Below are 72,089 nucleotides of genomic sequence, written 5' to 3'. Positions count from 1 at the left end.
CATATTTGAAATAAATCAGTTAGAACTTCCAATGTCCCTTCACAATGGAAGTTTGCTAATATCTGTGCATATTCTACAAAAAAGGTCACCCAAGAGTCATTTCTACGTAACTATAGACCTTTATTATAGACCTTCATCAGAACAGTTAGTAACTCTTTTTGTTCCCCCAAAAAACAAATCTAGACTCATTTTCCATATAGCTAAACCATTTATAGCTTCTTTTGCTATTTGGTAATTTAAGAATGGTTAAAATGATTAAGTATTTCATACGGCAGTTAAAGTTTCTCTTTGTTTATGACTAAAGTGCAATCTTTATGACAAAAATTATTTAACATTCATCATTTAATAATTCCTGTGATAAGCCTTTAGTATGTTTTAAATCTGTTATTAAACCATTACTTAATACATGTTTGTCTCTTTTTAAAGAATTTCTTCTTGGGGTACAATCTGCCTTCTTATTCTTGCTTCTTAATGATTAAGTACGAAGAATTTGGTTTTCGTCAGATATTTTGGCTGCTGCATAAGTAGTCTTGCTTCTTTGATAAATGCAGCTCATTTTAGACTAATATGCTGCCAGAACTATAATTATTATAAAATTACCAAAATGAAACAAAATATTTGTGTATTTTTTTCCTCCCAGATATTGATGAATGTGTAGAACAGCCTGAATGTAGTCAGCGATGTGTCAACTCACCAGGATCATATACATGTGCTTGTCTGATTGGTTTTGAATTTGCACCTGGATCTGCATCACAGTGTATCAGTATGTATACATTTACATGTAAAGATATTAAGTTATATTTCCTGACTCATTTCTTATTTCTACTACTACTACTACTACTACTACTACTACTACTACTACTACTGATTTGACAGTTTTGGGTCAAATTGTCACAGTGAGAATTATTGTTCTGGAAAAAACAGAGTGAGCAAATGGTCTGAAATTTTGGACACAAGTTATTGGTCTAGACCTACACCAAATGGAATAATAATCTCAAAAATTATTTCTAGCCCCATCATTTAAAAAGCCTAAGTGGAGTTCCTTTAAATTGTACAAAGCTTCATTAAGATTGGTCCCTTAATAAAAGCTTATTTCTTATATAACCGTATAAACAAAGTATAAGTGCTACAATTTTGATCATATACATCTAATTGATGAGCTTCAACCTTGTCAATATTGTCATAAATTCAACAGATCTTATTCGTATAATTTTTGTTTATAATTAACAGATATAGATGAATGTCAACTGAATTCCAATGACTGTGAGCAGGGATGTGTTGACAGTATTGGAAGCTACACGTGCTTCTGTAATGATGGATTTAAACTTGCAGATGACCAAAAAAGCTGTATTAAAGGTATGACAGCAATTAGTTTGTTTTGCTTTTGTTAATAGTATGTAAATGAATCATAAGTTAAAAAAATACAGTGGACTGTTAGAACTAAAACAACAGAAAACTGTCATTATGCACTTGAGAGGAGTAATGAAGCAAAAATAAGAAGAACAAAAACAATAGTTAGTAAAAAGAAAGGAAAACAATGCTATAATGAAGCAAAAGAAAGTAGCAAGAAAGAAAAAAGCTGTAAAAACAGTAGTGAGCAATAATAAAGTACATATTAAAGTGGTAAGAAATTAATAAAGAAAACAAAACTTAAGTAGGTAGAAAAGGTAGTAAGTAGTGAAATAACAAATCAAAGTAGCAATTAAGCAGTAATAAGTAACAAAACAATATGAAGTACTAAAAGTTAATGTAAAAGCACTAAAGACAACAGTAGCAATAGGAAACAATAGTAAGCAGTAAGAATTATTAGAGTTAGTAAGCAATAAAAAGCAATAGAAAATAGTTAGAAAGAATGATTTATGGTAATGAAAATAAAGTAACATTTAAAAAAAGATAATATACATGTATATCAAGAATAGAAACTATTAAAATCATTTCTCAGTTAGTTTTTTTCCAAAACCCTTTTGATAAATGATGAAAGTTAACCAGTAATGACTATGTATGTTACAGATAATGCTACAGATCCTTGTTTAACCTACAACACAAATTGCCAGTATGGTTGCTATGTGACCAACAATAATCCCACATGTTACTGTGCCCATGATTATAAACTAAATCCAGTGGATAAATCTTCTTGTATAGGTATAACACTTTTCATGTTTAATTAGTACTCTTAGTGTGACTTTTATAAATGGTTGTTTACATAGGAAAAAGTGCAGTAAACCTTATAAATATATAGAGGATATTGACTGTGTGTAGAGGTGCAGTTTTGAATTTATTGAATGAGTTTAATAAAATTAGATGATGCTGATGAGCATTATACAGTTTTCATTGAGTCAGGATAGCGACACAGGTATGTGATAAACTAAAATAGATTTTCAATATCCATCTGCATACCATCATAGGTCTTCTCATGTCCCCCTCTTAGCCCAATAAGAAGCATAACAGTCTTGTAATCAAGCTGAATGGGGTTGCCAGTCTGATCCTTAGACAAGGCCATATTTCTCTATGACAACTTATCTCGGATATTGACTTAAATGGTCATTTATTTCTGACTTATGTGTCAGAATCATATTGGAGTAATAGGTTTTTTTAATTTAAGCCAGGAAAGCTGGTTATATGGACTGACTCATGAAATACAATGTATGACCAAAAAATTGTTAAAATTGGTGTTAAAACTAACCAAACAAACAAACAAAAAGTATAACTTATAATCATCCATGCTTAGACAGAAAATACTGGTATAAAATATTGTAACCCTGATTCATTCATCATAAGCATCCCTTTGAATGTTATTTTTATCTAGGATAGAAAATGTGGCAAGACTTGTTTGATCTTGAGAAAGTCTTGTGTTAGTGATAAAACTGATATAATATGTTTTATTTTTTTCACAGCTTTAAACAACAAACTATGGGTAAATTTAACACCAGACCTAGAGTATTTCTCAGCTTATACCAGACCATCATCTCAAGATTACAAGAATATAGTCAGTGATCTCAGAAAATCAGTAAGTATGCTTGCTTTTTAATTGCTATTCCTTTTTGGTTTTATATTCTGTTACAGATTTATTTTTAGGAAAAGAAATATATCATTTCACAGTAACTAATAACTAGACATATTTTGCCCGCCAGTTTAGCTCAAAAAGAGAAGATTGGATTTGGAATCCAGATGTTGCTGGTTCGATTTTCAGGCAAGGAAAAAGTCTTTGACTATTGATCTCTGACACTATTTGTCTCTCAAAGCTGATTCAGGAATATTGCAGGATTAGTAGTCAGTCATAATAGCAGAGAAATTTATAATTACTCGTAAGTTAACTAGGAAAGTTTGTTTAATGAATTAACCCATTACGCGATATACACGCCTTTTAACGCCTTTTTCACCCCGCCCCCTTTTGTTGTCACTAATGGTGAAAAAATGCCTTATTTAGGCCCCCAACACTTGTTTTTGTTTGAGAAATGTTGTTAAAAAAAGTGACCACTTTTTTGGCGCGGCCCCCAACCAAAAGATACATCAGGGGGTTGACAGAAGGGGGATGTGCCAAGAAAATTTTGGACTTGTGAGAGGTTATAAATGACCCCAGATTGATCATAAGGTAACATGTAACCAACACTGAAAAGCATTTGACTCTATCTCAATCCATTGAGAAGTTGCAGCACTTTGAAATCAATTTTGATGGAAAAAATCAACGCAAAATAGTGATTTTTGGCAATTTTGAGATGTCCCCTCGTTGCCATGGTAACAGAAAATTTAAGCCTTAGCATGTTGTTTCAAGGGCAATGGTCCAGTCAACATTTGTGCCAAGTTTGATTAGTGTTGAAGCAGTTTTAATAGTATTATAGCAATTTGAACTTGTAACGGGAGTCTTTTCAATGAAAACAGCCATTTTTCACAAAATGCTCATGAAGTAATTGGTTAACTGCCATGATATGACAAAAATTGTGTTAAAATAAGTGGAAAAAAAGAGCAAATAAACAAGACATATTTTGCATTGATTCAATATTTAATTTTTTAAGCTTGAAAAAAAATGCTTTTATGTTGAATCATTGAATAAGATTTTGCTATTTGATCATACATTAATGAATATAATAAGGAAAAATATGTTTGGTACATTAAAATGTATAGTGATCTATTTCGTATAATACCTTTATTTTTTTAGCTTTTGGCACTTTACCAGTCAGCAAATTTGACCAATGTAAAAGATGTCCGAATCGAAAGTATTTCGTAAGTTTACTTTTATAACATTATCTTATATCATTGTGTTTGATAGAATTTTCTTTATCTAAATAAAATAGACAGGTTATATTTATGACAGTTACAATTCGGTCTGCTTTCCTCTGTAGGTAGAGCATGAGATTTATGTCCCACTGGTAACAAGTTTCATCCTCAGAAAAAGCCAAATTACTCTTTGACAGATGATCTTTGACCCTAATTGTTATTTGTCTCTGACACCTCAGATTCAAAATCCAGAAACATGTTGAAATTATGAGTAGTCATTTAATTGTGGAGAAGGAATTATTAAATAAATACAGTGAATGAGAAATACAATGAACATTTTAAAAACAACTCACGGAGCACAATAATTATTTTATTGCAATTTCAAAGAGCTGTGTGAATAGACAAAGTCTCAAAACATTAAGAAGAATTCTCACATTTCTTTAATTCTGCAAGGACAGAAACACATATTGAGTATTCTTTTGTATTAAAGGTCTAATTTCGAGGTTAAACATGTAGTGTTTTTTGATGTGAAAAATATTACATTGGTTATGGAGATTGAGTTTGCTCAGGTATTAAAGAATCTACGAGAAAGCAATTTTACAGTGGGCCAGGTGAAAACAAAAATCCAGAAAGAACCAACTATAGCTTCCTCGGCGAAAGGATCACCATGTAAGTTTCATTTACATATGAATATGTCATTAAAGCCTGTTACATGTTTATCATCAACATCATATTGAATAAGATATATTGTATCAATAGGAAACTGTCAAATTATTGCCCTTTTATGTAATTGTCTGATAGATTATGCCAAGTATTTCTGTGTGAAGACATCATAGCAGCCTTTAACTTTCAAATATTGAGAACAGCTATATGTAAAATCATAGGAGCTGTAGTGGTTGAATAAATTGCAATTTGCTTAATATGTATGAAATTGAAAATGGTAATACTAATTCATGAGTAATAAGAAATGACAAAATGAGTCTGTTTATTTTAATATGTAATAGGACATAATTAAACATTTTTCAATAGAATTATTTTGTATATTGTATTCAACAGATAGGTTTAGTAACTTAAAAAATTAGGGTTAAGTTATTTCTTATGTGAAATAATAATGCCTCATGTCTTAAATAAGTCCTAATATGTTACTTTATACATGTGTTTGGATATTGAAGAATTTAGCTACCATTTCACATATATGACATTATTATGTGATATAATTTCAGCCTATGTGACCTGTATGCTGTGTAGTCCAACAGTTTGTATATTAACTAATGAGAAAGAAGATACTTATTCCTGTGAAATACAACCAGGTAAGACTGCACACCAACATTTTTCACTTATTTATTAATTAATTATTTACTAGAAAGTGCATCTAAACACAAGATTATCTGATTTGTATGAGGGGGTGACTATATCAGAATGCCAAGTGTTTTGATGTTCTTCCTTTTTCATAGTATTTGTGTACCATAGGCAAATAATAAAAACACATTCCCTGTCGTCACAATATTAAACCCCAGTAAAAAGTGACCAATATATGAGCATCTGAATATGACTTTTCTATCGTTATATCCTTCCAAGTAAACCCCAGAAAAAAAGAGCCAATCAATGAGCATGCACTAAACAGATAGTGAGTGTGGGTAACTAATATCAGCACTCCAGTTAACGCACTGTGCATGTATTACATACCATTTAATTCTGACACTTTTTCAATAGTAAAGTCTCCAAACTGAGATATAATTATCAATTATGCCTGCTCAGCCAAATAGGGAGTGCATCATATTGTAATCCACTGGTGTTGCTGGTTTGATCCTCATGTGAGGGAAAATTTCTCTGTTGATCTATGACATAGAGTCTGTTGGTCATTTATCTGTCACCAATGATTTACAATTTATGTTGGATTTGTAGTTGGTCACTTGCAAAGAAATTGGTACACAATGTTATAGCTGTGCAGTTATACAGGAAAGCTGATTAGGTTGACAGACCGCTGAAATATGACCAAAAACTGCCGGTGTAAAAACCAGACAAACAAACTTTTGTTGCATTGTGTCACAATGTTTCAAGATCTTTATCTGTTACATATTTGCTTCTTTAATTAATAAAGCTAATAGCTTTATTTGTTTATAGATGTTTGCGAAATAAATCATGTTTATTCAATGTTAGATCATAATGGCATCTAGTACATTATTTAGATTTGAAAATGATAAAAAAAGTTATAGATTGCGATTGTATAAATGAAATGATTTGTTTGAATGCTGACATGTGATTACAATGTAACACATTGGCCTAGTTATTTAATATATGAATCGATGGTCCCGAAGGTTCAAACTCCATCATGTTGAGCTAGAAATCATGGGATAAGCAGTAAGTCACTTGCATAGAAATGGATAATTACTGGTTAGTTAATCAGATGAATTTACTGCCAAGATATGACTAAAAATATGTTAAAATGATCATAAAAGACAACAACAGAAAAACAAACTAACACAATTGATAATGCTTATGTTGCTTGTTTTGTTTGGAAATAACATAAGACCTGAACTGTATTCTGTTTAAAATAGATATTTAATTTTAGTTGGTATCATTTTGCGTTTTCAATTACCACAGATGTTGGAAAATTTATTCACATGCAATTTTAATTTTGTATCATTTGCCTCTTAATTATGACAGATGTTGGAAAATTTATTCCTATTGAACTTGAAGTGAGGAAGGTGTTTGATAGTATTATGCAAGATAAATTGTCACCTAGGTTTGCTCAACTTTCTCGTGCAGTCACAATGTCTGTAAGTATAATGAAACATATCTGTTATTTACAATATTTTAACATGTACAAAGTAACAAGCTGTATATATTTTATGTCATGGATTTGTATGTCTCATGTTCTGATATTACTTTTAATTTTAAAACTGTACACTTCAAAGATTGCGATTCCTTTTGTCATGCTCTCATTTTAAAAGCTTGTTTTGGTTTATTTTGTGATTGACTTAGTACCTTTAAGGTAAAATTGTAAGGAAATTTACCATAGTTTATTTTTTATGTTGTTTATTCATTTTATTTATTAAGTAAAAGATTCAGACTGACCGATCAATTAAAATAAAATGATGTGTTCTATATACAGATTCTGTTCAATCTATTAAGTTTATTTGATCTTCTTTATTTCTATTCAAGATATATCAGTAATTAACTGAATATATGTTTATAAGGATAACAAAAACAAAATGATTCCCAGAAGAACCTTTCTTTGTTTTGTTTCATTATATTTTAATTAAATTTAACAATGAATAAATATAAGGATATAGATTTGGCAAATTTTGAAGTTTTTATCTTTTAGTTAACCACTCTGTTCAGTACAGTACCTGGCTTTGCTGGAATAGGACCACTGACATTTAGGTAAGTATACTCATTTTATGTCAATGATAAAATGGGCTAAATACTGTTTGTTATGGAGAAAATTATTCTCCTTATTTCATACCAGTTTCATGTTCTATAAAGCACAGTCTCCATTTGCAACCATTCTTTTCTCAAAATGTTTTAAATGATCCAGCTAAATGGAAGCTCGTGTTAGTTACGTAAATAACTAAATAGGGCACTTGGGGGTGTATAGGAGCAATAATTGCTGACTTTAACTGCCCATAACCTATGTGTGCTACTCTTGGCTTACAAATGAACAAAGAGTCAAAACCTTACCTTGTCAGATAAAATAAAAAAATTGCCATGTGACTGAGTGACATGAACCCTAATGTAACAAAATGAAGAGAAACACAATGTCAATGTTTATATTATTTTTTCTATTTCTAGAAAGGGAAGTTTGAGTAATCAGGGAAGCACCTATATAGAAACTTCGGTGAGGTTCAACACAACATTTGGTAGTAACCAGATCTCAGAGGTTGCTCAAAGACTGGTAGACTTAGATGCAGACGGATGTTTACATATTGAGGATGATTGTGTTGATTTGGTGGGACAATCAGTTCTTGGGACCAGAAAGGAAATAGGTAAGTTTTTATGTTTTGTTCTTCTAAGTAAAGTAATGATAAAATATATAATATTAAAAATTTATCTCTCACAGCTTATTGAGATGTGATGTCGGAAAACAAGTTGGACATTTTTTGATAAATTGGTAAAACCACTGGTTATAGAAATCCTGGTAAGCCGGTTTGAAATAGACTGCCTCACCCATATATGACTTAAGATATGTAGTGATCAGTGTAAGAAGCGAACAAACAAACAAACCATTTTCATAACTAGCAAATGAAATAATGATATGAAATGATTATCTTTCAGCTGCATGTAAGGTTTGTTCAGGTAACGAAGACTGCGGAAAAAGTGAGGTTGACGGATTATTTAAATGTATACCAAAAGAAAATGTTGTCCCTTCGTCATCAGGTTAGTACTTACCTTGAAATATCTCCAATGTATTATCTGATTTATCATCTTGTGTCTATAATGATAAATGATATGTTAGCCATAGTGTTAATTCTGCTGTACCATTTTTATTTAAAGAGAAATCACAATGCTTATGTTAGGCTGTAAAGTTTCTAAATAAGCTATATATCTAAAGGAGATCATTGATAATTCATTAAGATGATTAAACAAATGTTTATTGTTTATGTTACTGAATAATATATAAAACAATTATAATATTAGTAGTTAATAAAGTTATAATTCTTTTTACTATGTTAAGTGATTGTTTTATTTTCTGTATTGCAGATAGTTCAGATTTAATTCTAGGACTAGGTATTGGTCTTCCACTGTTCCTAATTATCTTGTCTATATTGATTATAATATTTGTGTACTGTTTACGACGTAGAAGAGCAAACGATGGTGATTCTAGGGATTCATATACTGATGCGTATGTTGACATTTCTGTTATATTTTTGTATTCTGTCTTTGTGCTGTTATAAATGTAATTGTTGCAACAGGCTAAAGGTTTGTGTCATTTTTCAATATAATATTCTAATTATAATTTAAAAGATTTAAAATGTTTAACTACTTGAATATTGTTGGCCATATTTTAAGTTAATCAATTTCAATATAAGGTATATACTTTTATTATTGCTGCTTAAGCAATACTTGATATGAATATCTCATTCTTGTCCTTTTAAGGACTTATATAAAACATGACCCAGGGTCAACATTGATAACTAGTAAGTAATTAACAGCTTTTTACAATTCCCACATGATTCCTGAATCAACGGTGAGATACAAATTATGATCATTTTTACGCTGTCCAGCTATAATGAATTAGTTGTATATTTCAAAAGATTGACCATTACAATGGTGAACAGACAATAATTAATACTGATGAAAATACTTAGTTAGATATAAAAAAACAGACTTGGTCTTATTGTTTTTTTATAATTATGTCAAATAAGGTTAATATATCCCTTTCACTTGTAATCTGTACACAGGTATAATGTAAGACAAGCCTTTGGATCGTTGAGTTCAGCATTTAGTGGTAAACATAGTGATTTTAGTGAAACTGGTGGATTGTTTAACCGACAGTATCGTAAACACTGGGATAAACCACCTGAGACAGAAGAACCTTCCACTGTGATAAACTATTATAGAGATCCAGAAAGAAGAGATCCCTACACACAAATATATCGTATGTATAATACTTTGTTTTTCTATGACTTTAATCAACTTTATGGCAGGTTTTATTTTCCAAATGTGTCATCTTGCTATACATCATTCCAAATAGGCAGTTGGATAGATCATAGTTTACTATAATCATGAAAACGTTCAATGTTGTCTATAAACTTTATAGTAGAATGTACATAAGTGAATATTTCTTGAAATATCCTTCATATATAAAATATTTTAATCTGATGTCATTGAAGATATTAATTCTATTAAGAAATCAGCAAATTTTCTACATATAGCGCTAAGAGAACGAGATCAATTTGTGTCTATGTTAAAATAACTAGTAACTTTACTATTTCTGTGATAAATGCTGTCATTTTTGCTATACATATTTTTATTATGTCTTATGTATGTCTAATTTGTAGCATCCATAGATGTATATTTCTATTATAAATCTTTAAGTATGTATGGACGTTATAACTCTATACAAATTTGTCCTTTGTCATTTATTATTGACTAACAGTAAAATGACAATAAATGTGTAGTTGAATAGATTTTTATGCCCCCGCCATGAAATGGCCGGGGCATATAGTGTTACCCTGTTCCGTCATTCCGTCCTTCCGTCCTTCCGTCCTTCCATCCTTCCGTCCTTCCGTCCTTCCGTCCTTCCGTCATTCTGTCATTCCGTCATCATCAGTTTCCGTTCATTATCTTAAGAACGGTTGGGCACATTCAACTCAAATTTGACATATGGATATGTCATGAGAAAATACAGGTCAAGTTCGAATTTGGTCATGGTTCGATGATTTTTGGCAGAGTTATGCCCCTTTTACTTTGAAAATAATATGAAATTTCAGTTTCCGTTCATTATCTCAAGAACGGTTGGACACATTCAACTCAAACTTGACATATGGATATGTTATGAGAAAATACAGGTCAAGTTCGAATTTGGTTATGGTTCGATGATTTTTGGCAGAGTTATGCCCCTTTTACTTTGAAAATAATATGAAATTTTCAGTTTCCGTTCATTATCTCCCCAACGGTACAACACAATCAACTCAAACTTGACATATGGATATCTCATGAGAAAATACAGGTCAAGTTCGAATTTGGTCATGGTTCGATGATTTTTGGCAGAGTTATGTCCCTTTCACTTTGAAAATAATATTAAATTTTCAGTTTCCGTTCATTATCTCCCTCAAGGTACAACACATTCAACTCAAATGTGACATATTGATGCGTCAAAAGAATGCGCAGGTCAAGTTCAAATTTGGTCGTGGTTCGATGATTTTTGGCAGAGTTATGCCCCTTTTACTTTGAAAATAATATGAAATTTTCAGTTTCCGTTCATTATCTCCCTCAAGGTACAACACATTCAACTCAAACGTGACATATGGATGCGTCAAAAAAATGCGCATGTCAAGTTCAAATTTTGTCATGGTTCGATGGTTTTTGGCAGAGTTATGCCCCTTTCACTTTGAAAGTAATATGAAATTTTCAGTTTCCGTTTATTATCTCCCCAATGGTACAACACATTCAACTCAAATTTGACATATGGATATGTTTTTGGAATGCCCAGGTCAAGTTCAAATTTGGTCATGGTTCAATGATTTTTGGCAGAGTAATGCCCCTTTCACTTTGAAAATAATATGAAATTTACAGTTTCTGTTCATTATCTACCTAACAGTGTTACATATTCAATTTTAATTTGACATATGGATATGTCAAAGGAATGGGCAGGTCAAGTTCAAATTTTGTCATGGTTCGATGGTTTTTGGCAGAGTTATGCCCCTTTCACTTTGAAAATAATATGAAATTTTCAGTTTCCGTTTATTATCTCCCCAACAGTACAACACATTCAACTCAAATTTGACATATGGATATGTTTTTGGAATGCCCAGGCCAAGTTGGAATTTGGTCATGGTTCAATGATTTTTGGCAGAGTTATGCCCCTTTCACTTTGAAAATAATATGAAATTTTCAGTTTCCGTTTATTATCTCCCCAACAGTACAACACATTCAACTCAAATTTTACATATGGATATGTTTTTGGAATGCCCAGGCCAAGTTGGAATTTGGTCATGGTTCGATGATTTTTTAGCAGAGTTATGCCCCTTTCACTTTGAGAATAATATAGATACATCTTAGGAATAAGCAGTTTAAGTTTGAATTTGGTCATGGTTCAATGATTTTAGACAAACTTATCTTTCCTGAATGTTGGAAAAAATTTGAACTTTCAGTTTCAGCACTCATTCTTTTAGCCATTATTTTGGCTACAAATATGCAATATGCTTTTTCTAAAGGTTAAGACTGAATAATTTCAGTGCCTTGAACGTTGTATGGAAATGGTTTGTGTTAACATTGAAAAGTTTTAAGGGCTTTGAACTTAAAATGAAAAAAAAAAAATTAATGCACCATCTGAAATTTTGGCTGCATGCGGGGGCATCCGTGGCATGATGACACATTTCTAGTTTTTATTTTATTTCAGCTCCTTTAAACAGATCTTTCATACAGCCCAGTGCTCCACCAGAAGAACCACAAGTGCGGTCAGATTTCTCCTGGGATTTCCTTTATAATGCATTACAACCAAATGCAGATGTAAGTCATTTAGAATTGTTTCCCTTTAATATGCGTTTTTGGAATAATGTTCGCTGAATATGTGGAACGTTTTGGATTATCTTAGTAAGATATCGCTATTATATTGGTCCGCTCGTCCCAACACATGCAACTCGGTATACTGATCTTTTTCAGATGTGTATAAATTAATTCACACCGCCATAAGTAACATGCTTAAATATCTGGAAATTTTGTTAACATGATTACGTACATATATATAAATTACTTTTCCAAAAAACAGCTTTTTTTCTTTTCCTTACTTTTTATTACTTTAACATTGTAAATATGATTTTTTAATATGACGTACGAGCCCGAGTGGGTTAGGTCGTTGACTTTAAACAATATGCCCCTCACCCCTTTGGGTTCAAATCCCATAAGGTGCTTTGGATTCTTTCATACCTGTCTTTCTGGACGTCGGTGGTTCTAAACTGTTTGTGTGTGAAATTATGTACAAGGTGCACTTGAGGATTTCCTCCCTCAAAATAGCTGAAAAATTGCCATATGACCTCTTCTCTGTTGGTGCGAGTTAAACCCCAATCCAAAAAAAATATATTTTTGATTGATCTTAACAGTTTTCCCAATTCATTTCCTACTTTTAAATATTATGTCTTTTGTTTTTTTTTAGTTTCGAATACAGAGACCTCAAGTAAACACAAGACCTGCGGAAGTGTTCCAGGTATGAACATGCTTGAATAAATAAAATGATATTGAAAAACATAGTTAAAAGTCATGTTTTTTTATCAGAATAGAAAATCTGTATAATATATGTTGTACAGTGAGTGAGTGTACAGTAATTTATAACCAATATATCTTCCATTGAATTTATTTTAGTTAAACGAATGTCCTATATAAGGAATTTTTTTACAGACCAAAAAAAATCAGATATTTATTATACATATTTTAATCACTTGTATTGTTTTTAAATTTCAGGACTCTCAGGCATAAAGGAAATGGGGAGGCTTTTTCATGAATAGGTGTTCATTAAAGATTATTATGTGTTCATTATTGTGAAGTAGTGTAGAAAATATGACCAGTGCTGTTTGAGGAAATACATAAGAAATGTAGTACAAACATTAAGCCCGAATTCCTGAGATAAAGTTTAAAAACAATGAAAACACAATGGCTTTGAATAAAGTCAGCGTTAATCGAAAAGGACTACATATGTAAGGCTTAAGTCTTCAAACAAAGGAAAAAAATTAATGTTTTTGATAAACTTAGAGAAAGAAAAGGTAGTACTTATTACTAATCAAAATGGTATAATAATAATTGTAATATAAACAGTTTAAATCAACGCTGTAAAGTGATGGAAACCAGAATGATTAATAAAGACAAGATGAAATTAAGCTGAAGCAAAGCAATTGTCAGCAGGAGTTTGGAAAAGTGTAACAGTTGGTCTGAAAACGGCTTGAGGTTTCAAACAATGTTAGTATTGGAATGGCTCAGGTCATTTATGAGTTTATGTAGGATTCTGATGAAAACAAATATTAAACTTTTCATTTTAATATGAAAATAATAGACTGTTTAATTTCTGCCACCGAGCAAGAAAATGTAACATATGTAGACAGTGTGTTATTTTCATTCCATCAACATTAGTGTTCCATAAATTGATTGTCTTTTTTATTGTAAAGATTCCGTTATTGCTTTAGTACATCATAAAAAAGCTGAGACTGAAAGTTTGGTTGAGTTATGAATTATTTATATATCATAGAATATTTTCAAATTAACCTTGCAAAATAGAAATGTTGTTTTTTTATTATAAAACTGGTATCATATAATTATTAAAGGATAACATATTGTTAAGTAAAGTTTATAAGAATTTTTACCCTTTTTTGAGAACAGTTATTTATATTTGACATTTTATTTTATTATGTTGAATGGTTTGTTATTAAAATATGTACTGATAATATGCTATTTGACACTCAATCATAAGCTTAATATAAGAGTATGGCAATGTGTCAAACTCCTGTTCTGAAATTATTAATTCTTTTTAATGAGGTGATACCATATTCATAAATTATTTTCCATGAAATCTGAATCATACTTTACTATATGATAACATGTTGGTAATTCTAATAAAAAGTTCTATTTGATCAATTGTCATCATATAAGAAATTATTTTTAAACACTCTAAATTCTAGTTGATTTACTGTTAATATGATTGAAATTGTTAAGTTATACAGAAAAAGATTGTTTTTCTATTTGAATTATTTGAATAAACGCGTATGCCTTCCTTATGTTAATATTTGTGTTTTTGTTAAATTGTAATTATGTTGTAAAAATTATGTTATGTATTAACTTGAATGACATTTAATTTCTTTGAATAAATATAATTAAAATTGTACATATTATTTGTATTTCATAATCCTGACAGTTCCAAAATAGGTAAATGTTAATTAAGTTGTTTAGGCAAGATAGACCGAATATAATTTAATATAATTTGTCTGAAAGTATGTGAGACTTAATCGTACTGAATATTTTATAATAACTTATGAGATTTGTATTCACGTCGTGATATGATTATGTAGTTTTGCTCATATTACATTATTGTCCGTCTGGCCACCAATCTTTTCCGAGAAATGCATCACAATAGTTGACTCTATGTAAATCAAATATTACTATTGCTAACAAAATTCCCGCCAATTCTCCATATCTTGAGTCTATTTTAAGCTAGCTTATGGAACATCGGTGGTTTTACTTTGTTACACGGCCATAATGCATGTAGGTGTCTTCTTCCACCAATTAAAGCTGAAAAGTCACCACACGATGTGGCTTAAAACCCCAAAAACAACAAAATCAAACGTGAATTACATCTGGTGCAAGCTATGTCATGGTCAAAGTGACCTTGAAACAGATACTTTTGTCGATCTAACACTGGAAACGTCACGGCAAAATAAATGACTATGGGCAGTAAGGAGGCCCCTATTATTCACGTCGAGGAACATAAAAATTTGAGAGTAACAAGTGAAGGTCAAGAGTTATTTTTCTTTCTGTCAGCTGCCTTCTACTTGTTTAAATGTTATCATTCCATGTATCTGTGTTTTTTCACCTTATAAATGAAGACAAACTCGAAATAAATGTGAGTTCGAACAGTTTGTGATACTTAGTATATATCTAAATAATAAACAAGCAAAACGATATGCTTTTATCTAGCATTTTAATGATATTTCTAGTCTTGAAATAGAGAAGCACAATTTCATTTAATATCCGAATCTAAGAAGGTTTTCATACTGTCGGGTTTGGTCTGATCATCTTCTGTCAAGAAACGTACCAAGCCAGCTAATGATACTTCTACAGGAATACGCCCATTTATATCCGGAAAGGAGAAGAAAAACTTCTCGTTATTTGCCATGTCCATCTGACCTATCGAATCCATGTCTGCTACGAACTCCTCTATAGAAATAAAGTTCTACAACTCTAGTTGAAAAACAGTCCAAACAAGTATGTTTGTTTTAAGTTTGGCCTTAAACTGATTTTCATTGGTAATGTCCTTCAGATAGTCTGGCAATGAATTCCACCATTTAGGTCCCACAATGGCCAAGGATCTATCAGCAAGTTTTGAATCTGTTGATGGTATATCAAACCGAATGTGGCTAGATGATGCGGATCTCAGTCTTTTCCTGTACTGACTCTGGCATTTAGTGAACAATTTACGAAGATGCAATGGAGCGGCGCCATTTGCAACACGAAACACAGTCAAAATAACTTTTAAATGATTCTTGCTCGAATTGGAAGCCAGTGGAGTGATTTAAGAATTTCAGCACTGGATTGATAGTCATCAGCTCCAGTGACAATTTTAGCACGTTGTAATTTATCAAGTTGATCTGTTGGAATATCAGCGAATAATCCATTGCAGAAGTCTAAATGTGAATGAACCAAACCGTGAACAAGGATTTCTTTGCAGATTTCTTTGTGAGATGTTTTCTGATTGCTTTCAAGTTTCTGAACTGCATGTTTGCATGAATATTTGATCTCTGTAATTTTGAATATTTGATAAAGTTTATTATTTAAGTGCTAATCAGTTCTTTTTTATAGTTAATACGAGCGTACATCAAAATGGCCCTATAATTATAGATGGTTCAATCATTTCTACTTTTACTATTGAATAAAGTTCTCCTGAATATATGAACAAGAATTATAAAGAGGATATTTGTTTGTTTGTGTGTAAGATGAAATTTTATTTCATCTTTTGAGCTTTAAAACAGAATTATCACGAGTGGCACAGCACATGACTCTCATAATCAGTTGATATCATATGCAATTTTGTTACTCTACATACATATAGTAGCAAGTGTATGTAGAGGATATTTGTTTGTTTGTGTGTAATATGAAACTTTATTAAATCGAGTGAGCTTTAAAACAATATTTTCGCGTGTGGCGTAGCCAATAATTGGTGATTGGTAATTTGAATGAATCGAAGTAAGTTTTTTTTTCTTTTTGTTACTCAGTTGTCCAAACAAAAGCATAAAATAAGACACTACTACCTTATTGTCCGCTGTATAATTATCCTGATGTCAGATGGTATGTACAAACTGAACGTATAGATTCATAACCATACCTACTGTATAATCTTAACCAACCGAAGATATCATTCACATTCATCTGGTTTACGTACTAGTGTCCAAAAATGAATGCATCTAGAACGATGTACTGTTCAATATTGCGTAAATCATGAGGAAATGAGTTAATTGGGAAGATATATACATGTTAGTTTTATATTTATATGCAACATTGTTTCTTTATAAATTGTTTGACGAAGTTAGAATAAAAGTATAGGTCAATTTTAATATGAGGTAAACATAATTATCATTGTCCTTTCTCGGAAATTCTGATCAAATATTAAGTTTTCTAATTTTTTTTATAATAGTTATGAAAATTCGCGATCTGATATTCATTTGCATATACTTTTATGAGTATAAGTATTTACTTGTTTTTTTTAATTCAAAGTGACTCAAAAGGATGAATGTTCCATGACTAAAGGGCAAATAACGGAGTCTGTAAATATCTAGTTGAACGAAGAAAATAGATATTTATAAAATTTGTTTTCAGTGACAGCTGTAGAGGCATGCCAAATGTTTTCATGTTTGCACGTTCAATTTTTGTTTGCTTTTAATTAAACGATTTCTATAGCAGGTGCATAATTCATGCATTATTTACTCATAATCAATATGTTATAGCTGCGAAATGTATAATCTAAAGTAGAGTTTTGTTACTGACCGTTCTTAGGTAGTGTCCTTAGTTGATCACGCTGACATTGAATTAAAGGAACAGCTGGACGCGCAGCTGAGAAATTCCCTTACGTTACTAGTCAAATAGTCAAAGCAAATAAAGAGTTTAAATACAGATGTACACATTGATAAACATATGAATACAAAACCAACATTTTACAATAAACGATTAATGACATGAGATTACATTTTCATATACATAATTATAGCAATAAATACAAAAATTGAACACGTTTGATAGCTTTATGTTAAATAAAGGCACAGGAGGGAAATTGTGAAGTAAATTTGCAAAACAATCTCATTTATTTTCGTTTGCCACTGTAGCAAGCAATCAATTCAAATTAAAACGATATTGATATTAGTTTAATCCTTTTTTAAAGCAGTATAGATATATATAAATATAAATAATTACAAGCGAAAGATATTGATATCTGTATTCTGTACAAATACGGAGTTCTCTCACACTTGTGCTAGTGTATATGAAGATAATAAACATGCAAGGAATACAGTTGATTATGTTCTGTACGATTCCAATTTTATTGGCAATGTGTTTCACTGGTAATGTATTGTTTTAACTAATCATAAATGATTTGCAATTTTGTTTACGGAATCGAATTACGCAGTGTAAAATATCATAATTGTGTTTATTGTAGATGTAATAGCATATTAACCATGTCATTCACATAATTCTTTATTGTAGCATCTGCCGGTCCTTTAGGAACAAAAACAGGACGAAGCAAGGTACATACGTACATTTTTGTTCGTTACAAACTCTATATAATTAAAATATTGACATGCTACCAGTCTAACATTTTTGAAAGTTTAAATCGAATCGAAATAGTTAAATAGTCGAAAAGAAGCGAGAGTAAAATGCTTAAATGGTTGAAATGTAAACCACATCCATATGAAATGATGATTGGAAAAAACACAACAATTTGTTTAAATGTTTAGAAAGAAATTTCGTAAAATTATACTGAACAAAATTAAATCTAACTCACTATGATAACTAATACTGGTTTACCATATTGTTATAAAAATACAGTCATTGTCAGGCAGCTTTTAGAACGCTACGAATGGATTTTGCATTAATAAGTCAGTTTATCAATCGTCCTTGTCACAGATTAAAGTTCTGATTTGTATACCTTATAGTGCACGTTAATATTCTTATTGATGATTTTGTAGAAAACTGTTAAGATCTTTAGATGTTTACATCATTTTATGGTTTTGTTTCAGGCGAACACATACCTTATTAATAAGTGGAAAATTTGGTTTGACTTAAATGACGTGAATGATGATGGAATTCTTTCATTAGATGACACCAAAATCTTCGAGTAAGAAATATTTTTCAATCTTAGATCGTTGGAAAGTTAAGTTCTAAAGTGAAAAAGTCAATAATGTAAAGTAATCAGTACTATAAATAATTTTGATGATACTAATATTGACGATTACTAATTATGAAGGAATAATATCTGGATATTATTTGTAAGTGAGAATACATAATCCTATTTAGGCAGATGATGCTTGTTTGTAGAAGAATAACTATTATTCATCATACCAGTGTTCCAACTGAATCAATTAGATCTAGAGCATTATTTTTCAAGATATTATTCATAAGTATATCCAAATGATACATTTCTACAATTTTATCAATATTTGAAATACTTATCTTAAATATGCCCAATGTAGACTATTTCACTTTTCAAGTGCTGTGTTATCGAAGAAAATACATGTTCCATGATAATGAATGAGTAAATGTCATGATGAATAAATAAATGAATGAATAAATGAATGAATGAATGAATGAATGAATAAATGAATGAATAAAAGAATAAATAACTGTATAAAATGCTGAATCATACATTAAGCAATTTTAAGGCTTTTGAAAACAGTCATTAGTAAATTAATTATTAATCAAACATAAGAAATTACATTTTAAATGTTGCTCGTCCCCTTTGTGTTCATTAATATCATACGTTATAATTACTTATAATGTATTCTATTATCGGGCTAATTAATATTAATATTAATGTTAAATATTTTATACTTGATATTATAACAGTTTCGAAAAATGTCATTGTAGCATAAAAATCGTTCCACAAGGAATTTTGTATATTTTAATTTCTTACTTATATAACTACATACTATATTAAAACCTCAAATATATGACAATCTTCGCTGACAGTTTACCGTATTGAGATTATATTATTTATCAAGTTATTTTAAACCATTTTTATTCCTACTACTATTATTTTTAGACGAAAATTCCACGAGGGTCTTGATGATTTGAACAATGGTTATCTTATGCTTGATAACAAAACGGAAATTGCCGAAGATGACTTTATAGAAATACTTAAGGTAAGATATGAATCCGACAAAGCTGAGTTCACAGAGATGATATATGAGCTTGAATTGGAATTGTCTCGTGCACTGGACTTAGACGGGGACAACTTCGTTTCAAAGGATGAACTTGTAGATAACATGGTTTCAGCAGGTCACAAAAACAGAAAAGAGGACGAGAGTTTTTTCTTCGCCTTTCCAGATATAAACGAACGTGTTCCTGTGGAAGTGATGGCTACTTGTTTCGTACGCTTTCTTACTGAAGATGATAAGACTAAACCTGACGTCCTCAAACTACTTTTTGATTCTGTTTAAGTGTTGTTTTAAAGTTAAGTTTGCTTTTCCAACTTAGTGTCACTTAGACGATTTTATGTTCCTTATGAAATATTACTGAAATATTACTGCTCAGTCATAAAAGAACAAAAACATATTTTTTTTTAAAATTATGTCATTGTTTAATATCTAAATTACTAAGTAATTCAGAAATAATTTTAATTTATTGAAATGTGTAACTTAACGTCTGTTTAATAATTAAAGACTACTGGAACTCCATATCGGCGTCAATCTATTTTATGGGTTGTTGGTGCATGCTTTCATCAGAACTAGACCTTCGCGGGTCGGATGAGTCGCCTTTTAAACAATAAAGTTTAGGAGAAACGGCCAGAACAAAAATGAAATATGAAAATTAACAAGAGCAAAAAATCAAAAAATAAGAAGAGAAGGGCAGCATTTTCTGTGCACTGAACTTCTAATAAATAAGATCTATCATCTTATGAAGTTTCAAGTCCATAGCTTTTATAATGGCACTTACTTGTCACATTGAAGGTTCCACCGTATAAACACATGTACTGAATTCAAAATATTTCCATTTCATAGCAAATGTTGAATTCTGATTTCGTCGTTGATACGTGGCGTGGACAGTAGCTTTATATTTTCAGTAGCGTCAATGAACAAAACTACATCGAACCTAAAACATTTTAAATTGTGATAACGATTAATTTTCTCTTAATATTTTCCACATCTAAAGGTTTATAATACGTGTCAAAATATTAGGTTTATAACTATGTTTAAATATATTACTACGTGGGGTGATCAAGAATTAAGTAATCTGGTTCAATATCTTTGAAACGGACCCCTATAAAATATTTTTATTTATGTCACTGTCGTGACCTATCTCTTTGCCACTTACAAGGAGCTGTAAATCACACAGACACTTGGGGTTTGGAGCTCAAAACGCCTTTAAAATAAAATGCATATATGTCAATCCCAGCACATCTACTGATCATATATATCAAAAAAATTGTTATTAGCCGTTTTTTTTTTAAAAAAATATATATTTCAACATCTATAATAATACACACGATAAAAATGTTCGCCGGAAAAAATCCGCACCCCTACCGTCATAATCACCATGTATTTCATTCCATGTCCAATATTTTCACATAATCCTTTGGTCCCTCGACACAGAAGATATAATTCTTCACGATGATGGTCAATTTTAAACTTCGACGGTAATATAAACAACGCAACAGCTGAAATAAACATCAAGATTATCGCCGTTTTCCTCCATTTACAAAATCTTTCGATAAATTCTACAAAGGTAATTATAATCTAAAAAAATGCTAAACTGGAAACAATTAAAGGGACACTGGAACGGCGATGGAGAAGAGTTATGTTAGACAACAGGGTAAGCATTTCTCTAGGGGACTTTACAAGTATGTTTAAGGAACGATATGAATCCGACAAACCAGCTTTCACTAAAATGATAACCGAGGTCAAAGCAATAGATTCTAACGGCGACAACATGATTTCTAAAGAGGAGTTCATAAAGGACATGGATTCGACAGGTCGGATGGACATGGCAAATAACTCCAAGTTTTTCTTCTCCTTTCCGGATATTAATGGTACGTTTTTTGACAGAAAACAATCAGACCAAACCTGACTGTATCAATTAAATGAAACTGTGCTTCTCAATATCATGATTAAAATAAGATATCATTAAAATGCCATAAAGGTGTAGCATTTTGATTGCTATTATTTAGATATATGCTTAATTTCTCAAACTCTCCAAACTCATATTTATTTCGGGTTTATCTTCACTAATTAAGCTAGAAAACACAGGTTCATGAAATGATATAATAAAAAAGAAGAAGGCAGCTGACAGAAAGGGAAATAGCACTTGAGCTTCACCTGTTTGTCTTAATTTCTTATTCTACTCGACGTGAATTTTCGGAGTCATTTTTTTTCTACTGTTTAGACAGTCCTTATGTCGTGACGTTTTCAGTGTTCAAAAGTCACTTTGACCAGGACATTGATTGAACCAGATGTAGTTCAGAATTGTTGTTGTTGGTTTGGAGTTTTAATTCACAACGTCAATTAATTGTCATGTGGTGATTTTCCAGCTTTAATTGGTGGAAAAACCCTTACGTGCATTATTTAAGATATGGTTGTGTATTAAAGTAGAACCACTGGTGTTCCATAAGCTAACAGATAGGTTCCTGACATGACATTGACGGAATTCGTGTCAGCAATAGTAATATTTGCTTTAAGAAGGGTCAATTATAAATGTCAATGTATTGCACAGAAAGTACTTTGGCCAGACGGAAAATAATTTAATTAGAAGAAAGCAAATAACATAATAATTTCACGACGTCAATACAAATCCCATCCAAAGTAATCTTAGATTTCATGTCACTGACAGTCTGACACAGTTTAGGTCATATTGGGATTTTCCATCTGAACATTTTTACCCTGTGGCATACCTAAGCCATGGGCAGCCCTCATTGGAGATATGTAGGTGCAAAGCTAGCAATTCTTTCTCCTTTAATCAAATCAAGAGCTCTTTATATTTATTTAAAGAACTTTTAATGACTTTCAACTTGAAGGTTCCATGATAACCGCCGTATGAAAACATCTGCGGATGATTTCTAAATTCACAATTTTACCATTTCATGTTCAAATGTTGAATTTTGCTTGAGCCGGTGCTAGAGGACCTAGACGGTAGTTTGCACATGACAGTACCATGAACAGGTTCAATTAAACCGGGCCTGCAACATTTTCAATTTTGCCGTTCTGGGCTTTCTATTTTCTCTGTTTTATAGCCACATCAGCGTTGTTTGTGTCGTTTGGAGGCTGTAGAAAGTCGCCCCATACATTCAATCAGAGATGATAGTTCCGATCCTTAAAGATCGTTCTGCACAACATTATTGTTTTGTTTGTGTTGTTCTTAGTTTCAATTAATTGGCATCTTCTAGTTTGGTGGTTCCAATATTCCTACTTTAATGACGTTGAATCACCCTGAGGATATGTTTTCTGCTTTTAAATTTGTCTTTTGGCGTTTTATCTGTAATATGTAGGTTTCATAACTATGATCCCCTTTATCTATAATATGTAGGTTTTATAACCTTTGATCCCCTTTCAAAATTCCATTTTATTTAGTTCCAACCATTGTTTCTTGTTAAGGACACACGCCTTCTATTATTTGGGGATCATACGCCGCTTTTTATGGATGGCACAGAAGAGTCACATTAAAGGTTCCATGATAACCTGCGGGTGATTCTAAATTAGAAATTTTACCATTTCATGTTTAATTGTTAAATTTTGCTTCAGAATTCAGCTAGGGGGCGTGGACGGTACTTTGTACTTGACAGTTACGTCCATGAACAGGCTCAATCAACCGATTCTGCAACATTTTCAGTTTCGCCGTTTAGGGCTCTTTTTAGTTATTCATATTTTCTATAGTTCATATTTCTCTAGGTCAAATAAATAGTTAATGGATGATATCAGTTTTATATCTCAAGAATTAACAATGGACAGTTCTTTAAATAAAATCTAAAAATCCAATCTTCAAAAGTTTATTAATTCGTTAATTGTAAATCAAAAGTATGTGTTAATGGTAGGTTTCTTTTCAGCAATAATGGCACCTGAGCTGTGCATAACAATGCATAATGAATAATTATACATAAAAATTGTATAACGAACCAATCGTTTAAAATGAAAGCATGACAGAAAATTCAATCTTTAATAAGCACATATTTCAAGGAAACAAAATTGATCATATACTTTCTTGTAAATGCTTTTAAATGCATTTTGTTTTAACGTCATTTATTTTTTAAAACGCTTAAACTAACCTGAATGTTTTATTATCTTTAAAAGTCAAGGACATCCACTTAGATACCTTTAAATGAAACTGTTTATTTTCACATACATACTAAAATTATTATAAGCTGTAAGCAGACACACAAACAGGCAGACAAATAACAAACCATGTTTCGGTAAATGGAGTTATGTCGAACCATGAAAGGGAATATTTTATACTTTGTTTTTAGTGACATCTGTAGTATCATGGCAAATATATTCAATTTTGCAAACTCAAGTTTCGAATTCTGTAGTGTAAACGATTTCTAAAACAAGTTCAGAAAACATAAATCATACTCATGAGAAATTTTATACAACTGCAACATGTACAATGCGTTAAATTTCCCTGGTTGACGTTTTGTTACTGGCCGTTCAAAATGATCATTAGAATATGTTTTGTTCAAGATGTATTCCGGTAGATCACGCCGACATTTAACTAAATGAGCAGCTGGACACGCAGCTGAGAAATGCCTTTACGTTACCGATCACGTAAAATGAGGTAAAATACAGATGTAAGAATAATAAACATATGCAGTCAAAACCAACATTTTACAATCAACGATTAATCTCATTTGACCCATGACATGTCATTTTCAAATGAATAAAGTAAATATTGAATACATGTGGTAGCTTTATGTTTAAAGATGGAACATGCGGAGAAGAAATAAAACTTTCAGCATAAGGTAGAGAATAATTAATATCGACCTTCGTTGCAAATGCTACAAATAATATCAATTTAGTAAATCAGGTAACAGTAACTGTTGTTTCCATCCGCTAGCCTCATTTATTAAACTTCTCCGTAACATTTGATTTCGGACACTGCGTCTAATGTTCATTTGTCACCGCTGATTCAGAAAGTATGTGGCATTATAAGTCGTAATACTGCAGAGAGAATGGTAATTGCTGACTAGTTATCCAGGAAAATATGTAACATAAGGTGGACCGACTGCCAAGATATTATTAAAATGTCTTAAAATTGGCAAAAACAAAACGATATATAACGATATAATTTTTTTTATCTAGAACCGTCATATCGCATGCGTCGCAAGCTTTACTCTATATTTTAGATTCAGCCATGTCGGGATTTGACCATTGGTCACTATATACATATTACGAAACCAGTCCGCGTTGCTCTCCACGTAAGGCGTATCGCAATGTTCCCCAGTCACGGTATCTTTTTGGCATAAAGCTCATAAATTGTATGCATGAAGATATTCAAAATGTTTATACAACAAGAATAAATTGCCTTAACAAATTTTGAAACTCAGTGCCGTTGAGTTTACAGCCAAAATCAATGTTACACAAAGACTTTTCTAGTGTAATATTCATTATATATGATGTAAATTGGTAAAAACAGTTTCCCTGAAGTTCTGTCATAAGGGAATAATAATCCAACAAGCACACATGTACAATTCCAGTTGTAAAAGTGAGTGCTGTTGTTAACCTTGATGCTCTTGATGGTGACAATGACGACGCCGACGAGGATAATGATTATAACGACGGTAAAAATGATGATGATAATGATAATTATAATGACGACGACGAAAATTATGACAGATATGATAATGGTAAGAGGACGCTGGTGACGATAATACTTTGCTTACCATAAATCGAATTTGATCATTTCATAGATAAATGCAGGGTCTGAACCATTCACCCAAGTAAGAACGAGGTCAACTGGTCCCGAAACCCTAAAATCAGTCAAATTGATCCAGTTATTGAAACCTCAGTTTGAGAATTCAGAAAAACAGCGTGTTTTTTTCACAAACGTGACAAATCTATGTTATTTGTTTAAAGTTTTACATTAATTAACTGTCAAACAAAACAATCACAAAAATTTCATAAAGTTTTCTTTTTTCGGAGAGCTTTATTTATTTCTTAATTTATAAAATTATTAGCGATTATAACGTGTATTTTAAATAATAAAAGTACAGATGCACATATATTTACCCTTGAATATCCGAGTAACCGAATGGTGTGTCCGGATAATAACGTTGGTCCAGGCGTACCTTAAATATTCCCTGAAATAAAATCTTGGACCAAACGTGATAATAAGCCAGGATAAGCACGTAATTTTATTCAATAAATGAAACGAAAATCTATCTTTTTTGTTCAAACTAATGTTATTTACCTTCACATAAAAGGATAACAGTATTTAATTTCAACTTCCGACATGGAACCGTTTCACTAGCTAGCGAGCCTGTTGGATTCAGATAAAAACCCTATGTTATTCGGTTCGAATTACAATAGAAACAAGATTTACATTTGACAGATAGGGCGGATATTATTTTAGATTTAAGTTTTTCACGATCACCTTTAGAAAGTAGTAGTAGTAGCAGCAGCAGCAGCAGCAGCAGCAGCAGTAATGATAATAAGAAAATTCAACATGAGATACTTTTCCAAAAGTATTTTATAAAACAATTAAACATATGCATGTTAATGTAAATTTAATGAACATTCCAATATTACACTTTCTGAACTGACTGATTGATTGATTTATTATGGTGTAAGATTACGACATATGACACTAGTGTTGAGTACAATGTACAAAATAACGTTTAACACTAATAATAGTTGTGCAATTGATTGATCCATATCTGCATTACGGCTGAAGACACACACAAATGATCAACTGATCAACTGATAAACTTATTTCATTCAATAGGGAACAACTTGTGGAATTAAAGATACTAGGACGCTGTAAAAAATTATCTTTGATCAATACTAATAGTGCTTCTTACAAAAAGGTGACGTAAATGATATAGAGAGTAAACACATATTTGGAGCGGTTTGTTTGTAAAATTGATTGACGTTTAAAGAGATATTAATGTCGTATTTAGGTAATATTGATATCAAAAGGAATTTATTTCTATAATCATTAGAATGGAAGAATAGTTATATTGAACAAAACTAGCGTAATGCACTTAATATCGACCATTTAAGCTATCTTTGTGTTGCCCTAAAATAACCGATATTTTCTTGTTGTTTTTTTATGTACAGAAACCGTTTCTAGTAAATGTTTGTGATATACTAAAGCATTTTCTTCGAGTCAATTTGCAGAATAATTAAGTAAACATGGTTCATCCATAGGGATGTCTAATGCTGCCATCGACAATTTCGACACTTATCGGCCCTTTGCTAAAAATTATTAATACAATATCAATGTAGTAATTTTTTATAAATTTTATTTGCTAATATTAAGCATATCAAAACTACAGAAACATATACATGGACATCACTGATATCTATGAAAACAACAACACGTGTGTTCTTGTTCTATAGTATTCCTATTTTGTTGAATCATGTTTTCGTATTTCCTCTATATTGTTAAGCAATTCAGCCCTAGAAACTTCAATATGCCTACCTTCTATACCAATGTCGCAAAAATCTGACCAGGTAAACTCTCAGTCGGTTGTTTATTTTCCAACTGTCATGAAAATCAAAATATAATAATAATAATAATAATAATATATATTATTCTTGAATGTAAAGGTTAGATATTTTTATTTATTCATCCGACTGACACTCATATTAATTATAGTAATTGTAGATAAACTCGTAATGATTTATAAAAAAAGGAGAAAAAAGAATCAGCATTTACAACAATTAAAATATAAATTGGTCAAATTTTATCATGTATCTAAATGTAGACTTAGAAAATAAATTTTACAGACTGTCAGGTGTTTTTGAAGGAAAATCATCTGTCTCATTTCGTACGAAACATGTTGTTTCCGTTGTCTTTGTACATGTTATAGGTGTAAAATATTCATATGTTTCTTAAGCTGGAATTTATAATTCTCCCTTTGAAAATTGTTTAATAAGTTCTTTCTCTTTAGTTTTTTTCTTACTGCTCTTCCTTTAACAAGTTATTTAATCTTTTATACATTCTTTTTTGTCTTTTTCACATATCCTGTTAGTGTTCCTTTATCTTTCATATTTTTTATATGCTTCATTGTAAAATGCATAATACTGTGCTCACTTTACGTTAACCGTTTGTGGTTACCAGTCATGTGAAACACTGATTGTGTAATTTATAAACATGGCTGCAGCAATTAAAATTGTCACTCAATTTGAGTGACATGGAAATTTGAAAAGAAATGTGCCCGTGTGCGTCCAAGCTTATTGCTCTTTTGCCCTTTTTATTTTCGCTACAAACGTCTTTTACATATTAACTACATCTCAAATTAACTACATTTAAACTTTAATTGCTTGTATTTTCGGTTCAATCTGTTTGAAAAAAATTTTTCTTGGTATAGGGCTTTTTTGAAAAAGGAAAGAGTGGATAACAGATACGTATCCATTAAATTTTTATTTCTCTTGTAGGTGCACGGGGAAATACAGTATTAGTGTCATTACTGACAGTTTTTGCCAAATGCTGATAAATACAAAAGGTGAAATTTTGTGTAACACATTTGTATTTCTATCTAACGGCAACGAGTTTCAATTTTTGGTAAAGCGAATACTTTGTGGTGTACATGTTAATAATATCTTGTATATCATGACAAACGGTAAAATGCCCCACATGGTTTAATCTGTTTTATCATCATAGATTGTGAATGTTATAACATAAACACTTCAAGAGAAAATATTTCACAATTAATTAGGGTTAGCAATACTTGCTGTTTTGTTCTTTTTTCATGAAGCTGTCTTTCTTTAGATTAATTGCTTTAAGAATTATTTTGTTGTTGTTTTTTACTTAGATCTATTGCCCAATTCTGATAGTTTGAGTAAATTAAATACAGTAATAGATTTATTCTTCAAAACTCTATTTTCCAAACACGATCACTATTCGAGGTGCAAGGAATGCCCTAGACGGAGTGACTATGGTCGTTGACTTCAAACCACTTGCCCCTCACCACTGTGACTTCGAATCCGACAGGAACTTTGGATTCTTCATGCGCGGAAGCTATCCAGATAGCTTACGGAACTTCGGTGGTTCTACTCAGGTGCCCGTTCGTGCCTGAATTAATGGGCGGAAAGGCACCGGATATCTTCCTCCGCCAGTAAATCTGGAACGTCGCCATATACCCTATACTGTGTCGATGTGACGTAAAACCCAATCAAACAAACAATCCAAATTCGATCTGCTGTGATCATGGACATTATCTAAAATCTTGTAGGGGTAAAGAAAAACAATCTGTGAAGCTAATATATTGTTTATTCATTGTAAGACTACTAACGGTATTTCATTCATTTACTGTAAAAGAATAAGTGGAATAATATAAAAAAAATTGTAACTCTTGGCACATTTGGATTAATTTCTGACAACTTTCTAGCAATATACAAATTGATGTTTATCAAATAATTCCAACAAATAAGTCCTGATTTTAGAGCTTACTTCTGATCATCTAAGAACAAAAGACAAACAAAATGTAACAATATGAAAAAAAATGTCTGGATTGAACTTGAAGAGTTTATCTTTGAAATTTTTTTTATTTATTTTGAAAGATATTTTAATAAGAAACTCCACTGGCGTTTAATGATCTATTTGTATTATGTCTAGACCATTAATTTGTGTGCATTGTTTCATATCCTTCTGTTTTAAGCGCACCAGTTGATCTATGTAAGATATTCATTATTTTATGCTGGTGGACCTCATAGGAATTCCTTTAATAATACAACCACGATGTTAAGAATATTTTTGTACCATAATAATAATTACAAATGTTTAATATCCATCTGCTGTAAAATTGAATGTAATTAAATGAATATTTCTCCGCCATTCTTGACATAATAGGATTTATTTCTTACAATTTTATAAGATATACAGTCACATGTTGAAACTTATCAATTACTTCTTGAAATATACTTGTAGTAATATTTTAAGGGATATACAAACAGACATAGTTTTACAATCAACTACTATCTAGAGAAATACAAATATGCACTATAGCAATCCACTCAGCTATTTGTAGAGATATACGACAAACATACGTAGTAATACACTCAGTTACTTGTAGAGATATACAAACATTTGAAGAAATACACTCAGCTACTTGTAAAAATATTCAAACATTTGAAGTAATACAATCAGCTACTTGTAAAGATATACAAACATTTGAAGTAATACACTCAGCTACTTGTAAAAATATTCAAACATTTGAAGTAATACAATCAGCTACTTGTAAAGATATACAAACATTTGAAGTAATACACTCAGCTACTTATAAAGATATACAAACATATGTAGCAATATACTCAGGTACTTGTTTAGATATACAAACAAACGTAGTAATACACTCAGCTATTTGTAGAGATATACGACAAACATACGTAGTAATACACTCAGCTACTTGTTTAGATATACAAACATATGTAGCAATACACTCAGCTACTTGTAGAGATATACAAACATTTGAAGAAATACACTCAGCTACTTGTAAAGATATACAAACATATGTAGCAATACTCTCAGCTACTTGTAAAGATATACAAACATATGTAGCAATACACTCAGCTACTTGTAGAGATATACAAACATACGTTGTAATACAGTTAGCTACTTATAGAGATATACAAACATACGTAGCAATACACTCAGCTACTTGTTTAGATATACAAACATACGTAGTAATACACTCAGCTACTTGTAGAGATTTACAAACATTTGAAGAAATACACTCAGCTACTTGTAAAGATATACAAACATATGTAGCAATACACTCAGCTACTTGTAAAGATATACAAACATATGTAGCAATACACTCAGCTACTTGTAGAGATATAAAAACATACGTAGTAATACACTCAGCTACTTATAGAGATATACAAACATATGTAGTAATACACTCTGCTACTTTCTAGATATAAACAATTATACATAGCAATACACCCAGCTACTTGTAGAGATATACAGACATACGTAGTAATACACTCAGTTACTTTCTAGATATAAAAACATACGTAGTAATACACTCAGCTTCTTATAGAGATATACAAACATATGTAGTAATACACTCTGCTACTTTCTAGATATAAACAATTATACATAGCAATACACCCAGCTACTTGTAGAGATATACAGACATATGAAGCAATACACTCAGCTACTTGTAAAGATATACAAACATTTGAAGAAATACACTCAGCTACTTGTAAAGATATACAAACATTTGAAGTAATACACTCAGCTACTTGTAAAGATATACAAACATTTGAAGTAATACACTCAGCTACTTGTAAAGATATACAAACATATGTAGCAATACACTCAGCTACTTGTAGAGATATACAAACATTTGAAGTAATACACTCAGCTACTTGTAAAAATATTCAAACATTTGAAGTAATACAATCAGCTACTTGTAAAGATATACAAACATTTGAAGTAATACACTCAGCTACTTATAAAGATATACAAACATATGTAGCAATATACTCAGGTACTTGTTTAGATATACAAACAAACGTAGTAATACACTCAGCTACTTGTAGAGATATACAAACATATGTAGTAATACACTTTGCTACTTTCTAGATATAAACAATTATACATAGCAATACACTCAGCTACTTGTAGAGATATACAAACATATGTAGTAATACACTTTGCTACTTTCTAGATATAAACAATTATACGTAGCAATATACTCAGCTACTTGTAGAGATATACAAACATATGAAGCAATACACTCAGCTACTTGTTTAGATATACAAACATATGTAGTAATACACTTAGCTACTTGTAGAGATATACAAACATTTGAAGAAATACACTCAGCTACTTGTAGAGATATACAAACATATGTAGTAATACACTCAGCTACTTGTAGAGATATACAAACATTTGAAGAAATACACTCAGCTACTTGTAGAGATATACAAACATATGTAGTAATACACTCAGCTACTTGTAGAGATATACAAACATACGTAGCAATATACTCAGCTACTTGTAGAGATATACAAACATACGTAGTAATACAGTCAGTTACTTCTATAAATATAAAATCATACGAAGATATAAAATCAACTATTTTACAGATATATTATACTAAAAGTAGGAATCAACATAAATTAATGTCCATTTCATATAGCAAGATAATGGAACGTGTCGAATGCATCTAAGATTCATCATAGTTTTCACATAATTTTCCATCTTGTTCACTCAAAACATTCACCTCCAACATATATAAAAAAAAGTCTTCGGATCCAATCTTTGAATGCATTCTTATAGTATATTTATTATAACAAATTTTGACCAACAAGTATGGCACTATAGACGTTTTGTGCAAAGACACGTTGTCATGAAGTAATCTGATACTGGCTAAACCTGTTACGGGTCTTTGTTTTCGAAAGTATTATATATTAAGCTTTCGAAGAACTTTTGTCTTGTAAAATTTCAAATTAACCGATTTGCCTTTAGGAATAGCAACCCGAATGGCGGTAAAAGTGTCTCGTCAAAATCCTTTGATACATGCAGTCCACTACATATTTGCATTTCTACAGCACACACAGGCACACGCATACTAACACATTTGTATGTTTAAATCTTTTTTTAAAGTTATATCTATTTGCTAGTTTACAATTTTTTTCTGAATTTTAAACCTTCCTACTTTAAGCTGTTCCATATCTATCAATCCAGTTTGAATAAATAAGAATATTTTAACTCTAGGGCAAAATATGTCAGACATTGTCACAGGAGTTTATATAATCGGTCACTAATTTTTGTCACCTGCACCTGAAACATCCTTGCCTAAATTCGAAAGCTTTTTCTTCGGTTTTCTACACATTTCTTTATGTTGTTGAAAATCGTTTCCTCATAGAGTAGTGTGTTGAATTCCATAAGGCTGGCAAGTCGGTCGAAAGCTCGTTTTGAGTATTGAAATTTTAAGGTTGAATAAGGTTTATCCGGATCGTCAAAAACATTAAAGTTACCGAACTCTCTCTCTTCATTTGTCTTCCTGGTAACGCCTAAACAATCGGATATAAAAAAATAATTATTTTTCAATTTATGTGTATTTGACAATTATTGAACAAACTAGCTTGCCTAGGACCTGAGTATCGATCGAAACCAATGCAAAACTAAAACAATTAAAATTCTAGGGCTAAATTCATTGGGGCTATTAATGGTAAACTGTGAAAGTGAATTGTGTACCTTAAGCAGGGGACTACTCAATTTACAATGTTAGAATTTTTAAAATCTTAACTTTATAACTACCATACAACGCGTATTTATTTGTATAGTTATTTTTTCTGTTAAAATCATCGTAACTATTAATGTCAATTGTCTCTTTTCTAGTTAAACCATCTCATCCTTCAAGGTTTGCATTTTCATAGAATTTGTCATTTATCATTAGGAATTCCGGACACCGCATGTTCAACTTATATAAAGTATCATGGCATAAATTTTAGATAATGTTTATGTTAATAACCAATAGGTAACACGCATACTTTTCAGGTAATATTATTACACAATTCTATGAAATCAACACACTAACATCATTATGAAGCATGCAATAAGTTCTGATTATAATAATATAATAATAAAAACACTTCACCTGGTGATTTAAACTCCCTGAATTCATTGTTTACGAGAATGAAATGCATGACAATCGGACAATTGGGATCATTGCGGTTTTCAAAGACGTAACATTCCTTATATCCTTTTTCACCAATTGCAGGAGTGTTGATGTCAGGGAAAGGTATTTTATGAAGTTTTGCCCACTCAGCGGCTAGTATTAGTTCCTAAAGTATACAATTAAGCATACAAAATAAAAAGGAACCGGTTGTTTTAAATAGCAAACTGTTCATACACAATTTATTAAACTATATATTCTCAAATCATTAACAAGTGATGTTAGCAATTTAATTCCAATGTGTTTATATACAGTGTTTATATACAAGGTCAAAAAATCAGCTTCTTTTCCTGGATCAATTTTTTTGGTGACTTAAAAGTACCTTTTTATTCTTTGATTAAAGACATTCACTTTACCGTTATCACGATTATGTGTCTTTACATACAAAGGTACAATACACTGACTTTTATATAAAAAAATACTAAAGACAATTTTTTTTGTAATAACAAAAAAAAACTGAACTGTAAACGGGTCTGCTTTGTCACTTTCTCTTTCACTGAAATCAAATGACAGGATGAGATCAACCTCACGTTCCGGTCGTAGTATAAGAGGAAATGGAGAGTTGAATGCCAGGCCAGCGTCCACTAGATACATCTTCTCTGCATCTGTCGGGTTCATTTCGTGCAACTCCTCAAATAGTCTTTCAGCTTGAAATGATAAGAAAAGGTGCTGAATTACGTTATCTAAATGTTGGTTGTACTCAAACAGTCTTTAAGTATTTAAGGAATTCATGAAAGCAATAGAAATGTATCATTTGTATTTGTATATTTGTTTTAAAATATTTTGAAAAATAATTCTGAAAAAGCTGTGATTTAGTAATAGGCACATACTATTTTGTTTTGGAACATTTTATAATCTGTTATATAAAGGTATGTTATACTGGATCAGGTATTTCACGCTTGCCAGCAACATACACAATTTGTCCGTGGCTTGTTGCTATGTCGGATACTTAATACTATCAACATATTTATTTTCTTGTATTACAGACCTTCAATTTCAGACTAATTCACTTTACAGATCAGTCATTACTTTTTTTAACAAAATTGTCTTTAAGGCTTAAATTTTCATTATCATAACACAATATTGTGACATATTGACAAAACATAAAAAGTGTACAAATAATAATCTTTTTTAGAAAGTATAAAGCTATATCGGGAAGTGTGTATCAAGAATATTATTTTTTTGCGTCGCGTAAGAAATTATATTCCGTAAGTTCATGAAATGACCAAACTTCGACGTATAGGAGGCGTACGTGTTATATGTGTTTGTGTTAATTATTAATAACAGAAAACAGCAGCTTTTCCGTGTTTTCATATTCGCGTATACCTCTTGCCCCACCACTGACAGGTACACATTTTGTGAAAACTTATCTTCGCTGTGTTCATTTGAATATAAAAAAACTATGATGGATGTACAAGTATTTAAATTTTATATCATATTCTAACAGCTACAGCTTTACACTCTTTGAAAAAATAAACCATTTCAACACAGCTTTTAAGATGGTTTTCACAAAACTAGATCTTTCACATACTTCGTATTTCTCGCAGCAAAGCCATTTAAAATGTATTGGAAAAGAAAGAAAATGATAATAAAACAAAAATGTACAAATTGTAGCCTATAAAAAACATTTAATAATAAAGGAATATGGTTATCTTTCATAACATTTATTTTTTTAATATTATATTTAGAGAATTTCTTAGACAAAACCACACACATGCATACAGTTATTATTCATGGTATATACTTGTCAAACAAATGCTCCATTACTTACTTGATTCAATGCCTGTAATGCCTAACATGCCTTTAATGCTTGCAAAAATGTTTCCATCCGTTCCTATTAAACAATTATTTACAGTGAATTAATTCATTATGTTCCATCTAGTCAAACATTATGCTAGCCATACTAAATGGCAACATATTATCCAATCATATATAATCGCAGAATATTATTTCAGTCAAACTGAATTTTAATATATATATTTGTCATTCCAGTCATGGTTAATGAAAATGTATAATTTCAGTCATACCAAATTGCAATGCATGTATATTATTCTAGTGATACTTTTAAAATCGTAACACATATGTTATTTAAGTCAGTATATTATTCAAGTCTTATCAAAATTGCAATACTCCTTTCTAGTCAAGACAAATCAGATATCTGTTTTGAATCCTGAAACAGAGAACAAATTAAATTGGCAGCTAAATAGGTACATTGTATATACATTTGCTTTTTTCATATTTTAAAAACGCGCTAGGAATTATACTTTCTTAATAACTGATTTGCATTATACAGACAGATGTCCCTTTTTAATAAGCACATACTATTTATTTAATTTACGGCGCATATGAATTCGAAGTGATCATCATTTGTAATATGTTCAAGCATATTAAAGCATAATTATAAGACTCATTATTTTCTTCTCTGAGACTCTTTCTTTTCCAATCTGCCTGGTTATTTATTATTATTTGCTAAAACACAATAAGCCCTAAGAATAAGCAATATACATGTATAAATGCGTATGTACAAAAATTTTATCATTTTGACCCTGACTGTGATCTTCTATCTAGTAAACGATAAACAAAGGACAAGAGACAATGGAAAGAGATAGTAATTGTTCGGATGTGAGCCGAATATATCGGTTATCTGAAACCATTTTAATTGCCCACCAATTATTGGTTCTCGAGCCAACACAATGACCAAAAAGTAAACTGTTCATATATATGCATATCTAGTTTTTTCTACAATTTTAACTGATAAAGATGAATATTAGGCATAAATTCCTCACATCCTGTCATTAACGAATTCTAATGCTCAAATAATGCGATATCTAAATGTCGTTTTCTTCCTTATAAAATTAGATGAAAACGTATTGCAAAATTACTACTTCAGTATTATGTAAATGGTGCATATTTCTCCTCGAAACTTATTAATCTAAGGTATATCTATTATAATAGTACCCCTTATTGTACTTAAAAATCAGCGAAGAAATATAAGATGCTGATAATTGCATGTGGTACAATCCAATTCATGTTTGCGTGGTCTTAACATTAATACCAAGGTAAGATGCATCCCAAGTAAATTAGGCTACAATCTTTTAAATATTAATCAAAGCATGCCAACCTTAGTTCTCGTCCTAATTGTTTCGATAGGTCAAAATAGGTAACAAAATTTATCTATTAATTCTATATGACTATTAAAATGATACAGTGTATCAGTACACGAATAACGCGAATTAAATACTATTATATTTAGGATATGTGCATGTACCATGGATGTCTTACTTTTTTTTGTAGATGGTCGGTATTCCTGTAGTCGAAGACCCCGCATGAAGTTATTCACCTTAGCCGCCCTTCTGTGAATATCATTAGTGAAGTTGTCGACAGTAGACCGTTTCATAATCCCTTCAATTATTGATTTGAGAATCCCCCCTCTCCCGGTAGTTGCCGTTTCTTGCTCATCATCCCCTCTCACGGTAGTTGCCGTTTCTGGCTCATCATCCCCTCTCACGGTAGTTGCCGTTTCTGGCTCATCATCCCCTCTCACGGTAGTTGCCGTTTCTGGCACATCACTAAGCAAATCGTAACGATCATCCCTTTTTTTACTGCCATATGATTCGAAGTCTTTTTGTACTTCTGATGCTGTTGAAATGGGAAAGAAACTGATATTCTATTTTCTAAAAATGGATACAAATTAAAATATATTAAGATTTTGGTTAAAAAATGTAGATATTTATATGTATAATCAAAAGAAGAAAAAATGAAATCTAAAAATGTTTTAAAATACCATATAATTTTCTTTCTTCAGTAACGTTGGCTGGGCCTATCTTGTTAGTTTTAATAAACCTGTGTAACAAAGCGCAGTACGCACTTCCCCAGATACCTAAAACAGGTAAAAAGTAAACGTACAGTGCACGAACGAAGAAAAGAGAGATTAACGAGTAAATAACACAAAGTGCAATAACTTGGCAAAACAATCAACAATTGGCATTCAATGTCGAGCAATACAATCAACATTCAGCTCAACATTCGACCTTCGTTTCTTAACAATACAATTTTAAAAACAAATATTGAGCTAGACAAGAAATTCTTAAATGTCCAATGTTAAGCTAGACAACCATTAATAAGCTCAACATTCAATATTCGTTGGTTTTCAATTTAATTTTAAAACTAAAGTTGAGCTCGACAGTCAACAATCAGCTAGACATTCAAAATAATCAATGTAAAGCTAGAAAAAGGAACTTCAGCTCAATATCAGATATACATGTGTATATTATATAAAGGTAAAAAACCTTAGTTGGGTCTTTTTAAAATCCAGAAAATTGTAATATAGTCAACATTTTCTGGACATTTGTTTGATTAATAAAGTATGTAAATTACACCAATAAACTTATTACTTTTCCTTTCAGCTTTTGGTTACGTAAAACGAAAAAAAAATGAAATTATTTTATGCAATGAACACATGGAGAAGCATCGTTTAATAAACGGGTCAAAGACAGAAAAGGCCGTGTTGCATTTGTATAGCAAAAATCATGATGCTGTGATGTTAAGAAAAAAATAACCACTGACCATTAATATTGAAAATTAAACTTAGTCAGTAAACAGAAAGTGGATAAGCAACAGACTTGAAATTAAATCCCAAGGTATGGAACTATGTGTTTTTGCCGTATGTCAAATATCAAGAGGCTGTGATAAGTAGTTGCTCAAAAATATTCCGCGAATTTCCTACCATTGACCATTAATGTCGAAAATTTAACTTAGTCAGTAAACAGGAAGTGGATGAGCAACAGACTTGAAATCGAATCCCACATTATGGGACTATGTGTCAAAGCTGTATGCAAAATATGAAAAGGCTGTGATAAGTAGTTGCTCAGAAAACTATTATGCAAATTTCCTACCATTGACCATGAATGTCGAAAATTTAACTAAGTAAAAGGAAGTGGATAAGCAATAGACCTGACATCGGAATCCACATTATGGGACAATGTGTCAATGCTGTTTGCCAAATATCAAAAGGCTGTGATAAGAAGTTGCTGAGAAAACTGTTACGAAAATTTCCTACCATTGACCATTAGTGTCAAAAATTTAACTAAGTCGATAAACAGGAAGTGGATGAGTGATAGACCTGAAATTGAATCCCAAGGTATGGACAAATGTGTCAATGCTGTATGCCAAATATCAAGAGGCTGTAATAAGTAGTTGCTGAGAAAACTGTAACGAAAATTTCCTACCATTGACAATTAATGTCGAAAATTTAACTAAGTAGATAAACACGAAGTGGATGAGCGACAGACCTGAGATCGATTCCCACGGTATGGGACAATATGTCAATGCTGTTTGCCAAATATGAAGAGGTTGTGATAAGAAGTTGCTGAGAAAATGTTACGAAAATTTCCTACCATTGACTATTAAGTCGAAAATTTAACTACATGTAAGTCGATAAACAGGAAGTGGATGAGCGACAGACCTAAATTAAATCCCACAGTACAGGACCACCTGTAAATGCTGTATGTCAAATATCAAGAGGCTGTGATAAGTAGTTGCTGAGAAAACTGTTACGAAAAGTTTTTCTCCGACAGCCCGCCGTCCACCGCCCGACATTCTCCATACTACAACCCGGGTTTGCACCAGTGCAACCCGGCCCAAAAATGTTTTACAATAAATATTTCCATTACTTTACCTAGAAGATAATGCAATTTCATTTCGTCATTTTCTTTTAGAACGCGGCCTGAAAAGAATTCACTTCCGAACAACTTTGGTTGCAAAAAGGTCCCATACTTCGGCATGCCTATCGCAAAGGGGCTAAATTCGATCCATTCTGGAAATTAAATTCAATATATTAATAAACATTTTACCTGAGGTAAGGTGTGACAAAATTCCAGATTTCTTTAATGAACTATAGTAAATAAGTAAAGGTACATTTTACATTTTTTATAAAAAGGAGATATATCTTAACTAAGTTAAATTATCGAGTCAAAATTGCTGACTTTAATAAAAGCCAAACGATCTTATTCCACACAAATGTCTTTAACTTATCGGGATAAATCATACTTTGGTTAAAAAGACTTGATTGTTCTGCAATACAATTAACGTTTAGAAAAAAAAGATAGTTGATTGACAGAAATATAGATAAAGAATTAGGAAAAGTCCACAATTGTTTAAAATGACAAAGGGTTTATAGTGAACAGGTGTGAGTCGAAATAACTTTAAAGTTTGCAATTATTCCTTAAAATATATGATTAACATCACATGAACGATGAATACCTTATATCTAAGGAAAGTTATGTAAATGTTTATCGGACTTTACCTAAAGTGTTCAATTCATGAAAAGAATGGGATAGACATATTCATATTCAAAACGGATTTATCTTTATCCTGAATGTTTTTCCAGTATGAATTGTGAGTCAATCACAATCATAACAGGAATTAATTTCTTTGCAAATATATATAACAATTCAAAAAGATTGTCATTTTTAAAGCAAGCAAAATTTATATATATACCATGAAACACTTTTGCTGAAGTCTTTCTTTTCACATTCAAAGCTGCATATAAAGGCAATGGAGCTGATCCTCCGCTCAATTTTTCTTGTTGGTTTGTCAATGTTGAATTCATTCTCTAGTTGTTTTTTTTATTTAATGACAAGATAACAAGAATAATAAATTTATAATAATAAATTGCTGGAAATATACAATAAATTAAAGACATCATTAAAATTAAACATTCATATAATGCGGGTAGGGAGATAAAATGAATAGATGCCACGGTAAAGATTGCGCAAAATTTCGCAACTGTTAGATTCCGTCTCTGACATTTTATTTTAAATAAAGTATATTTAAACACAAACATTTACACGTGTTCTGTCGTTAACAAACTTATTGTAGTTAATTGCTAGTGTATTCACTAATCTAATAATTAGAAATGACCAGGTCAGGGATCTATGCATTAATATCGTCTCTCTGCGTTGCTACGTAACGTCGTATAAAACAAACTACGCATGTCTTTCAAAACTTGAAAAAGGTTTACTCTGTTTTGATCAATATTTTGCCTTTACAATTAGCCCTATGGCTTCTAGAACTAAAGCATTTTACCTCTTTTAGAAGTGTTTCACCTATGATACGTCCGTAAACATCAGTGAGGCAGAATGTGCCACTTGCAAATGCAGCTGTAATTTTTGTAACCACCCGAATCCAAAACAAAGGATCCGTAATGCATTCACATAACTCTGAACGAAGGTCTATAGCAGATTTCTTTTGTGGCCAATCAGGATGGGAATACAAAGTTGAAAGGTACCTATATATTTAAATAACTATGCTGCTTTTAACACAATTTTTATCTCCATGTATATTTGCATAGCCCTATATTCACATCTACTTTTATCAGTATCAATGCAAAGTATTTAATGGTAATTTCGTTTTGAAAGAAATAAAAGAGTTATTCTTCACAAATGTCCGTTTGTGACTAAAATAATGCAAGTAAGGGTAGCTTGGGCCTTCCCTCATCAGTACAGCTGGATATTCGCTAGAAGACCTACATGGTGTTGGTGCGACGTAAAACATAACCAATAAGGTTTTATAATACATGCAATGCAGTTGTACTTCATCGGCTCCTGAGTGTACTACAAGATGATTAAGACAAGAAACATGGCAATGCCATGAAACCAGGTTTTCAATTATCACCATTGTAGATAAATATGTTGTATTTGAAATACAAATACAAGCAACAAACAATGTAACTATGTGCAATGTAAAACATGAATAATGTAGGAGGAATTGCGCACAGAAGAAGTGTTCACTATATATATTCTGTATAAGGAAAAAAAACAAAGGGCCATAATTAGGTAAAAAATTATCCAATCACAAAACCCCGACAATATGTGCTAGGGCACTTGGTGACAAAGCTTCTGTGAAAGTTTGAACAAAATCCGTTGAGAAATGTAGGAAGAGTTCAGCACAGAAGAATTTGTTCAATTCGGTATAAGGAAAAAAAACAAAGGGCCATAATAAGGTCAAATATTATCCAATCACAAAACCCTGACAATATGCGCCAGGGCACTTGATGACAAAGCTTCTGTGAAAGTTTGGTCAAAATCCGTTGAGAAATGTAGGAGAAGTTGCGCACTGTAGAAATTGTTCACTATATATATTCTATATAATGAAAGAAAAACAAAGGGCCATAATTAGGTCAAATATATACCAATTGCAAAACCCTGACAATATGTGTCAGGGCACTTGATGACAAAGCTTCTGAGAAAGTTTGGTCAAAATCCGTTGAGAAATGTAGGAGGAGTTGCGCACAGAAGAAATTGTTCACTATATATTCTATATAAGGAAAAAAAAACAAAGGGCCATAATTAGGTCAAATATTATCTAATCGCAAAACCCCGACAATATGCGCCAGGGCACTTGATGACAAAGCTTCTGTGAAAAATCCGTTGAGAAATGTAGGAGGAGTTGCGCACAGAAGAAATTGTTTACGCCCGCCCGCCCGTCCGCCCGCCCGCCGACATACCTAAATCTAATAACCAGTTTTTTCCTTCGGAAAACCTGGTTAAAAATACAGCCTTTGCTATTGTTCTAGTATAATACAGAGACAGAATAAAGTTTTGGAGAAACAAGAAAGGAAAAAATATCTTACCAAGCTGACCCAGAGAGACCTACGTTATACATAACCATTTCTGCTATTTTAGAGCGGACCAGGGCGGACATGACGCCAGAAAATGCTATCACAGCACGAAATCCACCACCAGATCCTATAACTGCTATTCTTGGAACCTGTTGGTGTAAACAAATTTAAACTTGAACACTTAGATCACTTAGACTAACAAGAACATAAAACATCATTACATGTACATCACGTCAAATCTATCAATTAATTATTGTACAGTCAAATTATAAAAATAAATTATATTCAATGAGGTAAGTTACCTTAGTATTTCTACATATTTATGTTTACAAACTTTTATTAAATATTAAAAGACTATTAAGCATTAAAAACATAACCTTCGCTAACAATGGTCAGCAGTCTCTTTACAATTAAACTAATATGCATTAAAGTTTAAGTACCAAATCCTTTCCAGCTGGGGCATTGTCTTTAAGTTCATCTATAAATTTCATCTCGCGTAAACAATGGGTTTGTCTTTCCTTTATATAATCCTTTTCTTCGTCACAAAGACTATGTCCGAGCAACAATTTTGTTCCTAAATGACTTCATAAAACAACAAAAAATGTTAATTAACTATCAAAGAACTGACAAGTACAAACTTGGATTTAGCGAACTTGTCGGGGCATTTGACATTCAGCATGATGTATCCAAGTTTCTTATATAAAGAATACATTAATTATGAGGAATAAGTGTCTTATAAGTGTCTCAAATCTAAGCTAACATAACCGTACAACGAATAGTTGAAACATACGACGTTTTGAATGATACCATTGTTATGTATTATGCAGTATTGTTTTTGAAGCAGATACGTTCCTAATAACCAAATGAACGCTATATTCTAGTTCGTTTTTTTAAAGTGAAGACCATTGCAACTAGCTTTTTATGATCATGTAAGCTGGCACAAGTTCATTTCAAAGTAAATAAACAATATTCCAAGAATGTTGATTTTCAGCGTGAAAATTTGACTAGAGCATTTTTGTTTATGACCGGCCTCTGCACTGTAAAGAATTTGTCACCTCCGTGCAAACTGATCGGGTTCTAATTTGATAAATTTTAAGCTTTTTGGTTCTAAAATCCTTTATACATGGAATATACAGTTCCAAATTCAAAACAATTATACCAATTATAATTTGCAAGTGTAAAAGTTATTACAATTTAATTGTAAAACAAATTGAAAAAAAAATCAAACCAATTAAAAAAGTCCCATATGACTATATAAGGCTTTAACAATTTTGAAGTAAGAGAATTGAAAGGCAGGGTAATATAAGTTAAAAAAAAATTATGTTTAGGGAATCATAAATAATCCTTAACAAGAGCTATCACTTTATGTGAGTTATACCCCCGCAAGTTCGAAAAAGAGGAAGATTTTAGTAACAGAATACAATATATAGAATATAATTACTCTGTTTATAGTTATAGTTCTTGTGCACTGCACTTCCTGACCATTGCATGAAGTTGTCAGTACTTTTCAAGTTATGATCCTAACAAGGAAAAGTATCAAATGGCAATAACTCTGTAATTAGTCAAAATGGAGTTATGGTTCCTCTTAATGTACTTGACCCTTTGTATATAGTTGAATTAAATTCCAACCAGTGATTTTCGAGTTATGCTCCGGGCAAGAAAAAGGCAATGGAAAAGTAACAAAAGACCAATGACCCTAAAACAACTTTAGAAAGAGTTATAATTCTTAAGCAGTGCACTTCCTCTTATTGTGCTTGACAATTGTATGAAAATGTTTTGAATTCAATCCAGTAATTTTCAAGTTATGCTGCAAAAAAAGTAACAAAGGGCAATTACTCTTAATAAGTCAAGATGGAATTATGGTTAGTGTGCACTGCATTTCCTCTTAATGTGCTTGACCAGTGTATGAAGTTGTATTGAATTCCAACCATTAGTCTTCAAATTATGCTCTGGACAAGGGAAATGCAACCGACCACTGGACCGACCGACTGATCCCCGTACTGCATTCCGGGGGTATAAAAGTGCAGATACTTATTCATTAAAAATTGTACGAAACTTATTTTTTGTTTGTTTGTTTGATTAGAATTCATGTCACACCCACAAAGTATAGGTCATATGGAGACGTTCCAACTTTATAGGCGGATGAAGACCTTAGGTTCCGTTAGCCAGCTAGATAACGTCCTGATATGAAATAATCCAAAGTCTCTGTCGGCGAATGATTTGATTGATTGTCTTTAGACCAACTGGGCGGTCAAGGATAACCTACGAAAGTGCAAGCACTTATTTCCAGTAGGGTCCGTACCTTACAAGACTCTTGAGGCAGCTATGAGATACAAGGGAATCCGGAAACCAGTCCCTAGCTCTTATTGAAAAGATCCCTTGGTTCTTTTACACGCACAGTGTATAGCACTGATACATGTCAGAATACCCGGGTTTCTTACCAGTAAACATCTAGGTAGGTGGGAAACACTGTGTCTCTGAAAAATTCCAAGGGTGTTACCCATGATCGAACCCGGAACCTCAGGAGTGACAGTCAGTAACCAACTGAGCTATCGCGCTACCCAAAACTACCTTGTTAGTCACTTATTTTATATAATTTTTCAAAAATAAGTCAAAACGTTTTCACATAATTTTTGGGCATATAAAAATCCTTTTTATAATTAATTTAGCCGAATTCACATCATTTATAGTTAACTATGAAGGAAATGAAAAGTAATTTAAGGGTATTCAACAAATAACTATGTTCTTCGAGATTTGTTTTGGAAAGAATAGGCAAAAAAGTGTTCTCTTTATGAATGAATGTGCTGATGTAAAATATAAATAAAAATCAAATAATTTTGAAGAACTTGAGGTGCTTTGTTGTCTTTCCTAAAGTTTATCTTAAGATAATTTATCTTAAGCTATTTTCAACAAACGTTGCACTGATTCAAGAGTCAATAAAGAATAATGGCATAAATTGTAAAGATAGCTAGTGTAATTAATTTGATGTAAGTTGATCACTCATGTCTGTTTAACGGTTCAACAGGTGATACTTAAACAGAGGATAGCAGAAATGTCTGAGTAACCTGACTGAAGTTTACACAATAATGCACATTGTAAGTGGAGAGGTCATCAGACCTTTCTGCTGTGTCGAGAATGATTGCTGGCGGCATCAATTTTTTGAACTGATTTCTTATGAAGCCTAAACCATAAGAAGCATTTTACAAAAAGAAATGTTATGCACATAAGGCATTTCAAAATACGACTTTTTTTTGAAAGAAAACGTAACAACAAGTTGAACAAATCAGTAAATGGAAAAATCGGAAAAAAAAACATTTATTTTACATAAAAACTACAAACAGTGCTATCTTTCCGTTTTAAATCCTTCAAAATGTAAAAAGTGGTTATTGTTTTCTGAATAGGATATTACTTTTAAATTTATGTTTTGAAAAAAACAACAGTAAATACTACAGCTACAATAACAAGAAGCACAACTTTTGTAAGACCATGTGAATCGTGTACCGAAATTTTGATGTTCCTTTAACTTCGGAACACATAGCTGGTTATTCCTAATTAGAGCACATCCAGAAACTAACGGAAATAGCCGATATGTTGCTACTGGATTGCAGATGGACTTCAAACAACCAGAAATATTTACTTTCCCGCCATATGATCAATTTAACAAAGTTTCAACAACTGCAAAAGACCTCTCGTATGCTTCATATTAAAGAAGCAAACTTGCAATTATTTCCATTTATGTACATGTATTATTAAAGTAATTATCTTGATATGCCCAGTCCTCTTTTTTATGTTTTAGGTCGTCCTGCTGGGCACCTTGCCGCTGGGCCTTTATTGCAGGATCGTGTGGGTGTTGCGTTCATTGAACGCCGCCTTTCTTTGTTGATCTTTTGATAATATAATGTCAATTTAGAATCTGTATTAGTTCATAAGCTGAAATATTTACAATAATTGCAATCTTGTCTGTCACCAAGCTGACTACAGTTCAGATCTAGCATTTTTAAGGATGATCAGTCATCCAATTTTTTGGATAAAAAATGAACGACAAGACATTGATTCTGTGCAAATTTAGTGTGACATGATATTTTATAATTATACTAACAGACTATGTAAATGTGTTTTTTTTCTTCAAAGATTTGATCACATTGAAACAGTAAATGAGTAAATAATTATTACAACTTACTCGATTTTTGCCGACATTACAACTTTGATTATGACATCCTGCAATAAAATAAATGTGACTTTATTATGACATGTAAATAAATATGTTTCCTGTTTCATATAGAATAAAAAATCGATTTTCTTTTTAATGATGATTAAATGTTTTTTTTTAATAGTTTCCACAATATTTTGAGTCAATTTGAATAAGAACTAAATAAATTCGATAAAGATTGATTGCCGCTAGAATTCAATATCATAGCTCCCAGGAATTCTTTAACAGAAATATTATTATTTATCTTTCACTTTTGAATGTATAAACACATTTAAGACGTCAATTAGTAAAAAGACATTGATTTTAACCGAGTCGCTGTAGCATAGTTTCGTTAGATGCCATTTTTTATTTCAAAAATTTTTAGTTATGTGAGACAAAAAGGGAAAAGTTTTTCAAAAATTTTAAACGTTTAAAAAAAAAATTCCCGGGGGGATCCTTATTTTAAAAAAAAGAAAAAGAATGGCAGTTTTTTCGGGTTTTTTAAAAAAAAAAAAACCTTTTGGAAAAACAAAAACCCCAAAAAAAAACAATGAACTACACTGAGCGTAGATAAAACTGTCATGACAATATATTATGAGGAACGATATTTAGTCTCGAACTTGGAACCATTGATTCCAGACCAACTAGAGTCCTGCTAACAGATATCCAGAGGGTTAAAAAATTGTTAACATTGTAAAGATTTTAGACCAACCGTCCTGGAATACAATCCAACAGAAGTTGTGTTCATGTTCATAATACGCATCATTCTAAAATTTCTGAATAAGTGTTACCTCATCTACTTCTATATTTCTTTCTATTTTTTCTTTATCCAATTGCCTTAAACTTGGTAGTGGGATCTTCACAGTTGAGATAATTTTGACTTGCACTACGTAGTCTATCATCAGAGATATTTCTGTAAGTAATCATCTGCAGTTTTTAAATAGTTCGTTTCTCATCTCCATTCTAATGAGTTAAAGAAGAAAATATCCGAAACAATAACTTAAGACAGTATACTCAACTTTTGTAGCTTTTCAGATATAAAGATTTAAAACAATACCAGGTTTCAAAATGAATGATACACTTTTGTTATGATTATAAAGTTTTTCCCTAGAAATATCCTGGACTTACCCATTTCGTTTCTTTGATCATCTTTTAAGAAGAACTCAAACTTGTCCCTTTTGAATGCACTGGCTTCACGTTCAGCATATGGTGCTTTCTTAAAGTCTATTTTAATACATGTCTTTCCCAACAAATCTTAAATACAAGTATATTAAAATTTAATCATAATTCAACATAGAATAATAGTGGGATCGCTTGATGCTCATTAAATAAATGCTGATAGAAATGTTATTTACAAACTCAGGAAATCGTATGACATTACTTAACCAATAACTTTATGAGCATTTTGTGAAAAAATGGCTTTTTCCGTTGCAAAGCCTCCTGTTACAAGTTCAAATTGTTATTAAACTATAAAATGCTTTAATACTGATCAAACTTGGCACAATTGTTTACTGGATCATAACCTTTGTAACGCATGCACAATCATCATTTTCGTGTTAACATGGTACCGAGGGGAAATCTCAAAATTGCCAAAAATCACTATTTTGCGTTGCATTTATTTTCATTTAAAATGATTTCTAAGTGTTGCAAAGTCTGTTCAGTGTTGGTTACACCTTACCTTAAGATTGGCCAGAGGCCATTTTTAGCCTGTCATAGTCCAAAACTTTCTTGGTGTTGAGGATGGCGGAGCCCCCTCCCCTCACCCCAAAATAATAAGAGGGCATCCCCTATATGTAACGTTTTTATAGCAAGGTGGACGGTGCCAAAAAAAGTGAACAACATTTCTCAAACAAAAACAAATGCTTGGAGCCTAAATAGAACATTTTTCACTATCTGAGGCATCAAAGGGGGTCGCATATTTAATCGCGTATATTTGGGGTAAAGGGTTAAAGCACTTGTTCATATCTACTAAAGGACGTTAGCAAAACAATTGCCACGAAAGGTGATTCACGAATTTCAAAAACCCTTTAGTTTTTGTTCTCGAGAACACATGCAGCACAAGTTTCATGATTTTAACGGTATTTTATCCTTTCTATAGCAAAATACACATATATGTTACACATAGTTGTGATTTCAACAGGGTTTAACGTAAAATATTGACTCAAGTTAAGAGGGTGCTTTAGAATACCTGTTGAAGAAATGAAACTTGTTAGTAGCATAAAGAATGAGCAAAAGGGGCAGGGGCATGATGTATCTTTGTTAACAATAAATAGAGTAAAACATTCCATCGGCAAATCTCGAAATCCTTTTACTAAAAATACGAAACCAGGTGAGTTTCGAAGGCGACCCACTAAGTCAACTGATGGCGTCGGTCGTAAAGACGCCATTTATATTTCAAAAGGTGAATCCTCCAACCCAGAAAGAGATTGAACAACGTGTTTCTCAGGCTACAATTATCCAAATTAACAAACGTGTACAGCAGAGAAATTTAAAGTTCATAAGCTCAATGCAAATCAAATTAAGAAACGTTCATAGCGTCTGTTGTTACGTTTAGAAGAAACAACCTGTGGAAAGATTTTGTCATCACCAACGAGAAAATTTCTTTATCTCGATGGCAGTTATGGTCGTCGTCGGGTTTGTTATTACCGTAAAGGAGTACATGATGTTTCAAAACTTAAGTTTGTAAAACGTGATTCGTTTGCTCCAGGATTCATGGCCTGGGCAGGCGTAAGCTTCCATGGTAAAACGGATATCCATATTATTGATAAAGATGTAAAGTCAATTCAGACGTCTATATTTATAAAGTTCAGAAGCCTTTTGTCAATAAAAACCTTGCCAGGATGGATGTTTCCTGGATACCAAATTAAAGACATGGTCTTCAACCAGGAAATTGCATCCAGTCATACCTAAAAACACACACTGGTATACTTGCGTCAAAAAATCAACTTTGTAACCTCCCAAAAGTCCTGATGCGGCACAAACGGATTTTACTATTTGGGGTATCTTAAAACGACGTTTACAAAAACATTTAAGTTACACTTTGGCCGGTCTTAAACGAGCATTAAAGGATGAGTGAAAAATATTAAAACCAATAGTTATCAAAAAACCTTACAGGCATGGCCAAAGCAATGTAGACTCATTTACAACATGCATGGATCACAAATTGAGCATTTGTAACAATTAAATGCATATCAGTTTAAAATTATACGCTGTTACAAAGTGTTTCAAAATTCATGAATCACCGCTGGTAGATATAACTACTTGAAAAATGAATAGTCCAGTTTTGATCAGTATAAATGCAATTTGTCTTCTATAGAACCGAAGTGGGTTTTTTGTTGTACAACTTTGTTCTATCAAGTGCTCACATTTTTTATTAAGACTTTAAAAGAAACTGAACAGAACAAAATAGATGTTTCGTTATGACATAAACAAAGACAACATCTATAAGTATTTTGTTCACATGTATAATATCAGGTGAAATGTGAGAAACAAACAAAACATATTTCATACACTTTTTCAGAAGAGTGCTTCATATAAGCTTTACTCAAAAACAGACGCTTCCAATCTTACAATTAAGACGCTAATTAATGATATAAATCGATGTCAACATGAGGGGGTACACAAGAAGATACTAAAGGCACACAGGCAAATTTGATGGTCATCCATTATTGGTCTTTGGAAAGAACATGCTAAAGAACATCTCATTTGATTCCTGAATATATTTTGGCAATCTTGACAGAAATCGACCTTAGGCTGATAAACACCAAATACAGTGATAAAGTATTTATTGCTTCTTAAATTTTTTAATTAATTTGAGCAAAAATGTAACAGGATTACAAAGGAAATATCATGTAAATGATGCAGTGCTCTGTGGTACACACCAAGTGTTGAAAAAAAGAAATAAAGTATCGTTTGTTGTTCGTTTCTCCGCTGTTGGTTGTTTTATCAAATGAAATATATTCAATACATAAATCATTGATAAGATAAGGTCAATACACGGAAGTAGATTTCTTAAAAGTTTTACTTCATTGTTGTTATATTTTTCTGGTCGTCCGGGATCATTGAGTCTAGCATTTTAAGTGTTGAGAATTGAGTTTCGCTCGTTGGTTTCTAGGGGGCGCGAATGATGTTGCACTTTTTCATTAACCCTCATGTACAGACTCAGTCAAACCGAGTCTGTTATTTTCATATTATTTTATTGTTTTATAATTAACGATATAATTATGCGATATTCCTTTTAATTTGTTGTAAATGTTATAATAGATCATAATAGATTTTTTGACAATCATTTCATAAATAAAAATGGTTTGAACAATTGAAATGTTTTTTTTTTGACAACTCCATCTTGTTTTAAAATAATCAATTGATAAAAAGTCAAAACGCATTAAGGAGTTACCTTATGTTTTGAGTATCAACTTCGAAATCAATGTCATTTGTGTAAATCTTGTAAAATCCGTACACAGTTTAAAGTATTAATAGAATCAAACAAATTGCCAAAAATTTATGTCTTTTAATCGTTTTATCTATTTCTATAAAAAACAACTTTGATCCTTACGTGTTTTGAACCATTTCTTTGAACAGTACAAGTTGACAATTTCAAGGTTGAAAATATAGCAATCCTCTTCCAAAGCCTACAAATAGACAATATATAACAACAGTCCTCATGGCAACAACTTACAAATACAAATCTTTGTTGCAATACAATGGACTGGGCAAATGCACTTTTATAAACAAATAAAAACAACAATATATCATTGCTATTACTCTAGAACCTGTGAAATGTTTAAATGACCATTCCTTATGTAATATGTACTATATCATTTAATTTAAATAGAAATGAGAAATGATTGAAACATTATTTTCTGCTGCAGCAGTTAATGTTGGGATTTCCCCAAGTTGACTTGAAATCATAGAAGTCTACGCAGCGATGCTATATATTGTATAGCATTGCCATCATGACACAAACATCCCATAGACATTAAAATGTTTCCACCATTTTGGTAAGAAAGGACAAAAACTAGTTTTTATAGGTTTTGTTTAACTGGATAAAGGCTTTGACCAATAACTCGTGTCATTCGTTCACTTCGTAGAGTTAATAATATCAAATATTGTTTTCATTTCTTTCGGCTATAGGACCTCAGTGGAATTCTTTTAACAAAAGAAAACTTGGTATAGATTGATTTATGTATTTTCTTAGCTAGCTTAAGTAAAATAATTGCATCCACTTTTTCACTCGGTGGTTAAGGATTAGCTTTCATTTTGAGATACTTTTGGATGACGGACGGTAAAGAAATAACGTAAGCATTAGATGATGCTATTGTGACGAAAACATACTTTATAGTACATTTGACTGCCTCCCCTCTCTATAAAATAGAGAAATATAATTATCCATTCAAAAATTGACATGATGTAAAGAGTAGGTATTTCAGGTATTTTTACTATCAAATCTGTATAACTTTAGGGTATCCATCAAAATGTTTATATTTGAAATTGTTTATCTATTACTCACGATGTTTTGTAAGACAAGTCACTTCTCCTATAACAGCCGCTCATAAGGTTTAGTTAAAATAAGTTCCAAGAAACATTTTATTATTTAAGCCAATCAAGATTATTGTTTTTATTCACTGTGGGGTTGATGCTTCACCAGCATATAAACAGAGCGTGTGCAACGTGAAGAAGTCTGGTCCTGTCCGTGGGAGAGTGAAAACAAAGTCGTAAATACTTAATGGTACACAGAAATCTCAGATATCTGGTACTAAGGACGTTTTATGATTTCTGTAAAAATCCTTTTGGCATGAATAATTTTATTTTTATAGATATTTTAGTTTAGATTTGGTTTTTGCTCCGTACGGTAAAGATCGAAGTGGTAATTATATTTACTAGTACCCATCAATCTTAGATATCTGGTTCTAAAAATTTCTTTGCCGCTTCAGGAAGTATTTTAAGAGTTAAATTTAGAAAGTCTGCATGTTGTCCTTGTAAAGTTGGACAGAAATGATATTGCATTTACTAGTACACAGTCCTGAATCTTACATATCTGTGGCTAAAATACTTTACTGCTTCAGAAATAAGAAATAGGTTAAAAAATATAAATTTTAGTTTGATTGACAGTAAGTGTGGAATGAGTTTAATTGCTTCTTGGAATATACATTTTGTATAATATAAGAATAAGTTCGAGATTGTTATTTTGCATTTTATTATTTCTGGTATTATTTTTATAAGTTGATACATAATCAAAAGCTTAAAAAAGACAAGAACATTTTTATTTGAATATTTCAAATCAGTCGGGATAAGTATCCCAAGAAAAATTATATATTTGCATTTCAGAATATTCTGATTTAATTTTGTAGCACTGGAATGATAATCAACCGCTCGGTACACGCTACACTGTGACATCTCGGAAAATCAAACTGTTTTACTTGATTTTACATGTAATTTATCAAGTGTCCATTATAGAGGGTATTTGTTTGTTTGTTGTTTAAGACGTAATTTTTTTTATCTCGTGAACATTAAAGACAGTCTTCTCACTCGTGGCTACGCAAGTCGTGAGAATACTGTTTTTAAAGCTCACTTGTGTAAAAAAAATAACAGAAGCAAAATGGAGAGGTATTCATTTCTTTGGGAATAAGCTTAAATACAATGTAGAGCACCACATTATATTCTGTAATATGGTATACATGTATACTTAACAAGGTGCTCGAATAATTAAATGCTGAAATCTAATCTTTTCACTCGTGGAAATACATTTTTAGGCGTCTTATTCATCTATATACATTTATTTATATACAAAAAAAATGAACAAAAAAATGTAAGAACCATTTTCTTTTTATTTATGCTTCATAAAACAAGTTAAAATGAAACTTCCTTAATATTAACTTAAATACATGTAATAAAATCTGTTTTCCCCACTGGTAGCCTTATTTAGTCGAATGTCTCATAAAATACAAGTAGTCTTGGACTGACAATCGACGTTAAATGGCGATGATATTATTCATTTTATGAATGATCGCTTGTTTTAAAATATTAATTAAAAATAAAATTTAAACAAACAATTCTAGTAGGAGAAAAAGTCAAACCATCCATCCTTATTTATGTTACTTACGACGAACTTATATAAGATCTGGCTCTGTTAAATGTAAGCGGCCGCCATTTTTAAAAGTCGTGAATTTCACAGGAGGAAAATAATTGTGTTTGAATCAGGGGATGTCATTTAGATTTGTTAGCCATACAACCATATTTTGGTGATTGGTAATTCGAATGAATTGAAGTATTTTTTTTTCTTTTTAATTACTTTTGAAATTTCAGTTATTTATCAATTTCAGCTTTGCTTTTCTCTAAACAACACTGCCAATGTCAGAATTGTCAACAGTAATAAAAATGAGGTACTGTTGGGGAAAATCGGTGAAATTATTATATATAATTTTCACGGATAAATCAGTAATCCACTGAAAAGCATAAATTTAAAGTAACTGTACATGTATACGTACATGTTAAACAGATACACTAATAAACAAGATATGTTCATATATTTACTACATCTATAAAAGAGGTGGCATTAAAACTCATAATGAGGAAATTTCTTGTACCTATAAAAACAATACATTTGCCGATTGATTTAATGAATACCAATTTCAATATTATATTATATATGTGTTTGGTAGCAGTATAAACAATATAATGTTTTACCACACAAAAACTTCTTTTTCATATCATGTATGGTGAGATAAAATAAATTCTAATAATATTAAATTTCTTATGTTCTGAACTTACTTCAAAAACTCCAGGTGGATCACTCCTGTAATGTAGAAAAAAAGTATTTGTACATATCATCTTTTAGCCTGCTAGCGGCAACTGAATCCGTCTGTGCTTCAAGTGCAGTTTATCATCAGCCGGTATTTCCATACCTCCTGATCATGGACTGCACTTTTCGCTATTCAGTCAGTATAAATTATATTCATATTTTTCCTGAAAATATTTATAATAGTCCCTCAATATGATGAGATGTTTTGACAAAATTAACAGATGAACAAGACAATTTAGGTTTTTTTCGCGGGATAAAGGGTAAGACATCAATCACTGTGGTTAAGAAGGACAAAAACAAAATATTATATCGTGAATGGTTAAGTGTTAGCAATTATTGAAATTAATCTATTATACGCATTATTATTATAATCAGTTTTAAAGTTCTTCAATCTTTTAAACGAGTAAAATTTATTTCATAATATAAAATATATATATACCCTTTTTATGTTACCGAACCATTTAGACTTATCAAATGGTACGGTATATTAATAATTTTTTTCACATTCAATACAAAAATCAAAGTCCTGAAGGGCCATAATGGTTTACGACAGAGCTCCAGATAGATTTTAAAGTAATGAGTTTTAAACTTCTTGATTAATACACAGCCAGATTTCAAATTCAATTAGTTTTTTCCATAAACTTCAATAATATTTTATTTGTTTGTTTGTTTGTTTGTTTCGGAGGGGGTTATATTTAATGTGTGTATTTAAAGTAAATTATCAGATGAGCAACTACATCGTCTCTAATGAAAGACACAGTTTTCTATGACTGAAGTAACTTTTCTCAAGGTAATGTTAAGTCCACTATGTTTCACGTTTATTTTCAGACTAGAACGATGACATTTGCTATTATTACCCCTCACTTTTTTCGTAATGCTAATTTCCCATAGACCTCTGGGAATTATTTTTACTGTTAATGCAAGTGTACCACGTGACTAAGAATTTTGTACTGTTACATAGGTAACAGTATTTTTTTACAGTGTAAAATCTGGTCACGTGGTCTATATTCTAAATAAAATGGCCGCCATTTTTTCTATATTCATTCTTATATTCAACGTTAAACCCCAATAGGACATCAATTTCTTCATTGGAGTAACTATGACACTCATAAAATTTAGTTGTTTGCAACCTGGTGTGCTTTTCGCGTATAAAATATCTTTTTGTTGAATAGTCAAAAAGTGATCATCCGTTTTCAACGGAGATAATTGCAATGTAAATAATTATGTGTCAAACTGGAACATGCAGACGATTTAAGAATGCAACAAAGGATTATTTTACAATTTTAATTAGTGAAACGTATATGGTGGACAGACATAGGATATCAACGTTATTTTGTCAAAAAACGTGCTAAGAATATTCTTGAAACAGAAGGATCAGATTTCACAGATCATAACCGTGTAAATGGGTTAGTGTTTTGTTTTCTAAATAAAACATAGCTTATTGTATGTTTATGATTTGTAGATATCATCACTTGCTTAAAGAATAAAAGAAAAAGAAAACTTCTCAAGTAGGCCTAAAGTACACTTAAAACTTAAAAGGTAAGGGCAGTTTAGTTATTGTTACTCATGGTTTATTTTTGTTACAGTTAGATTTAGTTGACAATTTCAGATCATCACAGTATTTTTGTTCGGGGTAATAAAATAAATAACACATGGGTTTGTGAGTAACAGTAAACATATCATTCCTCGTAAAAATACTGTAACAATCATAGCGATTTACGGCCCTTAAGTACAGGAAAGCCATTTGCAGGTAAATATACGTTAACAATACGTTGCACCTGAGACTATATTATTTTTAAGGTTAGTTTGCTGTTATTCTGTTGTAAATAATAATGCGAGTATGTCTTTTATGTAATTTCAATGAAATGTATAAAAAGTTTCTACTACAATGTTTTAATTGGCATTATTTGTAATACAGACTAAATGATCTATATTACATTATTAGCAGGTGCTCGTTTCTGTATAATCGTATTTTAAGTTGATAATAGCCGTAAGAGGGCGTTGTTGTGCAAAGCATATATAAGCAGAGGTATTCAAGGTGAGTTTGGGTTTTTGTTGGTGGAAGTCAATTGTCAACATCTAATCTTTGAGTTTTGAAGTTATACCTTCTATATATTGTCTGTGATCCGTGATCTCTAGGGGGCAACGCTACCGGAGAGGATTGCAGATTTTTATATAGTAGAAAGTAAACCGGGCTGCAGGATATTTGTTGGACAATTGTTTTGAGATAAATAAAACAGAAACCTAGGAAATACGAACATAGTATAATAGGTAGGCATCGAGACGGGTTATATGTTAGAAAGGCATCGAGACTAGGCATAGAGACTAGGAAAGATTTGGGATTATAACCAAATATATCAATATTGTGTATTGTTTATCTAATAAGTGTTTAATTCAAGTTGATTAATCTATAATCCAATTATTTTGAAATCATTGGTCTTCAGTAACTTAGGTAAGGAAACCTAGAGGAAAATTATTGATATACAAATACGAATATTTAAGCTCGGTACACGTTACAATACTGTTACCCTCGGTTACGCCTCGGGATGATATTTTTACTGTTACCCACAAAACCCATGTGTTATTTATGTATTAACACGGACTCGTTTCCATTTAGGATTTCTATTTTGAATTCTCCATTATTTTTACAAAATCTAGCATAAACAATATCCTGTCTGTTTAATTTTAGCTCGTTCCGACGTCATTTTCACATTTGTTTCTGACATCGAAATCACTCATAGCACATGACAAAACTGAGCATAAGCGTTGTTGTGGTACCTTTTAACTCTGACAAAATATACCACAGTAAATAATAATATTCATTCGCGTTTGGTTTCGAACTTATGTAAATTGAAATAAAATAAATTTATATTCAGGTTTCAATGCCGAAAATGATAATGAACATACGGCGAAAAAAAAGTAATCTAACTAAAAGATATTTATTTGCAAGCAGAAACAGTAAACTTCGAAGAGAACTATTTTGTATCGCTCATGTTTAGAAATAGTGAACACGTTGCCGTGAAGATTTATCTGACAACTAGATTGCCGTAAGCCATAAAAGGAAATGACGATCATTCTTCTTTGAAGATCCTGTTACTCAATTTTTTTTTATAGTTTTATATAATAAATATTATGCTGAAATGAAGATTTATCATTTTTGTAAGTTCCAAAAAGCATTATTTGTAATTATATTACCGAATTTACATTTCATGGTAATAAAGGGAGGTAATCAGAAATTTATTTTCTGTAAAGTCTAAGTCAAATTTTTCAATTAGAAATGAATGCATATATCTTACTGATTACATATTATGTAGACACATATTTGCAGAACTCATTTTACATATTTGTGGACGTTTGAAAATGGTTTAGATGCATAATTATATACATATATAGAACTTTACTTAAGTGTGGTAACAACCTTTATAACAACATACATGGTCTTTAAAAGAAACTATATACTTACTCGGACGAACTGCAGGTTTTTTGTTCAACCATATTTTCTGAAACGACAATTTTTTACATGGTTACGTTATATTATTTACATACCACGTACTATTTTCATATATAAAATGCATTTAAAACAGTACATTACAACAGCTCTGTGATTCAACTGGTGCTGTATGGCAAAGTAAATAAATTATCTGATAAAAATGCAAAACAAAGCTAGGGTCTAGCTCTAGGTCCAATAAATCTGTTGAAGGTGTGCTATTCAACTTTAGGTTGCGTGATCTGAGCCCAGGTCTTTGCAGACCCTGGCTTCCAGAAATTTATGTCAGCCGGGCATGAATATTTTGTTGCTTGCAGGGCTTAAAACACTGTAACTGTTGGTGAGGACCGCCGCAATTTAAACATGCATGCAAATAAACGCAACCATACTTGTTACACACCCCTTTAAAATTAGGGTCAAAACATTTCCGAATTTACCTAGTGTCCTGATTAGACAGACTTGTTGGTGATGCCATATATAGAAGCCAAAGCCTTACATGAGACCATCTTACAGCTGGGTCATTGCCATCCGTAGGCTGAATTGTTCATCGTAGTTTCTTCAATCATAAACCCATGTTTTTTTACCAAGCCTTATTGTTTTAATATATTAACAAAATTATTGGACCCTTTCTGGTTGAGCAGCCAAACATATTGCCCCAAAAACCAAAATAGCATCAGTACATTCTCCAATAGTGGCTATATGTTTGGAAAAATTTTGTGGCTTTACAAAAAGACCGTCCGTAAGATCAGCTACCACAACACATGCAGGAACATCTGTGATAGTGGAGTCATTTTGTAAGATGCTAGCTAGATCAATGTATTGACCTGCGACTATTTTAACCTTCTCAGATGCAGACACTGTAACCCCAAGGTCTTAGCTTGCACTATTGCGTGGAGATGATACTGAATAATTTGCCAAGGAATTATATTTACCTTTCTCCAGACCAGTGACAATTGGTAAGTTTTCCACGGCTGGCATTTCAGGTTGTTCTACCTCATCAAATACAGCTTCTACGGGCATTGCTGCATCCAACCCACGAGTCACTGTGCTAGTTGGAGTTGCAATGGAAGACATAGTCTCGATACGCGGCACTTTCGTTTTATCCGCATCCTCTGGATACTCTGGATACTTCCTTTTATTTCCTCTTCTTGCATGCATACTTAAAAACAATGGTAATCAGTGATGAATCTCTGACAAAAATCAATGATCCGAAAAATGTTGATGAGATGCACATCAAGACATGGTATTGATCATTCCCCTAATGTTTTGATGAAATTGCACCAGTAGTTCCTGAGAAGTAGTCCAGACAAACTTCTGTGTAGCAAGCAAAACAAAAAGCACCTGTTTTAACCAAGGGCAATAACTCAGCCAAATATTATTCAAGCTAAAATGAGTGTATTATGCACAAGTACTTCAAATACCATTCAATCCTGTGAAGTTTCATTGAAATTGCATAAATGGTATATGAGGAATAGTCCGGACAAACTTTATTAACACCATTTTCATTCAAGTGCAAAAACTTGGCCAAAAATCATCAAAGAAGAACAACTGTCTTATATTTGCAAGTTCTTGACCTACCAATCGATCCTGTAACACCCGAGTTACACAGAGCTATCGGTGATTGATCGGTAGTTAGTTTTAGCCAAGTTATGGAGTGAACCGATGACAACGTATTTAACACCGATATCACCTATTGGTGACCTGTTTTCCACCTAGCAACTGCTATTGGGGAAAAATAAGATTTATCGGTGAAAAATTACCGTTTGGGATTTTTCTCGATCGGTGAAAATATTTTACAAATAACCGACAGCAACCTATATTACGAAATATGCAAGCTCATAATCACCGATATCGGCGATCGGACAAAGATAACCAAATATGAATCACCGCCCATATCTGACAGAAATTGTTAAACCACGCCCGATTTAGCTCCGATTTAATCATTAAAATCATTCGGCCAAAAATCATTCAACCGGAAAAACGTGCAATATGCTTAAGCTACAGATCAATCCATGAAAGTTCCATTGAAACTTCATTAGTGATATAAGAGGAGTAGTCCGAACAAACATTAAAAATTTAAAAAAGGGCCATAACTCGAACAGTAATCATTTAACCAAGAAAAATGCTAACAATATGCACAACTAAACTTGGTACTGATCATTCTTGTAAAGTTTGGATGAAATTGTACCAGTAGTTTATTAGGAGTATTCTGGACAAATTTTGTGACGGAAGGACAGACAGACGGACAGACGGACGACAGGAAAGTTACTTTATATGTCGCCACTACTCCGTAGAGGTGACGCAAAAATCTTAAGACACAATTCACTTACAAATAGTTAATGTTTCTACTGATAGTACTTCAAAATTTATTTATTTATCTTATTTTATATAGATATCATAACAAATATGAACTCCTAATTCTATGGCAAGATTAGATAAATTAATGCTGCAAACTTGTAGCTATCTTCAGTTTGCTTCAGAGAGAATTCTCTGAATTTAGCGGAAATTTATGAGTTCAAGTCCCGCGAAACTTACCCATTCGTACATTTATTATCAACCAAACAAATTTTGTGTACTTATAGCTCATAAGCAATTGTAGACATCAACAGTATTAAACTTCAATCAAATAACTTCATGATAATTTACTATTTTCTATATCATGAAAATTATGATAAATAATATATTCAAATGATTAATTCCGTCAATAAGAATATTCAGCAAAATTTAATAAGAAAGCAAAATTTGCATGGAGCAATTATAAAATTCAATTGAATTCAAGCCATCCAGTCCACTGTAAGACCCGAAACAAATAATCTATTCTACCCGTCACAAGATTCATTTTGTTTTAGATACAAGAACCTATTTAAATATGAAATTTAAGGATATACGGGCTCGCAACTGCGAGTCTATATTTCGTAAGGATTAAACTAAGGAAACAATAGAAAACAACTTTAAAATCCAAATTCATGAAAGTTTGCTTCCAGCTGTTTATATTATTCACTCGTCTGAGCTGGAATCCAAAATAAATTTGGACAATCAAATTTAATCTTACATAGCGAGTTAAAAAGTACCAATTTTAAAGCCATTTTTAAAAGCAGCGAGTATTGGTTTAAACGCAAAGATATGATGAAATGACCGGGAAAAATATAAAAAGGCAAAAATGCGCACAAGCAGATGGACACTTATGTTAATTAACAAAATGAAAACGTGCTATAGGGAAGATAGGTAAAGTAAAGTTAATCAAACGTCAGGGTAAATATAATTGATTTAAAAGAAATCATTAATGTTCCATGCCCAAAGGTAATGGGGTCATGACATAAGAATTTTTTTCCAGACTAGATACGAAGACATCTGCTATTAACACGAACTCATTTCCACGCATGATTACCTATTTTGATTTCTGCATTCTATTTACAAATTTAGCATAAACAATATGCTGTCTGTTTACTTGTTTTGCTCGTTCCTACGTCATTTCCACATTTATTTCTGAAAGGGAGATCAGTCTTAGCACATGACAAAACTGCGCATAAACGATGTTGTGGTACATGTACGTTAACACTCAGACAAAATATACCACAGTAAATAGTAATATTCATTGGCGTTTGGTTTTGAGTTGATTCAAATTGAAATAAAATAATGAACGGGACACAAAATTTACCAAATAACAGACTCTGTTAACCTTTGACCTCTAAGTGTGACCTTGACCTTGGAGATAGGGATGCAGGTGTTGCGCATGACACATCCTCTTATTATAGTGACTATTTGTGCGAAGTATTTTCAAAATCCTTTGATCTATGAAAAAGTTATGGACCGGACACAGAATATACCCGGTAAGAGACTATGTATTGACTAAGTATTTGACCTCAAAGTGCGATCTTGACCTTTGAGGTAGGTGACAGGTTTTTGCGCATGATACATCTTCTGATTATTGTGAACAATTATGGCAAGTATTTACAAAATTCCTTCATAGATAAAAAAAAGTTATGGACCGGACACGACATATACCCTCAAATAGACAATGTTGACCTTGAATGAGCAAGTACAACCTTGACCCTGAAGGTACGGGCCTGGTTGTTGCGCATGACACATCGTCTTATTATAACAAACATTTGTGCCAAGTTAATTCTAATTCCTTTGATAAATGATTAAGTTATGGACCGAACACGAAATATACCCTGTTACAGACTATGTTAATATTTGATCTCCAAGTATGACATTGACCTTGAAGGTAGGCGACAGGTTTTTGCTCATGACACATGGTCTGAATATTGTGAACAATTTTGGCAAGTATTTACAAAATCCCTTCATAGATAAGAAAGTTATGGACCGGACACAACATATACCCTCAAATAGACAATATTGACCTTGAATGAAAAAGTACGACCTTGACCCTGAAGGTACGGGTCTTGTTGTTGCGCATGACATATCGTCTTATTATAACAAACATTTGTGCCAAGTTATTTCAAATTCTTTTGATAAATGACAAAGTTATGGACCGGTCAAGCACTATACCCTGTAACAGACTATGTTAATATTTGACCTCCAAGTGTGACCTTGACCTTGAAGGTAGGTGACTGGTTTTTGCGCATGACACATCGTCTGATTATTGTTAACAAATATGGCAAGTATTTACGAAATCCCTTCATAGATAAGAAAGCTATGGACCCGACACGACATATACCCTAAAAAAGGCAATGTTGACCTTGAATGAGCAAGTGCAACCTTGACCCTGGAGGTAGGGGTCTGGTTGTTGCGCATGACACATCGTCTTATTATAATAAACATTTGTGTCAAGTTATTTCAAATTCCTTTCATAAATGACAAAGTTATGGACCGGACACGAAAGTGTGACGGACGGACGGACAGACGGCCGGACACACAGACGGACGGACGGAGTCTATTTCTATATCCCCCTTTTTTCTTCCAAAAGGCGGGGGACAATAAATTAATATTCAGGTTACAATGCTAAAAATGATAATGTACATACGAAAAAAAATACTGAATATAATGTAACTAAAAGATATTTATTTAAAAGCACAAACAGAAAACTTTACACCATTTTAAGAGAACTATTTTGTAAAGCTCATGTACACTTTGTCATAATTATTTATCTGTCAACTAGATTGCCGTAAGCCAGTAAGGGAAATGACGATCAGTCTTCTTTAAAAGAAACATTTATACTTACTCGGTCGAACTGGAGGTTTCTTGTTCAACCACATTATCTGAAACGACGATTTTTTTACAAACGTTACAATATCTATATACCACGTAATACTTTCATGTACAAAAAAAAAACACATCACAACAGCTGTATCATTCATTTGGTGCTGTTTGGCAAAAAAAGAATAAATTATCTGATTACACATGCCTTTAAAATTAAAGTCAAACTATTTCCGAATAAGCCTAGTGTCCTGAGTAGACAGATTTGTTAGTGATGCCATATATAGAAGACAAAGTACGGAATTTACAATAGACCATCTACCAGCTGGGTGCCTGGTCATCCGTAGTCTGAATAATTCATCGTAGGATCAGTAACCACAGCATATGCAGAAACATCTGTGTCTGTTGAGTCACTTTGTAAGAGGCTAGCTAGCTCAACATATTGACCTACGATTATTTTAACTTTATAGATGCAGTGTAACACCGCAAAACGTCCGTACCGCAAAACGTACGTATATGGACGTTTTGCGCCGCATATCGTCCACAATTTTCTGACGTAAATTTTGCGGCAAAAAGGCATGGTCCTGCCGCATAACGTCTATATTTTAAGGTTAATACATGTATAACTTTCGTTAATTTTGACCTGTCCAGTTATAATCGAGTGTTATTGTGTGTTAACTTTAGCTCACCTGAGTATGTGCCTGTCTGTCCGTCCAAATTAAGCTTGTTACCACCTTAGCATCTACATACCCTAAGCAATTTGTCAAGAGTTATCTGCCCTTGAATTACAATATCTGTTGTATTTCACATTGTTACCACTCCAACGCTTTCATTTCTTATTCAATCTTGACAATTTTCAACAGAATATCTATGATCATAAAATCTCAACAAAGTTAGATTATAGGCTAAATCTAACAAAAAAAAAAAAAAAAACAATAACAAAAACCGCATTATATTTCACCTTGTTAGTGCTTTCGTTCCTTCTCCATTCTTAATTTTTTTAGACAGAATATGTATAACAATAAAGTCTCGATCAAGTTCATTTATGAGCTAAAACGACTGAATATGTCAAGTTTTATTTGCTTTTGAATAATAAAAATAAAAACATATTTTAAAGTCAAATTATTGAATTGGGATAAAACTGCCATTTCTTTGTTATCAATGATCAGATGTCATTCAAACATTTATGACAGGACAGACATCTTGAATAGTTCAACTAAAAAAATGACCTTGAAATGACCCTGATCTCAAGGTCACTATTGAATTTTGCGTAAATTACCATTATATCTTTGTCATTTACAGATATTTGGATATTGATGACCATTTCAGACGTAGAATTGAATACTGATATCAGTTATCCAGATTCTGGCCAAGTACATGAAATGTACTTGCTTTTTATTTGTAATATTCAATGCTATCTACCCTTGTCATGTGGCGCCTTTATAGGCAGGTGGGTGATATAAGGCCATCATGACCTTTTTGATTTGTCCAATTATTCCCTGCGGTCTGGAGACCGCAGGTATTGGTACGCGTTTTACTTTTGAGGCATGGAGGAGCACGTGACCTGTTTTCGGTACATGGAGGAGCATGTGATCTGTAAACCGTATATGATTGGTTAATTGACCTTTTCGAAAACCCAGCTAAATACCGTTTGCCGTTACGTTACGGATTTACCTGTAGGGAATAAGTCCGAATTACACTTGAGAACAAAACTCTATTACGTGATGTTTCTAATTTTTATAGTTATTTCACCGTACTTGAATGATGTGTTTGAAAATTATCAATGTTTCTTTAATATCTATCTCAAATTTTACAAACAATAAATTGTTTATACTGAAAATGTGCAAAATGAAAATATTCGTAGTGGCATCTGCCATAATAAAAAAGAGATATTTTTCTGCGTAAACTTGTTTGTTTACTTTATTATTTATTATTTTTTTTTTGCTCGGAATTATTCATAAAATGGTAGGCCTATTTAATCATTTTCTTAAAAAGAAATAATTGTTTTATGTTCGACCTTCTCCGGTCTTCAACGGTCACATGCAGTTTCCAAAGACCTTCTTCTATATTGTTCGATTATTGTCAACTATATTCCTGTTACAAACGTTTATTTATTCCCCCTCCAAAATAATGTTGAAAATAGTTAAATGAAATATCTTTATATCATTAAAATGTTCACCGCAGGAAACCATTTTACTTGTAAAATTACATTGTTTAATTATAAAATTACATTATGGCATTCAAACAAAACGCTTTTTTACGATATTTTAAGGTATGCTTTAGTTTTTATTAATGGAACACAATAAACTTCTTTTTCATCATTTCCTATGCGGAATTATGTTTGTTATAATATAACCTATTACACATTATCTATGTAACTTATAGACGAAATGTTTTGTTCTTCAGGCGACAAAATAATACGGTTTTAGTAAAGGCACGGACTTTCCGGCTAACCTATAGATTAAATCATTTTTCAAAGTTATATTTTATGACAATTTCAAACTTGCATTTACTAGATTTGTAGTTCAAAATATTTGAGCAGCGTCAAGCAGAAATGCGCACTATCGTCATGTTTACCACCACAGGCACGAGTATCGGACCTGGGAAGAAAAAAAATATGACCAGATTGATAAAAAAAACCTGTGTTCATCTTAAAAGTGTCAAAAAAACCCAAAAAATGAAAATAATGACCCCCTCCAAAAATATACTATAAGTTAAGAGAAGGCCGGAAACTCCAGATTCGAGCCTACGAGCAAGGGATTCATTTCCCGGGCCGTTGTGAAAACAATTGGCCAGACAATTAAAAGAAACTTTTATCACTATTTCACGTTTATATTAAGCTTCAAAATGAGACCGACCCCAAGTCTCTAGCCCTTCCCGTTCATGAAATATCTATCAGGAAACGAGCGAATTCGTGCTAAAAATCTTTGGTAGACAGAATTGCGGCACAACAATTCGGTACGTAAACATAGACTAATACATGAATGTCAGCTGAGGACGGGTCAAAATCACTTGAATTTACTAAATAATATTACTAAATACATTAAGTTGGACCACTCACAACCGTCAGTAGCATCTGATACACGCACAATTTGAATCTTAAACCTTTCCACGGTCTTTAGATTCCTTTCTACGCCATTGTCAATCAGCTGTTCGATATTTTGTAACGAGTCTTCTGATTGGCCAATAGCAACGAAAACCGCAACGTTTCACACAAGGATGCCTAATGGCGTAGACAGCGATTGAAAGACCGTGTAAATGTTTGAAAGTCGAATCTCGTGTGTATCAGATGCTACTGACGGTTGTGAGTGGTCCAACTTAATTTATTTTAAATTAGTAATATTATTTAGTAAATGCAAGTGAGTTTGACCCGTACTCAGCTGACAAACATGTATTAGTCTATGTTTACGTACCGAATCTTTGTGCCGCAATTCTATCTACCAAAGATTTTTAGCACGAATTCGCTCGTTTCCTGATAGATATTTCATGAACGGGAAGGGCTAGAGACTTGGGGTCGGTCTCATTTTGAAGCTGAATACAAACGTGAAATAGTGATAAAAGTTTCTTTTAATTGTCTGGCCAATTGTTTTCACAACGGCCCGGGAATTGAATCCCTTGCTCGTAGGCTCGAATCTTGAGTTTCCGGCCTTCTCTTAACTTATAGTATATTTTTGGAGGGGGTCATTATTTTCATTTTTTGTTTTTTTTGACACTTTTAAGATGAACACAGGTTTTTTTTTATCAATCTGGTCATATTTTTTTCTTCCCAGGTCCGATACTCGTGCCTGTGTTTACCACATATTGATGATGTTCAAAAATTGCAATCTCATCTTTGAGAAAATATATTAAAATTAGTTACTGACCCGATACGGGGATACACGGTTCTTTAGGAAACCATAACGGGACTCAACCCACAGAACCGTATATTACGGTAACTAACCCTTAAACGATTCTATCACGCCGAAAACCTTACTCATCGTTTATTAAGCATAACCAAGGAGACCATACCACGTCCCCCGCGACAAAAGCTCTCTTGCTCAATTATGACTAGGCGACTTAAAAGCCCCATCTCCATGACAATGCAGCTCTCTCCCTCAAATATGACTACGCTGTCAACCCCCCCCCCCCCCCCCATCCCCCGTAAAATGAACGGTAGAACCAAACCGCCATAGTCAACAAGAACAGAAAAAATCATTCCCACTTCTTGATGCAATTATATGAAAAGCTATTGTCAAAAGCAAAGCTTAATTTTAATAGTTTTTGTCATTCACTCAGTCCAATCCCCAGTTCGTCCGTCCGAATAGCCGTCCTTTTCTGTATGTCTATGTAAGATTACATTTATTTCAATATAATCGTTTTTATATCTCTGCTGCTGTTTGGTTCCATACCATAAAAAAAACTATTCGAAAAACATCCTAGACTTAGGCACACTTCTTTTTTTTTAAATAAAAAAAGTCAGAATTTCATAGGATCACAAAAATATTGAACTTTAATAATTATTTCGTCATATCTTTACCTGAAACATATGAAACTGACAGAACCAATATAAGTAACGTTTATAATGAATATATTTTAATACAGAAAATATGGACGATATGCGACGCATAGACACACTCTCGCCGCAAAAAGTACCAAGTTCGATATGCACCGCAAAAACGTCCACATATGTACGATATGCAACGCAAAATGTCCATACGCGTACGTTTTGCAGTACGGACGTTTGCGGTGTTACAATTCAGACACTGTAACCCCAAGATCTGAGTGTGCGCTACTAATTTGAGGTGGTACTGAAAAATTCGCTAAAGAGTCACAGTTACCTTGCTCCAGACCAACAACATTTGGTAAGTTTTCCAAGACTGGCATATCAGGTTGTACTTCAACATTTACGGGCACCGCATAACCTGGACCCTTCCTTGTATTATCCCTTCTTGAATGCATACTAAAATAAAAAAAAATCTCTAAGATTTATCTCTAAGTATTAAACTTTAATCAAATAACGTCATGATAATTTTACCATTTTATATCATGAAGATTAAAATTGAGCATGGGGCAATTATAAAATCCAGTTGAATTCAAGCTATCTAGTCGAAATCTGCCCATCCACAGCAAGACCCGAAACAAATAGTCTATCCTACCCGTAACAAAATATGATAAACAAGATCATCAAGGAAAGGCGGCGTTCAATGGACGCAGCCCCCAAGTGACCCTGTAACAAGAGCCACCGCCGGGCGGGGGCAACGCTCGACTTTTTACTAACAAAGAAATGTTTGAACAAAATCTTAACGTTTCCTTTTTATAAAATTAATCGGTTTGTCTTGTCACATTAGTTTTGTCTTAATATTTTAAATAGAAACACGCAATTCTATAAATAGAAAATTCTATAAATAGATACACGTGGTGGAGGCTAGTGTTGACACGTGGTGGTGTCACGTGGTTGACACATGGTGTCACGTGGTGGAGTCACGTGGTGGAATCACGTGGTGGAGTCACGTGGTGGAGTCATGTGGTGTCACGTGGTGTCACATGGTGGTAGAGTCACGTGTTGTTGTTGTTGATGATGATGATAAGTTGATCCCTTCAATAATAGCAAAGTTACAGCCAGTTACAGCCAAAACAATGAAAATTTCAATAATTTGAACTTAAAAGTCATGGTCATTAATGAGTGAAAGTCAAGGTCTTTCTAGTTATTTTTAAGGGTTATCCTTGAACATTATTATGTTCAAGTTTGAAGACAATCCATTCAAAAATAACAAAGTTACAGCTAATAATAGACAAAAAAATGAAAATTTCATGATTTGATCTTCAAAGTCAAGGTCATTTATAAGTGAAGGTCAAGGTCTGTCTGGTTATTTTTAAGGGATATCCTTGAAGATTATTATGTTCAAGTTTGAAGACAATCCATTCAAAAATAACAAAGTAACAGCCAATAACAGCATGAACAAGCAAAATTTGGACTTTTAACCTTGAAGGTCAAGGTCATTTATGGATGAAGGTCAAGGTTAGTGTAGTCTACTGAAAGGTCTTGTCCCAAGGGTTGTTGTAGTCAAGTATGAAGACAATACACCAAGAAATAAAAAAGTTATGATCCAGGTACAAGTTTGCGGACGGGAACGGCAACGGCAACGCCGCCGCGACTATAGCAATACCTTTACTTTTTTTTCAAAAAAGAAAGAGTAGAGCTAACAAGAGCCAGTGGCAAAGAGCCCAGGTGGACCCCAAACAAAAACAGGAAAACAAGCCTCATTTTTTAGATAAGAACTTATCTATATTGCCAGCTCGCAACGGCGAGTCTGTATTACCTAAGGGTTTTACTTAGAAAACAATAGAGAACAACCTTAAATTCCAAATACATCCAAATTTTAACAGAAGCTTGGCTTTCAGCTGTAAAACTGATTCACCTGTCGGAGCTGGACTCCAAAATTTATTTGGCCAAGGGGGTTATTGATTTATTTAGTTTTGTACAGTACTTGTGTGTATTGTCACTCATTCCACTACTAATTTACCTATAACAGTTAATCTTCATATAGGGAAACTCCTTGATGGGTTCTACCTATCGGTCAAAATGTCACTGGGACCTGATATATCAAAAGATTGAACGAGTGCATATACACAGGGACTTCATTCTTTCTATGTGGATGCATCTTGATATATCTTGTCCTCGGGTGACCTCTTTGAGGCCTATAGCCTCCTGGTTATGAATGGAATACTCTTTGTTAATTACACTTTATCAAGGTTGTTGTTGAATTGAGACAGCTGTTAATTCGACATATAAACACAGCACAGGGAATAGAAATGACAATGCGAGTGGCTACTAGCTAATCTTGTTTTTGTATTGTAGTGAATAGGTGGTATCAGGAAATGAAAAGACTCTAGAGTGATTAATATAGAAGACGATACTTGTATCACTCACAAGGTATGTTTAATTATTTCTTGTATTTAATGTGTACGTGCGTTATAAACAAATTTGTACATGTATGTAAAAAGAAGATAATGATGGGATGTATATTTACTAAGCGAAAGATGACATGCATTTACAAGTAATATTTATTACGTTCGTATAAAATAACAAGAGTAACTTATCATTTTAAAACAAGTACATGTAGATTCTTTTTTGAAATTTATTTGTTTAATATTAATTATAAGTACAATGATATTGTTTGTAATATATTTAAAATCCCTTATTTTCTTTTCAGGGCCATGCTTTCTTTAATATTTATTCACTTAACTGAATAAATATATCTGACAAATTATTTAGCAAAATATTGTTTTTACTTTTGAAAACAATTTTCCAATTACTACGCAGCGACCAAAGAACACCGTAGTCCCACTATCATGAATGTTCTTTTGATGTTATAAACCATTAATAGTTCTTAAAATTTAATTTAAAAAACAACAACAAATAATGATAAACTGTCGATGGATCATGCCTACGTGATAACTAATGAAAACTAAGTTATTAGTACATCCTTGGAGGCTGTACGCGGAAAACGCACACATAACCGCTGTATCATATTGCTGTTAGTAAATATATTGCATACATTTAAGTAAGAATCCACTGATGGTAATGAACATATAGTTTAAAAACATTATAAAGTTGAACCATTTTCGCCGGAAAGAAAACGCTATTTAACTACAAAACCCGTAAGGACACTCCTACAAAATTACAGCACAAGAATACAATTTACATAAGCGAAATAAAAAACAATACTTATATTTTCATCTCACATCATTCATCAATCAAACTTTTAACATATAAGTATCTTTAAAAGATATGTCTGGCAATTGATAGATCCCTACTCTGACCTTTTAGTATGGGTAAGTTTTTGTATTAAGACGACCGTAGGGAGTCTTACCAAACTCTCACCCATATAACTGCAAATTGGCTATCATATAAAAAATAGAGAAAGTGTCACCTCTTCAATTAAGCATCACATTGGTTTTCCCAGGAGTCGCGTACAAACACTTCCTTTTAAGTCTACATGTGGACGGGGTCCAATTACTTAATCTGGAATGTAAAAAAATGAATTTACTAGCCAAAATACCAAAGGCAATATCTAGGATTGTTAAGCCAATTCACTCCTGTCATATGAAACAAAATAATGTTTTGCTTCCTTTTTTTTCTAGAAAATATAAACAGTCAGCAATTTATAATTGACATTTTTCTTAGAGTTAAAAGGATATCAAATAGTAACTGTCTAATCATTTGTCTCTGCGAGCTCCACATATATTATATGTGTAATAAATTTGAATGTACAGTGTAATCAGCCTTTTTAGAAACACCTGACCAGGTTAATTAAAATTTGCCAATCACAATTATCACTATCAGCACTGGTCTCTTCATGAAAAAAGTGGCTGCACTAATCACTGCCGAGTAAGAGCCAATTTGCATTTTTTTTTAAATAAGAATATATTTCGGGAATTCATCATTATATTGTACGAAACTTTAATTTGAAAACAATATTTGCCGCTGAAATGATTAATGTTCACAATAATTTGAAACAAGAGCACCGCTAGGCGGAGCATTATATGCCCGAAAGTGTTTTTTTTAGTAAGGATGAAGCATTTGTAAGACATCACATCATTAAATAAAGTATTACCTCCTTCAAAGATCAATCCTATAAAAATTGAATATTGTGGGCCAAATTGAACTTAAGTTATGCTCTGGAAACTGTTTTCAGTTTTGAGGTAACAACGACTTTGAACTTTGACCTTTTGACCCCAAAATCAATAGGGGTCTTCTACCCAATATAGACAATCATCCTATGAAGTTTGAACACTATGGGCCAAATAGAAATTAAGTTATGTTCCGGAAACTGTTTTTCAGTTTTAAAGTAATAATGACCTTGGCCTTTGACCTTGTGACCCCAAAAACAACAGGGGTATTCAACCAAATATGGACAATCATCCTATGAAGTTTGAATATTGTGGGCCAAAGAGACCTTTAGTTATGCTCCGGAAACTATTCTCATTTTTAAAGTAATAGTGACCTTGACCTTTGACCTTGTGACCCCAAAATCGATAGTGGTCTTCTACCCAATATGGGCAATCATCCTATGAAGTTTGAATATTGTAGGCTACATTGAACTTAAGTTATGCTCCGGAAACCAAATTGCTAACGGACGGACGGCCAGACGGACATTCTAA

The 72,089-nt window shown here is 32.2% G+C and overlaps 4 protein-coding genes across 4 annotated transcripts in view; 2 read left to right on the top strand and 2 right to left on the bottom strand.

Annotated features, from left to right (window-relative positions):
- The window catches only part of LOC132721124 (serine-rich adhesin for platelets-like), a 78,502-nt gene extending 64,003 nt beyond the window's left edge, over window positions 1-14,499 (top strand). Inside the window, exons 32-47 of the mRNA XM_060705379.1 lie at window positions 641-763; window positions 1,231-1,356; window positions 2,011-2,142; window positions 2,895-3,007; window positions 4,157-4,221; window positions 4,706-4,884; window positions 5,439-5,525; window positions 6,883-6,995; window positions 7,544-7,602; window positions 8,011-8,204; window positions 8,494-8,595; window positions 8,920-9,061; window positions 9,621-9,817; window positions 12,284-12,393; window positions 13,037-13,087; window positions 13,342-14,499. Of these exons, the coding sequence (XP_060561362.1) occupies window positions 641-763; window positions 1,231-1,356; window positions 2,011-2,142; window positions 2,895-3,007; window positions 4,157-4,221; window positions 4,706-4,884; window positions 5,439-5,525; window positions 6,883-6,995; window positions 7,544-7,602; window positions 8,011-8,204; window positions 8,494-8,595; window positions 8,920-9,061; window positions 9,621-9,817; window positions 12,284-12,393; window positions 13,037-13,087; window positions 13,342-13,356 (1,808 nt within the window). The 3' untranslated portion in view covers window positions 13,357-14,499. The remainder of the gene's footprint in view (window positions 1-640; window positions 764-1,230; window positions 1,357-2,010; window positions 2,143-2,894; window positions 3,008-4,156; window positions 4,222-4,705; window positions 4,885-5,438; window positions 5,526-6,882; window positions 6,996-7,543; window positions 7,603-8,010; window positions 8,205-8,493; window positions 8,596-8,919; window positions 9,062-9,620; window positions 9,818-12,283; window positions 12,394-13,036; window positions 13,088-13,341) is intronic.
- A 3,542-nt stretch (window positions 14,500-18,041) lies between these two features.
- On the top strand, window positions 18,042-20,548 carry LOC132721116 (sarcoplasmic calcium-binding protein-like). Its single transcript, XM_060705370.1, has 4 exons — window positions 18,042-18,194; window positions 18,337-18,377; window positions 18,870-18,967; window positions 19,892-20,548. The coding sequence occupies exons 1-4, from the start codon at window positions 18,116-18,118 to the stop codon at window positions 20,286-20,288; spliced, it is 615 nt and encodes a 204-aa protein (XP_060561353.1). The 5' UTR covers window positions 18,042-18,115; the 3' UTR covers window positions 20,289-20,548.
- Window positions 20,549-30,630: 10,082 nt separating this feature from the next.
- Window positions 30,631-47,427, bottom strand: LOC132721121 (cytosolic phospholipase A2-like). Its single transcript, XM_060705376.1, has 12 exons — window positions 47,289-47,427; window positions 46,489-46,526; window positions 42,749-42,890; window positions 42,321-42,457; window positions 40,187-40,976; window positions 39,366-39,503; window positions 37,473-37,568; window positions 36,971-37,327; window positions 35,460-35,522; window positions 34,151-34,335; window positions 33,611-33,797; window positions 30,631-33,023 (listed from the first exon to the last, which is right to left on the bottom strand). Exons 5-12 carry the CDS (start codon window positions 40,296-40,298, stop codon window positions 32,806-32,808), a joined length of 1,356 nt encoding a protein of 451 aa, XP_060561359.1. The 5' UTR covers window positions 40,299-40,976; window positions 42,321-42,457; window positions 42,749-42,890; window positions 46,489-46,526; window positions 47,289-47,427; the 3' UTR covers window positions 30,631-32,805.
- A 3,566-nt stretch (window positions 47,428-50,993) lies between these two features.
- Window positions 50,994-67,884, bottom strand: LOC132721120 (uncharacterized; the record flags this gene model as incomplete). The annotated part of the gene is given in 6 exon segments (XM_060705375.1): window positions 50,994-51,128; window positions 54,268-54,292; window positions 57,762-57,798; window positions 58,718-58,944; window positions 62,971-63,007; window positions 67,763-67,884. Coding segments are annotated over 6 exon segments (550 nt in total), but the record flags the coding sequence as incomplete, so codon positions are not given.
- Window positions 67,885-72,089: the final 4,205 nt, after the last annotated feature.

The sequence above is a fragment of the Ruditapes philippinarum genome, unplaced genomic scaffold, assembly GCF_026571515.1.
Source record: "Ruditapes philippinarum isolate M1 unplaced genomic scaffold, ASM2657151v2 ctg1286_1_1_1_1, whole genome shotgun sequence".
NCBI classification, from domain to species: Eukaryota; Metazoa; Mollusca; class Bivalvia; order Venerida; family Veneridae; genus Ruditapes; species Ruditapes philippinarum.
The sequence above is the reverse complement of the archived record's forward strand: the minus strand, read 5'-3'. Positions and strand labels throughout refer to the sequence as shown.

Coding starts and splice junctions, on each gene's coding strand:
- LOC132721121 (XM_060705376.1), bottom strand. CDS start 40,298: ATGAATTCAACATTGACAAACCAACAAGAAAAATTGAGCGGAGGATCA. Junction 34,336..35,459: donor CATTACAGGCATTGAATCAA/GTAAGTAATGGA, acceptor TATCATTTCAAG/CTGAAAGACTATTTGAGGAG. Junction 33,798..34,150: donor ACAAAGCAGACCCGTTTACA/GTTCAGTTTTTT, acceptor TGTATACTTTAG/GAACTAATACTAGCCGCTGA.
- LOC132721116 (XM_060705370.1), top strand. CDS start 18,116: ATGAAGATAATAAACATGCAAGGAATACAGTTGATTATGTTCTGTACG. Junction 18,378..18,869: donor CAAAAACAGGACGAAGCAAG/GTACATACGTAC, acceptor GTTTTGTTTCAG/GCGAACACATACCTTATTAA. Junction 18,968..19,891: donor GATGACACCAAAATCTTCGA/GTAAGAAATATT, acceptor TATTATTTTTAG/ACGAAAATTCCACGAGGGTC.